The following is a 71,152-nucleotide window of genomic DNA, read 5'->3' on the forward strand; positions in this document are numbered from 1 at the left end:
TTTTTGGTTTGAATCTTTTGCTGATCACATTACTTTTTGTAGTTTTGTATGATATTTTAGGGTTTGCTTTTAACAACGTAGATAATCGGCACAGTTCAGATATCAATGAGCCGTCCAATAGATGCATTGTTGAAGAAAATTTCAAAGCCAGCAAGCCTATAGGATACAAACAAAATGTGGATTCCACTGTTCCATATAATATGAATCCTCGCTTGTAGTTTTTTTTTGTTCAAATGTTTTGTTGAGTTAATTTTTTTATTGAACTTTTTTTTGCAGAATGCAAGTGAATCCAGAGCAGCAATTAAATCTGGTGATGACAATTCAACGAAGAATCCCATTTTGGATCCTGGACACTCCTTTAGTGATGGCTCATAGCAATTCTCAATCTAGTGAGTTTCCTTTCGGTGTCTTTTTATTTATTTATTTTTGTTTTTGTTTTGTATTGATTTTTTTTCTTTTTTCATCTTTTTTTGCAGGGAATGTTCCTACTATGAACAAGAAAGCTAAATTTGAATCTCCTGCCAATCAGTTGTTAAATGCTCCTAAGGTAATTTTTTTCATGTTTTTTTATTTTTTTAATCCATAATATACAAATCAGATGTGTTTTCTTAAAATTTTTTGTTTTCTATGATTGCATTTGTTGTTTTGTTAGTAAAGAGTAGTACTGCTTAGAGATAGTTCACGCCTTTTTTATTTTTTTGGTGTCCGATATGTCTGTGTGTTTTAATTCCAGTTACAGATGGATGAATGTCACATGCGAGAGTTATCTGATACCTGATACCTTAATGCTATCTGAATGCCACTTCTTTGAACATTGAGCTTGTGTGTTGGTGATCTTTTTTTTTGTTATGTGAATGTTGGAAACACGTGGCGTTCGCTTGTTTGGTGACATAGGAGTCTAATTTTTGTCAATCTAGCCCCATGTAAGTTGGTTTTTGCTTGATTATGAAATTGGTGAAAGTATTCAATTGGTCTTTTTTTTCTTTTGATTCTCAACTTTTGCAATTGTGATCAGTAGGCTGAGCAAATTATCTAATTTTTTGGCAAGAATTCAACGATTAGTCTAGTTTGTTTTGTTTGGTCACACTTAAATTTGCATGAGTGAAATTAGATAGTTTGTGCCATTCTTTTTTCGCCCAGAAGCCTTGCATATATATGTGTTTTTTTGGAGCATCTGATGTCCACAGCAAATGAACCCATCCTTCTATATATTTGGTGGTTAATTTATTTGTTTAGCCCAATCATCCAATAGTTGTAGAACCTAGAATTGTCTGCCTGATTGACTGTTATTTTACTCTGTGTGTCTCTGAAATTAGCTGTTTATTGTCTGTCTACTTCTCATGACAAATTAAAGGATCTATGCTATCATCTGTTTTGATGTTTAGTTTAATCATTATTTAAGTATCCTATATGCACTGTTTTGTAATATCAGTACAAATAATGCAGATGAGATGATTTTTATTGTTTTTTTTATTGTTTTTTTCAAGGCATGTCCTGATGTTGAAGTTTTGGGTGCCCCAAGTGTTAGAGACCGTTGCATGCAATTAGGAAAGTTAACTGATGGTCTATATAATAGAAGAACTTTCAGTGCTATGCGAGCCCCCCAACAATTGATTTAACAGGGGTTAGCCCAGAAGTCAGTGTTGCTGCTAGTAGGCCTCAGGATCATATTATAGGTGGACATCGTTTTTCTGTAACTAATGAAGAAAAGTGTTTCTATAATATTATTTGCGGACTAGCTCACAGCCAATGGAGCTGATATGTCCTTTTTTTTACTATTTTTGGTATATTCTTTTTTTAAGTTCTTTTGTTTTGTGAACCTTTAGTCATTATGAATTTTGGTTTTTATTTTGTGTTTTTTCTTTTTTGTAGTATGAAGGCAGTTGAATTTGCCAAGACCTAGTGTTACGTATTGTTCTTTAGGTCAATCTGTGCAACCTATGGGTAAAGTCGACAATTTTTCGTTGCTGTTATGTGTCGTAAATTTTTTGAGGATCAACACCCAAGGCGGTCCAAGAAACATTTCTTCTTTCCAAAAGTTGAGGTAAGTTCTTTATTTATTTTTCTTTTTTTTTCTAGCTACAGCCTATCTGTGCCCTAGCAATGCTTGTCTATATCCGACGGCGGGGTGTCATGTGATTCTGCTATGAGTCTGTCTTTTTTGTATGTTGCCTTTTGTCATGTTTATTTTTTTTCCATTTGTAGGGTTGTCTTTACACCTACAATTGCGACTATGACATTGACACAGTGAAGAATTGTTTTCTTGGAGCCAACTCTGCTTACAAGCTGCATTTGTCAGACAAGGTTTTTCTTTTTTAAGATTTTCTTTTTTAATTTTTTTCTATGTATTAATTATTTTTTATGATGCAGCTGTGCTTTCTCGTTATCATACACAAGCATTGGTTTGCATTCATTGTTGACTTGAAGAACAAACTGTTTGTGATTTTAGGATTCTTATTTTCATCGGTGGTGATCACTTTCAAATCCAAGCAAGGACCAAGCTTGTAAGTTCATATTTTTTTATTGTTCACTTTTTGAAATTAAATCAATCTCCCTTTTTGTTTAGTTCTAAATTTTCCCTTCAGTTTTTTTAAGATAAATGCATTCAGGGAATGTTGGTACCTAACAGCAGAGGGTTATGTAGATGTTGATGCGTTCTCTGTGCTATATCCTCCAGTTCCAAAACAAAGTAATGTGTAAGTTTTTTTTGTCAATGTAATGTATTAAGTTTGGTTTCAGTTCATGTATATGTGTATCTATTTGTGATGGTACTTAGGACTTCATCACAGTCACCTTTGGTTTGTCAAAATAGCTGGGGTTTTATGTGTTGGGTGTTCTATGCAATTGATTTTTTGTGGTGTCCTGTTTTAGAATGGGATTTGGATAAGCAGATGGACTTTTTTTGCCGTCTGGTGTGCATTTGTGTGTGTGTAGATTTTAGTTGCGGGACTTACATGCACCCATGCAAGATGAGGTTGTTGGCATGGTGATCTGTATGGTTTTTTAAATTCGTGCAGCTTTTGTTTAAAATGGATTTAGGATAATTCAAATGAATGAGCATACTGTACCAGTATTCAAGTATATGTTAGTTTTGTGTCAGTTTTTGTGACCTGTGTTGTGTCTCGATAGTATATGTTTACATGTTTTTGAGGAACATTTTTACTTCTTTTTGAAAAGCAAAACTTTTTTATCCAAATCCAGGTACACCAGGTATACCCCCGAATATCAGTAGTGTTTACAACTTTTGATTACCTGAATGCAACATTTTTGGGAGTTCCGGGATTACCTGAGTTCATCATGTGCTAAGAAATGGACACCCTTAGCCTTTAGCCTTTTTTGTATAGTACTTCTTTTTGTGTGTGTTTTTCAGTGTTGATTGTGGTATATATGCTTTGAAGTTCATGGAGTTATGGGACAGAAACATCGATCTCACGTGCATGATTGACCAATCTGATATCCCCAACATACGGGTGAAGCTTGCAGTTGATTTGTTCTTTAGCAAAGCAAACTGCATTGACAAATCACTTGTACTGAACTTATATGAGCAGGTATTTTTCTTTTTGCATTTTTTTATATTACCTAGTGGTTCTGTTAGTAATTGTTTGAATTTTGTTTTATTTTTTCCCTGCTCTTTTTTGCAGGGTGTCGATCCTCGTGTCTGTACTTAGTTTCTGAGTTCTTTCTTGATCCCAGATAATCAATGTAATTAGTTTTAGGTTCATGGCTGCAAATTTAATGTTGTTGAGCTTTTAAAACTACTTAAAAAAGAAAGTAGCGCATGTAGGGGATGTCGCCTTACATATCACATGACAAAATCGTGTATTACAGTTTATAATACTACTATAGAATTTTTACATATATCTCATAATCTCATAATGTTGCTGAGTTCGTTCTTTCTTCTTTTTTGTGATCTCCTACGCCACGCTTGATCCCCTGAGTTGCTTGGCTGTGTATCATTGTTTTTTGATGTTGTTTTCTTGACCCTCTTGGACTTTGGCTTGATCGGTGAGACTGCGGGGGGAAAGGAAAAGTTATCCTTGCTGTAGTTACCCATTTTTAAATTCATGGTTGTTTTTTACCTGAATTCACGGTCGATGTTGCTTTCTTCTTCTTCTTGCTCTCTTGCGGTATCATTTTCTCCCTAACCTGTTCTATTTGAGTCTTCATCCTTTTTGGCAGTGTTGGTCTGCTCCTCTTTGTTGTTGTATGTGGATCTTCAATGATAGTCTCAGAACTATTTAGTTCTCTATTTGTAGTCCCATTTGTTTGTATCTGTTCATGTGATGTTTGTTCATCTGTGATCTTGACGACTTGTTGGAGGTGCTAGCATCTTGTTCAGGTGCTCTTCAATTCTGCACATTTCTCCCAAAAGGTACTCTGTTGCTTCTTGTTGCTTAGCTGCTTTTGAATTAGTTCTGTAGATTTTCTTGATAGTACATTGAATCTGAGTAGCGAACTTGTCTCAACTGTTTTCTCATCCATTCTTTGTTTTATCAATCTCATATCCTTTTTCCTCCATCTATCTATTATGTATTTATCTGGTATCCTGATAATTTCCTTTTCTATCATCACTTTCAGGATATGAGAACATAGTATGCCATCTTTGCTGAATTTAGGCGCAAATGCAGCTGAATTCTTCTTCCCCTTCAACGAGGTTAGTTAGCACTATATATTTCCTTACCCTCTGCAGTGTGTGTACCTTGGTTACTTCTCTGTCAAACTTCAAACACTTTGCCTTCTTGAATTTCTTTGTAAGCCATTGTTGAAGTAGCACTTAGTTGCACTTGGAATTTTTTGTATATGTTTCTATTGTACAGTTCCTAGTGCTTGCTTCTCAAAGGTGTAGCCAAATAGGAGTTCTTTTGGTTTCTTTTGGTTGCTGTAGTGGTCTTCTAGATTCTCTGCTCTGTCTATTGTGTCAATTATGCATTGGTACTCTCCCAAGAAACTGATAATACTATATGTTGGACCAACATTGTCTTTGAATCTTGTGTTTGTAGCCTCGCTTCTTGATGTGGTTTGAATGAAGGGGAAGAAATCATGTTTGTAGTAAACTGGGATGAATCTTTTCCTTGTCTCCCACATCTTTGTAAAGTATTTATTGTTCTATAGCTCTCTTTCCTCAATCATCTTCCCCATACAAGTACTTCGAATTCCTCTTCTGTTACACAGTTGTTAACTGTGTCTTCAAATTCTTCATAGAGCCCTTCCTTTGCTGCAAATATTTTGATATTCTTCGAGTAGCACTTTGTTTTGATGTGAAACAAGCAATTCTTGTGCCTTGTGTTTGGCAACACTTCTTCAATAGCTGCTTTCATTGCCTTATCTTGGTCTGTTAATGATAGTTTTTTGGATGCTTTACCCCCATAGCCTCTAGGAATGTTTCAAACACCCATTTGAAAGTTGTCGCTGTCTCATCATGTAGGAAAGCACATCCAAAGATATAGGTTTGTGCATGCCCAGTGATACCCACAAAGGGTGCAAATGGTAATCTATATCTGTTTGTCATATATGTCGTGTCGAAGCTGACACAGTCTCCATATTCTGCGTAATATTTCAACGACAATCGATCTCTCCAGAATATATTTTTGACTTTGTTATCATCATCTAATTCAAACTTGTAGAAGAATCTAGGATCTTCTCTTTTCCTGTTCATGAAGTTTTCCAAGACCTTTGTCATATCTGACACCTTTACTTCTTTGTTAATTTTTGTCCTGAAGTTGCTAACATCTTTCTTCTTTACTAGAAGTGCTTGTGACTCCTCCTCTGAGATAGGACATTATAGAGATCATTTTTCTTGTTGGAATGTTGTTATCATTCAATGTCCTAATGAGAGCTTTCTCCATGTTCATCGTATACTTGTGCCCACTAAACTGTTGTTCCCTGTGCCCCAGCTGCAGTTCATGGTTGTGATCTAAATCAAGTCTAATAATCTTCCAAACCCCATTCTCTTCTTTCACAACCATAACACATGGGCAGTTTGTTTTGATCACCACACTTGTCTTCCTTTTCGGTCCTTTTTGTTTCCTCGATGTCTTTGTCCACTGCTACTTCCTCCTGATCTACTGTCTTTGGTTCCATCTTGTTTCCCAAATTTGTTACACTTGACTGTAATTTTTGTGATCTCATTGTTTCTTTTCTTGCTTGAAGTTCTGAAGACATGCGCAACGGTTGTTTCGAATCCAGCAAGATATGCATAGAAGTTGAAGAGGTGCTGAGCAACATCTTTGGTCTTGAACTGCATTCCTAACTATGGGTGTATCTGTTGTTCATGTCTGCGTTGTCCCCTTCAGAAGTTGCTATCTATTCTTTCAAGATAAAAGCATTGACTTCTTCTTCAGTGAGTTTTTGGCTCCCACCTGGCTCTGTACTTTCTACCTCTTCAGCTGTGACAAGTTGATTTCTTGTTGATTCTGCGTTTGTTTATGTTAGTTCTAAAACTGTATTTGACAATCCTTCTTCCATTACTCTTGTAGGTGCTTCTATTTCTTGAATTTCCATATCTTTGAAGATCCCTAGTTTGCCAGTGCTCCTCTTCATGCTCTGATAAGTAATCCTGATCCCAGTCCCTGATCTGGTAGTCCTCGTATTCCTAAAATTGTTAATGTAATAAGTATTTTTTTGTTATGAAATTGATTGTTGCTGTATTTGAAATTTCATTTTGTACTATGAGTTTATTTTGTTATTGAAATCCCTATTTTTTACCTCATATCCCAATGTTGAGTAATTGGAATTGTTCTCCCTTTCAGGAATGCTGCTCATGTCATGTAGAGCTATCTGCAAGATACAGTGTTAAGAAATCAGGACAATTTTTTATCTTTCAAATGTATTTTTTTGAACTGTACCTGCTTTCCTGATATGATGCTATTTATGTCACATTGTTATCTTTTATTGTTGTCTGATATTTTTTATGGATTTGTAGATGTTCCTGCAAGTTGTGATTAATATATAAGTTAGCAATTTTGTGATTAATGAAAAATAGCTGCAACTTTTATATAATGTGTATATTTTGCAATTTTTACCTAAAAATCTGCGGATCCCAGCAGCGAAGCTTGTGTATGATCCCTGCATTTCCTGAGATAACTGAAAACATGCACTAAGTTTTTCACTTTTGTATTAGTTTTTTAATTTTTAATTTTTTTTATAGTGTAAATATGTTCTTACCGAGTATATTTCCTCTTGGGAGTTTCTAATTTGCTCCATCAGTAATCCTGTTAAGCTTTCCTGTCATAATGCATTTTTTAGTTTGTTTTTGCCATCTTTTTCTTTAATGTCTAATGCATTTTTTTGCTAGGTGAAGGTTCATGTCACCTTGCTGCTGCTATGTAGATGAGAAAGGTTTGTACTGCATCCATCCATTCTTGATGATTTATTTTTTGAACTTGCCCCAGACATAGTTGTAGCTCCTTCTGTATTGGGTGTTTGTGTTGATGCGTCTTCATTTATCTGTAAAAGAATAGATTGTTTTGGTTGTTTTTTTCCAAATTTTTTATGTAAACTTTTTTTTTCATTTTCCATACTTGCAAGCTGTACATGAGCCCAAATTGCTCCTGCCAGCTAGTCATTGGAGTGCTTGAAGATCCTGCTGCAAATGGATTTGTTGCAAGGTAGTTGTTCCCCCACCTGTGTTATTTATTCATGCATATATCAATATGATACAATATTTAAAAAAAATGAAATGTAGATCATTGAAATCTTAGACTTTTTTCTTTTGCAGAATATACCTGTGACTGATTTTGTAGTACTGATGTTGTTGCATCCTTGTTGTTATCTGTGTTCCCCTTTTGGTTCTGGATCATTCAGAGCATAATCATTTGTTTTTGTCAGTAAAGAAAGTGTCTGATTTTTTATCTGGTTGATATAAGTTGACATAGATATTTGTATTTTGAATTTTTAGACTAAAGAAACTTTAATATGTCAAGTAGGCATCGAGATTTTTGTGATCTACATATCTTTAGAATAGGACAATTTTCAACACTGAGCTTTGTAACTTTTGTTTGCAGATTTCATTTAGGTGCACTAATTATATGCATGGTGCTTACCTCTGCTTGTTGTGCATCTCCCCGCAGATGTAGTCTGATTGATTGATCTGGAGGATCCATTTTGTCTCCCAGCCCCCCTTTCTCCTTTTCCTCAAGCATTCGTGTTCAGATTGGATCCGTTCAGTCGCAGGTTAGCCTCCCCCTCCCGTCCCTGATCTTCTTGTTTGCTAAGTCTTATCTTTTTTTGCTTTTTGGTCCTTTTTTATTGTATTTGTTTTTGGCTCCTTTTTTTTACATACACCCATGGCCATCATTTTGGGCCTATTCTTTTTGAGTTTGGGCATTTTCTATTTGGAAGGGCTAAGCCTGTTATGCTTATTTAGTATGAGGTCTGTTAGTTTTTTTAGGTATGAGTACACTGTTTTATGTTTGGTGGGGCATTTACTTGTACAGTGTTGGTTTTGACGGTTCCTATCTTCTAAGTGTTTTATTCTCGATCTATTCACCTCCCCCATTTACTCCCCACCAAGGGGTTTCTCCCTCTTCTCGATTCCACCCGTCATTTACTTCCCACTGAGGATTTTTTTTCCTTCGTTTTCCCACCTGCATGGTAGATGACCATTTGCCTCCTTCTTTTCTCCTATATATATCGCACGGCTACCTCTCCCCCATTTTCCTACGTGCACGGAGCCATCTCCTTTACTGCATGTAAGTTCTTTTTGAGATATGAATATTTTTTCTTGCTTTTGTTCTTTTTTGTATCTCTTGTTTCAGTTCTAATCAACTAGGAGTTGGACGACATTTTTGTTGCTGTGTTTGTTGTTTTAGTAGGAATTAGTTTATGATTCTTCATTTCAGTCATGTTTGTGTTTTAGGTTTTATGTCTTTTTTAAGTTTAGAGTTTTTTTGTTCAGTTTCAGTTATGTTCATATTCATGTTTAGGTATTTTTTTCTTCTTATTTTAGTTTTCATTTTATGTTTAGGTTCAGTTTTGTTTAGCAAGGTCATTCATTAATTTGTATGTATTTTCATTTAGATGTTTATGTTCAGGTTTAGGCAGTTGTTAATTTTTCGCCTTCAGTCTTAGTGAATTTCTTCTGTGTTTCATTTTTTCTGTGTTAGTTCATTTCATGTTTAGGTTTAGGTAGTTCATTATTAGTTTTAGTTTTTTATTATTTTATGTTGTGTTGTCATTTTATTTATGTACAATGTTTAGGTTCAGCTTTTTGTCTTATTTAAGTTTAGTTCAGTTTTTAGTTTACGTTTAGGTTCAGTTTTAGTAGACTGTATTAGTTTCAGTTTCAGTTCTGTTGAGTTTTAGTCGGGTAGTCTTATGATTTGTATTGAATCTGCTATATTTTTGGATCAACAGAGTTTCTTGAACACTAATGTTCTAAACTTTTTTTTCTAGTTTTTCTGTATCATCATCAGGGGTGCTACTCCCTTCGTGAAGAGCAAGGTAAGCCAATGATCTAGTTCAATTAGTGGTAAAGTAAATTTTTTCCTCAGTTTAATTTTTTTTGTTCAGGTTCATGTTTAGTTAGTTCATTTAGTACTTTAGTTTTAGTTTTATTTTGTAGCTATTTCAGTTTTAGAATGATCCTCTTAGTTCATTTTAGTTTCCTTTCCTATCCATTTTAGTTTAGTTTTAGTTTTAGTTACCTCTTAGTTGAGTTCTCATTCCTAGTTAAGTTTTTTGTTAGTGTTGTCTAAGGTTAGTTCTTTCAATTCAGTTTCACTTTTCTCCCTCATTAGTGATATAGCAGTTTCACTTTCTCCCTCGTTAGTTTACGTTTAGGTTCAATTTTAGTAGACTATATTAGTTTCAGTTTCAGTTATGTTGTTCTCTGAAAAATGAATGCCCTGTTGCTCATAATGTTAAGTTATCTCAAATAGATGATCTTTAGTCGCATGCATGAAGGATGAAGCTCCGATAGTCTGATGCATTTTTTATCATGCACTGCACAATTTTTGTGTTAGCGAGTAGCTTGTGTTTTGTCGATACGTATATGTCAAAAATGCAGTGGGCTTGTTCTCTGTAAATTTTCATTTCAGTATTGTGTCCTTTCTATTTTTATTTTCAGAATGATCCTCTTTGTTCATTTAAGTTTCCTTTCCATTTTAGTTTTGTTTAAGTCATATTTACCTCTTAGTTAAGTTTTAAGTGTTAGTGTATGTGTCAATGCCATGGTTATATGATTTTATGGGCTATTGGCGATGGGGGAATAATTACTGAAATTAATCTTGTTCTATTTGGAGTAGCCGACTAAGATGTTTCTTCTCTGTTCTGCTCGAGTTCTGCTAAGATTATTGTCTTTTTTTTGTCAGATGTCTGATGTTGTTACTCCGGATATTTCAAAGTTCGTTTATGCGGACAGGCCTGTGTCCAAGTTTGTTTTCTCTTGAAGTTGATCCGCAGAGCCGTTTGATTGTTGTTCCAAGGGTGGGTGGATTTAGTGCAATTACATCTCAAGATAAAGTGACCAGTGTTGCACGTGCTTGTAAACAGATTATCCCTCATAATTTTGTCCCGACGTTGAAATTCTGTTATGATGAGGCCGATAGGACAGTGTATTGCCTCACTGCTAATGATCAAGTCGCCGAAACCTATTGTGCTTACTCTGTTTGAGTTGGTGAAGTTAATGTCATATTTTGTAAAGTCAGTAGTATTGTGATGAGGAAGAATTCAGTTAGAGCATACTTTGATGTTGATATCACTGTTAAGGTATGTTTTCTTATTCTTTTTCCTTTTTTGTTTCTTATGTGTCGATGTTAAATATTCTTGCATGTTTCTATTTATATTTTTATTTATATCATTTTTATATTACTATTTTAGCTTAGTTTTCATTTTTATATCAGTTTAGGTTCTGTGTATGAGTTTCACTTTAGTTTCAGTATTCAACTGCCATTTTTCAATAATCAGCATTGACCGAAAGTATTGATGTCTGTTACTTAGACTAGGAAATTATGTACCTATTTATTCATTTTTGAATTTTTCATTTTTTTTGTACAGGGAAATTGTTCTAGGTGCTATTTTTGAAAACGAAGTTGTCTCCATGTTTGTTTTTGAGAACCTGGACTTAGTTCCTAGAGACCAATCTAGTGTCATTGCTGTGAAAGATTTGGACGCCGAAGATAAGGTGAAGCTAGTTGCTAGGCTTGTCAGGCAAAGCCGTGGGCCTTTGTTTGTTCCCAAGTACAAGTATGCTTTGGATTCATGGAACCAAACTGTTTATGTGCTAGTCAGCTGAAGCTGAAGATGCTGAATCTATGACTGGCCGTTCTTTTTTGAGTGGATGGTAAACATGTGTCTTTTTCCCGTGTGCTTAAGATGGAAAAGCAAGCTAAGGATGATGACTTCTACCCGTCTGTTTATTGCACTCAGATTTGACCTATGCGACAATATCATTTTCAGTAATTTTCTCGGGTGCACTTCTGTGCCTTTGGACCTTATGGATGATGAAGACTTATGTTACGAGTCATTTCTGCTATGCTTGAACTTGTTACAATTTGTAATTTGTTGCAGTCAGTCATGTTTCCAGTCAGTTGTGCATTTTGGACCTTATGGATGATGAAGACTTGTTATCATTTGTAGTTTGTTTGAATTTGTCTTTTTAAATAAGCTAGTTTATTTCAGATGATGGTTTCAGTCTTTAGATTGAGATAGTGCTTCCTGCGCTCATCCTTTTTGCTTTTGTCTGTGTGTCTATCGTCATTTTTAGATTTTTGGTTATTTTGTTGCTTTTTTAATATCACTGGTTGTTTTGAAGGGACAAAACAATTGAATACTGAGGCTACATAAATTTGGTTGTTTTGTTGCTTTGAAATAACTGGTTGTTTTCAAGGGAGAAAACAACTGAATATTTGAGGCGTTGTTTGGCTTCCTCAAAATAACCGGTTGTTTGCAAGGCACAGGAACCACTGAATGTTCATTAGACAGACTCTAAAGTTTAGATGTCACATCGAGGGTGTTAACCGTCACATGCGAGTATCCAATAATAAAACAAATTACACAAGTTCTCGGTAACCCGTGAGACTGAATTTATTAAGCCTAATTAATTCATCATTAGCACATATTTATTATAGCACCATATTGTCAAATCATGGACTAATTAGGCTTAAAAAATTCATCTCGTAAATTAGTCGTAATATGTATAATTAGTTATTTTTTAATTTATATTCAATCTTCTATGTATGTATTAAATATATAATGTGATAGAAAATAAACTTTAGAAGAGGAAATAAAGCTTTGTTATTTGCTTTGAATACTGCGCGCGGCTGCTGCTCGCCTCGTTGATGCCAACGCCATTGCATGCCCTAGCTAATGCAGCAGTAGGTGCTTGTTTAGTCCAAAAAAGGTTCCCAAAAAGTGCTAAGCTATCACATCGAATCTTGCGCTACATGCATGGAGTATTAAATATAGACGAAAAAAACTAATTGTACAGTTTGGTTAGAAATTACGAGACGAACGTTTTAAGCCTAATTAGTCCATGATTAAACACTAATTGTCAAATAAAAATGAAAGTGCTATAGTAGCCAAATTTCCAAAATTCACGAACTAAACACGCACCTGGTCGCTGGGACTTGGAGCACTGAAGGAGGAAGTATACTTGGCCATGCAGCCCGAGGCACGACGGCACGGCACGAAGCACGTTTTTTTAGCCCGACACGAGCACGGCACGGCCTGGTGACATGTGGGCCCGGGCTAGCCCGGCCCGAGCCAGCAGGCCGTGCCTGGGCCGCTACTCAGGCCCGTGGGCTGGCACGGCACGGCTCGGCCTGAGTCAGCCGGCCCGGCAGCGGCCCAGCCACCCCCTCCCCCTCCTCACTCCGTTGTCCGCTCCTCCCTTCCTGACCTCCCCGCGGCCTAGCGCGCGCCTATCCGTCCCCGCCTCCCCCCTCCTCATTTCCTGGTAACCCTACGACTGCGAGTCGTGCTTTCCCCCTCCCTCCCTTTCCCCTCGCCGCCGCACCCCCTACGACTGCGAGTCGTGCTTCCTCGCCCCCGCGGTCCAGCTCGTGCCTCGCGGTCGCGGTAGCCACATCGCTCCTCCACGCCCCAGCGCCCCCTCGCGCAGCCACAGGCGGCGCAGGCGGTGGCAAGCGCGGTGGTCGGCCTCCACGCCTCCTCTCGCGCGACTTCTCCCTTCACGCAGCTGCATCGCTCCTCCTCGCCCCCCTCGCGCAGTAGCAGGCGCAGCGCACGCGGTGGTGGCAAGCGCGGTGGCCGGCCTCCACACCTCCTCCGAATCTAGGTCTAGGGCGTCGGCCTCCTCCACATCCGGCTCGAGGTCGAGGATGTCGGCCACCTTCGGATCCAGCTCGAGGTCGACGACGCCGGCCACCTTCGGATCCAGCTCGAGGTCGAGGACGTCGGCCACCTCCGGATCCAGCTCGAGGTCGACGACGCCGCCTACCTTCGGATCCAGCTCGAGGGCATCAACCTCCACCACGCCTTGCGGCCTTGGCTTCCTCCTCCCCGTCCTCCGTTCCCACTTCCCACCCTCTCTCTCAGTCTCTCGCTCTCACCTGTTTCGGGCCGTGGGCTGGCCCGATCCCCGCCTCGGACCGTGCTTCTCGGGCTGGCCCGACCCGAAAAACGGCCCAGCAGGCCGTGCCTGGGCCGTTGGTCAGGCACGACGCCCGCCTCGGCACAGCCCAGGTGGCACGGCGTGCCGTGCTGGCCCGACTCCCTTCGGGCCGTGCCTGGCACGGGCCCGTGCCGGGCTGGATCGGGCCAGCCCGTTGGCCATCTATAGGAGGAAGAAAGGGCCGTGCCGGGCTGGATCGGGCCAGCCCGTTGGCCATCTATAGGAGGAAGAAAGGAAAAGTATATGGCACAGGGGAGCACCCAATGAGTAGACCGCTGAAGCTCAAGCGAGAGGGCGCTGCGGATGCGGTGGTGCGCGCAGTGGTCACTGGTCAGGTCAGTCAGGCTCGACGCGACGGGCTGACTGGTCGAAGCAGACCACCAGACCGGCAGCAGCTGCTGGGCGCTGGCACTTATCCCGGGGCACGCGCACGGCGCACTGTTCACCCTATCTATCCAAGCAGTGCCTCCTGTGCCAGCCTGCTGCCTGCCAGGCAGCAGCAGCAATCCGTAGGGAGAATCAATGGAGCAGGGCCAGCTGCAGCAGCATGCAGGCAGGATTGCATCAGCCTTATTTAGTTGGACCCCAAATTCTAAAAAAGTGCTATAGTATCTGTCACATCGAATGTTTGTGGCCTATGCATGGAGCATTAAATGTAGATGAAAAAAAACTAATTGCACAGTTTGGTAGGAAATTGCGAGACGAACGTTTTGAGCCTAATTAGTTCATGTTTGAACACTAATTGCCAAATAAAAACGAAGGTGCTACAGTAGCCCCAAATTCCAACTTCCTGCAACTAAACAAAGCTTAGTTAGGGGAGTACCAGCACGATAGAGAGAGAGAGGAGACCGAGAGAAGAGAATCGGGGGGAACGGCAGACGGAGGAGGACGCCGGCCGGTCGGTGTCCTTGGAACTGGCAGCGATAACGATCGAGCGAGCCATCGGCAATGACGAGCGACTGTTCCGGCCCGGGCCTTTCGTCACACAACAAGACCGGAGATCAAGCGAAAGGCCTGGTGGCTGGTGCCATGGCAGGCATCGCAGACCTAACCTACTCGCCATAGCCAGGCACAGGCGTCTCGTCTGTGCCCTCAGGTCTGAACCACCACGCCTCGTACGGGCCTGCACCTGCTGGCCTGCTGGGCGTACGCCCATCCCTCGCCTCGCGTCACCGGCCGCTGACACAAGGGCCGAGACGTGCGACGCATCAGCGGCGGGCGGGCGGGCGAGCCCGAGGCCGGAGCCCCGGCCCCCGGGCGGTCAAAAGCCGGGGCCGAGCCGCCGAGGCATGTGACCCAGTGGAACAGTCTCCCACGCACGCGGACGGACGAGGGCCGCGCGCGTATACCAAACGAGTACTCCTACGTACGCCTACTACTCTACGCATCGGCTCGCCCGCCCGCCGGCGCGGATCGCGATGCTGCCGCAGCCTGGTGGCGGATGCGCTGTTGCCGTGCCACCGGGATCCGTACCCGCGCGCCAGCTCTGGGCCGCTGGCCCGGCCTGTCGCGTCATCGAGGCCGAGCCGAGGCCCCCGCAAGCCACACGGCCGCCGGCCGTGCCGTCCCGGTTGCTGGCTTTGCTGCAGGCTGCAGCAGTGCCCTGCGCTGCCACCGCCGGGCCGGGAGCACGGGACTCGGATGCTCACCGCCCACCAGGCCACCACCGGGGCCGTCGTCGTTGTTTAGATTGCAAAAAATTTCAGCCCGATGAATAGTAGCACTTTCGTGTTATTTGGTAAATATTGTCCAATCGTGGACCAACTAAGCTCAAAAGATTCATCTCGTGATTTCGAACTAAATTATGCAATTAGTTATTTTTTTTACCTACATTTAATGCTCCATGCAAGCGGCTAAAAATTGATGTGATGGAGAGAGAGTGAAAAAACTTGGAATTTGGAGGTGATCTAAACAAGGCCTTAGTCCAAAAAGGTTCCCAAAAAGTGCTAAGCTATCACATCGAATCTTACGCTACATGCATGGAGTATTAAATATAGACGAAAAAAAACAAATTGTACAGTTTGGTTGGAAATTACGAGACGAACGTTTTGAGCCTAATTAGTCCATGATTGTACACTAATTGTCAAATAAAAATGAAAGTGCTATAGTAGCCAAATTTCTAAAATTCACGAACTAAACACGCACCTGGTCGCTGGGACTTGGAGCACTGAAGGAGGAAGTATACTTGGCCATGCAGCCCGAGGCACGACGGCATGGCACGAAGCACGTTTTTTTAGCCCGACACGAGCACGGCACGGCCCGGTGACATGCGGGCCCGGGCTAGCCCGGCCCGAGGCAGCAGGCCGTGCCTGGGTAGCTACTCAGGCCCGTGGGCTGGCACGGCACGGCTCGGCCTGAGTCAGCCGGCCCGGCAGCGGCCCAGGCCACCCCCTCCCCCTCCTCACTCCGTTGTCCGCTCCTCCCCTCCCTGACCTCCCCGCGGCCTAGCGCGCGCCTATCCGTCCCCGCCTCCCCCCTCCTCATTTCCTGGTAACCCTACGACTGCGAGTCGTGCTTTCCCCCTCCCTCCCTTTCCCCTCGCCGCCGCACCCCCTACGACTGCGAGTCGTGCTTCCTCGCCCCCGCGGTCCAGCTCGTGCCTCGCGGTCGCGGTAGCCACATCGCTCCTCCACGCCCCAGCGCCCCCCTCGCGCAGCCACAGGCGGCGCAGGCGGTGGCAAGCGCGGTGGTCGGCCTCCACGCCTCCTCTCGCGCGACTTCTCCCTTCAGCGCAGCCTGCATCGCTCCTCCTCGCCCCCCTCGCGCAGTAGCAGGCGCAGCGCACGCGGTGGTGGCAAGCGCGGTGGCCGGCCTCCACACCTCCTCCGAATCTAGGTCTAGGGCGTCGGCCTCCTCCACATCCGGCTCGAGGTCGAGGATGTCGGCCACCTCGGATCCAGCTCGAGGTCGACGACGCCGACCACCTTCGGATCCAGCTCGAGGTCGACGACGCCGCGCCACCTTCGGATCCAGCTCGAGTCGAGGACGTCGGCCACCTCCGGATCCAGCTCGAGGTCGACGACGCCGGCTACCTTCGGATCCAGCTCAAGGGCATCAACCTCCACCACGCCTTGCGGCCTTGGCTTCCTCCTCCCCGTCCTCCGTTCCCACTTCCCACCCTCTCTCTCTTAGTCTCTCGCTCTCACCTGTTTCGGGCTGTGGCTGGCCCGATCCCGCCTCGGACGTGCTTCTCGGGCTTGACCGACCCGAAAAAACGGGCCCAGCAGGCCGGGCCTGGGCCGTTGGTCAGGCAACGACGCCCGCCCTCGGCACAGGCCCAGGTGGGCACGGCGGGCCGTGCTGGCCCGACTCCCTTCGGGCCCGTGCCTGGCACGGGCCGGGCCGGGCTGGATCGGGCAGCCTGGGCCATCTATAGAGAAGAAGGGCCGTGCCGGGCTGATCGGGCCAGCCGTTGGCCATCTATAGGAGGAAGAAAGGAAAAGTATATGGCACAGGGGAGCACCCAATGAGTAGACCGCTGAAGCTCAAGCGAGAGGGCGCTGCGGATGCGGTGGTGCGCGCAGTGGTCACTGGTCAGGTCAGTCAGGCTCGACGCGACGGGCTGACTGGTCGAAGCAGACCACCAGACCGGCAGCAGCTGCTGGGCGCTGGCACTTATCCCGGGGCACGCGCACGGCGCACTGTTCACCCTATCTATCCAAGCAGTGCCTCCTGTGCCAGCCTGCTGCCTGCCAGGCAGCAGCAGCAATCCGTAGGGAGAATCAATGGAGCAGGGCCAGCTGCAGCAGCATGCAGGCAGGATAGCATCAGTTAGGGGAGTACCAGCACGAGAGAGAGAGAGAGAGAGAGAGAGAGGAGACCGAGAGAAGAGAATCGGGGAACGGCAGACGGAGGAGGACGCCGGCCGGTCGGTGTCCTTGGAACTGGCAGCGATAACGATCGAGCGAGCCATCGGCAATGACGAGCGACTGTTCCGGCCCGGGCCTTTCGTCACACAACAAGACCGGAGATCAAGCGAAAGGCCTGGTGGCTGGTGCCATGGCAGGCATCGCAGACCTAACCTACTCGCCATAGCCAGGCACAGGCGTCTCGTCTCTGCCCTGAGGTCTGAACCACCACGCCTCGTACGGGCCTGCACCTGCTGGCCTGCTGGGCGTACGCCCATCCCTCGCCTCGCGTCACCGGCCGCTGACACAAGGGCCGAGACGTGCGACGCATCAGCGGCGGGCGGGCGGGCGAGCCCGAGGCCGGAGCCCCGGCCCCCGGGCGGTCAAAAGCCGGGGCCGAGCCGCCGAGGCATGTGACCCATGGAACAGTCTCCCACGCACGCGGACGGACGAGGGCCGCGCGCGTATACCAAACGAGTACTCCTACGTACGCCTACTACTCTACGCATCGGCTCGCCCGCCCGCCGGCGCGGATCGCGATGCTGCCGCAGCTTGGTGGCGGATGCGCTGTTGCCGTGCCACCGGGATCCGTACCCGCGCGCCAGCTCTGGGCCGCTGGCCCGGCCTGTCGCGTCATCGAGGCCGAGCCGAGGCCCCCGCAAGCCACACGGCCGCCGGCCGTGCCGTCCCGGTTGCTGGCTTTGCTGCAGGCTGCAGCAGTGCCCTGCGCTGCCACCGCCGGGCCGGGAGCACGGGACTCGGATGCTCACCGCCCACCAGGCCACCACCGGGGCCGTCGTCGTACGTACGCGGCGGCTCACGGGGCCAGGGGCCCCTTGTCGCAAGCCGGGGCGTTGCGGCAGCGCGGCTGGTACGGCCGGCCATGCAACGTCATGGTGTCATGGACACGTACGTGCGGGCGGGAGGCGGCGAGCCAGCGAGGTCCGTTAGGCTTCAGTAGGCCGCCGTCCTCTCCTCTGCACTGTGCGCGGCGGTCCGGTCCTGGCCCCGGTGACCGCACGCTGCCGCCCTGGCCGCTGCTGGCAGGGAGCGACCCGACGGATCAATGCAATGCGACTGCGTGCGTGCCTCGGCCGTCCGGACGGACCGTGCACGGTGCACCGCCCGGCCGCGGGATACGTACACCCATGACATGTCACCGTTGAGTGGCGTACGTACAAGCCGTGTGATTCTCCAAGACGATGCTGTACGTCATCGGCTGGTCGCGGATGCCGATGTGCGCGCGGCACTGAATGCGTTCCGTACCACGTAGGAGTAGCTGCCAGCACGGGGATTCTTCTCGAGTTCTGATTAAAGCAGGCGTCACGGATTAGGGTGTGTTTAGATTCCAACGAATCTTGCGGCACATGCATGTAGTACTAAATATAGACGAAAAAAAACTAATTGCACAGTTGGGTGAGAAATCGCAAGATGAAACTTTTGAACCTAATTAGTTCATAATTAGACACTAATTGCCAAATACAAACGAAAGTGCTACAGAAGCCAAAATCCAAAAAATTTTGGATCTAAACGGGGCCTTAGTTTCGTGCACATAGGGATGAAAACGGATTGGATATGGATGGATATCACCGATATTACATTTGTTTTCATATTTTTGTCCGGATTCGGATTCGAATACGGATATTGTCAACTATGTCGGATAGAATACGATTGGATATCGACATCATAAATATGCGATTTGAGTATTCGGATACGGATGCGGTATCGGATGTTAGATATCCGGACTCGGATACGGACAGATCTCAACCCCTCTAAACGAATTCGGTTTCGAATATGGTCGGAAAATATCCGTACCATTTTCATCCATACGTGCACAAGACATTTCCAGCGGAAGCACAGAAGGATGAATATGCTCCACAATGAATCCCGCAATTTAAGGGTTTGTTTGGTTCACCGAGTAGCTACTAAATTTAGTAGCTTTTAGTTACTTTAGTAACTTTTTAACCAAACGTTATGACTAAAAGCTACTAAAAGGGCTTTAATCCTCTCTAATAACTCTCGTGTTACTAAAAATGACTAAACCGTTTAATAGCTACTAAAATTTAGTAGCTCGAACCAAACACCCCCTAAAACAAAGGCCGAACCTACCTGGTTTTGAGTGAAACAAAAATTAGAATCCCCCAGAACCACTTCTATCGTGAATCAAACCTGCGAGTACTACCGGTACTCCCTCCGTCAATGAAGAATATAATTATAGGATCCGTGCCAGTTAAAATAGCTTAAAGTTTGATCAAATTTATAACAAATAATATTAATATTTATGTCTCTAAATAAATTTATTATAAAAATATATTATATGACTAATCTAATGATACTAATTTAGGCATCAGAAATGTTAGTATTTTTTATATAATTTTAATCAAAGTTTAAACTGATTGACTTCTCGGGAAGTGAGAATTATATTCGTTCGGGGGACGGAGGGAGTACTTCTCAAGTTCACGAAGCCTCTATACTCACATACAAGCACAAAACAATTAGATCGACGTGAAGGCTAAAATAAGTAATAGAAATGCAAAAATGAGGCAAACCAAACCAGAAACACGAGGGTATGCTTCCCGTAGTTCTGGCCCACCATTTTGATTACGTTGAGTGGCTGCCAAAGGTCAATCTATAGTCAAGTCTCTTTGAACCACTTTTATTGAGTACACTAGATGATCTTTCACTAATTAACAGGTAAAATCGCAGCCCCAAAAACTGTCCCACGACACTCCATAAGCTTGGGTGCTTGTCGATGATGCCTTGCCGTCTAGAATGGTTCGCCTCAAAAAAGAACAAATGCTTCATGAGTTGCACGATATAGCGACAAAGTGATCAACAACGTGTTTGGTTTGTGCCCTGGTAGACATTGCCTAGCCAACAGATGATCCTGGCCGAGGTAGCTCCGCTCAAGAGCCAACCAAACAGGCGCCAAGTCTTTGAATGGCTCAAAAGTATTCTCACAAGCTAACACAAACTCTCTCTCTCTCTCTCTCCAATACAAATGATATCTCACAAATCCCATTAAGGAATGAGGAGGAGAGCTCTCAAGGCTTGTTTGAATGTTAGAGGAAGTAAAGTGCATCAGAAGCCCCACAGAGTGGGAGAGGGCGAGTAGACATTTGGTAACAAGTCAATAAAAATTTACCTAATCGGGTTCCTCATGACTGACCGTTACTGTTTGAAACCCTAGAAGAACTGGCCTCCTCAATGGCTAACAACAATATTAGCCTTAACCCCCACCCCCTCACAATGGCATGTATCCAAGCAACCGCCAATTCAGGGGCTACAGGAATTGCAGTGGGCCCACACACAAAAAAAAAAGATAGGGATATAGGCTTAATTTTCACCATATTTTCAAATGGAGGAGGAGATCTTTGACAAACTAAATTGAGGCCTGGTGACGGCATGATCTGCGCTGTCTGCACTTGTAGCGCCGTGCGTCTGGATGTAGTTATCATAAGTTCTGTTGGTGTGTTGTAGGAGTTTCATTGTAGTAACTTCTCTACAAACTGGTAGTTCTCGATATCAATCCTACTTGGTAGAGGCTTTAGAGGTTGTTAATTAGTAGAGTGTCTTTTGTTGTGGGTTCCGGCGGTGTGACCGGCCCACCTTTCTTTCCTGCGTTGCATTGTAAACTGGCAGTCCTAGTGGGGATTAGGGGTTCTTCCTACGCTTCCTAATAAAGTTGGGATGGGTCTTTGATCAAAATAAAATTTGCTCCTGCAAATTATAAATCATTGCACCTAGGAGCAGATCCAGCACCCGTGGCGGCTGGGGCTCGAGCCCCTCGCTACCGTCGCCGGATGCATAGAGCCCCTCCTAAGCACCTGCTATAAATTTATAGACATTGAACTTTAGAAGGAGAGGCTACGTGTAGAAATTAAGAAGAATAAGCCCCTCCTAACCTGTATTTCTAGATCCGTCACTGATTGCACCCACAAGAGAAGGGCACCCCTCTCAGATTTACTCTTGCTCCGCCACTGACTGCCATTGCTAACTTCTTGTTTCTCACCCTTCTCACATCCGACATATATTTTCATGGTACCATTCTGTCCTTTTTGCTCACTCTCGTGGTTTCGCTGCCACCAGATTTGTCTTAAATTTACTCACATGATGCTTAGATCAGACATCTAAGCTCTGCTCACTCTGTCCCTAAATGTTTGTCACCACGATTTACGTGTCGATAACTTTGACTCGATTTGTAGGAAATGCGTGCAACATTTTTATCTCTAAATAAATTTATTAAAAAACTAGATTCAAATATCTATCCCATGGTACTAATTATGTATCATAAATATTAATATTTTTTAATATATATTTAGTCAAAATTGTTTCTCGGAAAACAAAAACGGTAGACATTTAGGGACGGAGGAAGTACACATTAAATATTTGATTTTTTGAGAATTAGACATTAAAGATAATTTAGAATAACAAAACTTGAAATGTTTGATCCGAGTCAACTTTATACACTCGTTAGTCGTTGCCACGCCACTCGCCGCCGCCGTTGCTGAATCCGCCCGGCCTGACGGCGGCTCGGTCTGATTGAAAGTGAAAGGCAACAACCAAGGGAATAGCTCAAAGGAGCAGAGCAGAGGAAGCAGCAGGTGTAAAGCAAACAAAGAGGTCAGGGTCAGAAAACACAGAATGCTCAGCAGCGAAGTTTACAGAGGCATGCCGCAGCCTCGCCGCGACGGCGACGCGCGTTTAGCTTCAAAAGAGCCCAACCAAGCACTTCAAATGCCCAGTCCAAAGCGCGCATCGGTCGGTCTGTTCCCGTCGTCGTCTCGCTCCCGGCTTTTCATGTAAGGCCGCCGATCGACCAGCAGCTTGTCTTAAGGGGTACAGAAGCATGCAGGGTCTCGTATCGGCGACCCAAATTGGCCAAATCCACGATAAATCATGCATGCATGCGTCCCACGTAGCGACGAGCTCAACGGAAACCTACCGGCCGATGACTGTTTCCTTGTTCCGATCTCCTCGAGTCAATCAAACAAGGGAAAAAGACTAAAGAGGGCGAGCTCAGATTCACGAGGAAAAGCAAGGAGTAATGCATAGAAATGCTCCATGCTTGGCCTTGCTTGGAGCTAGCTATAGCTCGACCTTCATCTGTTGAAATTCGCAAACTTTTTTCTTTAAAAAAGATTGTGTTGATTTTAATACAGTTTGGGCATTGTGAAATTTTGTGGGGGGACAGCAATAGTACTAAACTACTAGCTAGCAGTTGTTTAGTGATCAGCTCCAGTCTCCAGCATGACAGTCACTAGGGCTTGCACGTGTGACGGCCAAAACATTCAGCGGATCAATGGATTTGTCAGTTCGGATCAGTAGAATAATAGCATTCACGCATTGTTTGTTCTTTGTTCCTACCTGGTGCATGCAGATTGGTTCGCCCAAGGAGATGGAGAGATTATTGTAGGAGTACTACTAGTAGTAGTAATGTAACTAGCATAGTGTGTTCAAAAGGCTGTCGTCGCCTAAAAAGTCCCTCGAGATTGCTTTAAGAAGGCTTTGGCGCGCTAAGCACGAGAGATGTATCAAGGGCATCTTTTGAGATGGGTTTCAGCAGCATGCAGTTGCAGTGTCCTCTTTGTACCCTTGCATGCAGGAGCTGGTACCGAGTTTAACATTGCATGCGTCGATGTGTCATGCAACACACACAAAGCTGTGGCATACAACATATAGTAGGAGCCAAAATGAATGTCCTCAAGGATGAGCCATGACCATGAGGCGATACACTTGTCATCAGGGACGGATCTAGAATAATGTCTAGGGCAGACTTCTTCAACCTCCAAACAGTTTCAGCCTCTCCTTAAAGTGCATCCATGACAAAAAATTCTAGGGGGGGTAAGGGGGGCTCTATGGGTCCGGCGGCCGTAGGGGGGCTAGAGCACAGCCTGCCTCACCGTTGGATCTGTCCCTGCTTGTCATGCATGGTGATCTTTGTGTTCACAGTAGTACAGGTACCTGAAGCAGCTGTTCTCGTTGAGGCACCGACACTAAACAAGCAAACGTACTTTTGGAGCCTCTAAAAATCATAAGTGATTTTGTGTAAGGGCCTGCTCCGGGCGTGGGGTGTGGGCGCATGCACGTCGGAGCCGGAGACAAGCACGGGCGCAAGGAAGATGACCCAGAGACGAGCGTCGGGCGGGGAGGTGCGAGGCGACGGCTAGGGAGGCGTGGGGAAGAGTGATAGGAGGGCGACGGGAGGAAGAGGATAAGGCAGGCGAGAGAGAGAGAGAGAGAGAGAGAGAGAGAGAGAGAGAGAGAGAGAGAGAGAGAGAGAGAGGAAGGAAATAAAATGAAAAGAAAATATAAAAAAGGGGAAAATAGAAGGGCACATGGACATTTTATGCATTTTATCTATTACAAAAAGTTTTACTAAACCTTCTTCTACAATTAAGATGCTTCACCAAAGAAGTTGTAACCGGAGCTATTTTAGCTAAAGGTAGAGCGATACCAAACGGGCTCAAAGTTGCAAGCAGAATAAAGGGCGTACCCAGTGCAGAGAGCTCCCGCTCTGTGTGGGGTTTGGGGAAGGGTGTCAGTGGCAAGTCTTACCCTTGCGTGTGCAATGCGAGAAGACCGCGACTCGAACTCGAGACCTTCTGGTCACAGGCAGTAAGACTTTACCGCTTGTTAGAGGCCCGCCCTTCAAAGTTGTAAGCAGAATAGAGAAACTAAAAAAGACTGGTGATACATTGGAGGTCAAGTGCTAGACTAGAACCTGTTAACACCTGTGGCTTATTTAGGTGTCATTTGGATCCCAATAGATTTTTGAGGAACATGATAAAAGGATTCTCAATAGTTTTATTGGATTTTAAGATTCTAAAAATCTATAAATTAAAATCTATATAAAATCTAGCCCGTTTGGATAAGAATTAATCTAGGACCGTGGGATTTTGTCTATCTGAATTCTTAAAATTTGGAGGATACAAAAGGGTCTTAGGCAACCCGTGCGTAGAATACAATGTTATTAGCTGCAACATCAGGGCTAGTTGTTGACTTCTTGCTGCATGACATGTGTTCTCTACAATATAATAAACGGACATATCTTATCTCCGTCCAAGAGAGGTTATATGTTACAGCGGGGGTGGGGGGGGGGGGGGGGGGGGGGGGGGGGACTGTAGAACCAGTAGCCGATTAATCTAGCTTAGCAAATTCTTCAAAGCTCTTAATAGTCATAACGACAAGAGCTTAGTCTGGGTTTAAGAGATACTCATATACGATGCATCCCTCTGTCACGACATAATGTTTAGGTCTCTTGATGTTGTCTCGCTCCTACGTATTTATCAACTTAGAGCTAGTGCATGCTAGCTCGTACCATCGAAGATGCCTGTAGGATACCCTTAATAACAATAGAGTCAACTTGCCAACTCATATGAACTTTAAAAAAATAAAGATAGACTAATCTAAAATACTAGTATAACAAGTATGAGCATAGACACGTGAATCTTAGGAAAGTGTATGAGCTCAGCTAGTCATGAAGAGCTTCTTTATTATCATTATCTCTCTTTTGTACTCAATAAAATATATTTCATAAGGTACTCCCACTACGCAAAACAAGTGATTTGCCGAGTGCAAAAATCTTTGCCGAGTGCCAAATTTCGGGCACTCGGCAAAGACCTGCTTTTACTGAGCGCCGCACTCGGCAAAATATGACACTCGGCAAAGAGGCCTTTGCAGAGTACCTGGCACTCAGCAAAGACCTGCACTCGGCAAAGGCAGACACTCGGCAAAGATTAGTAGGGCTTAACGGCATCCAACGGCGTCTTCTTTGCCGCCGTTTGGCACTCGGTAAAATATTTTTTTTTTGTTTTTTGCCACCAATTTTTTTTGAAGCTTTAGTACATTACCACAAACAACATGTTTAAATTTGGGACATTTTCATTGCCTTTTGGCATATTTCTATAGTTTATTTTGTTTTGTTAAATTTTTTCAGAAAATGTAAGTTTGAACTGCAGGTGCATCGAATAATGGATTCATTCGTTCAAAAAATGTTATCCTTGCTTCTTAGTGTAAATTTAGGCTAAATCCAGGAGCTGTCTCGAAATTTCGATCAACGTGCTCACGGGGCAACGCCGCCAACTTGCGTGGGAGTGGTTTTTTAATTGTATAAAATGTGAACGAATTCCGAAAATCATGAAACTTGTCGAGTTGTCGCCGTATCGTATGCGTATGCCATGAAAAAAATTTAAAAAAGTTTCGAGCATGTTGTCACGTACGATGCTCATAAACCAGGTGCATCCCGCTATAGGACTAGCTAACTTTAGTAGTTTTCTTAGCATTCTATGTATCCGGGGTGCAATTATTACATGTGAAGCAACTTTTGTAGATGTATGCCCTGTTTGGCAGGGCTTCGCTTCACTGGTGAAGCCATTTTTTTTGCTTCAGCTCCACGAACAGCGCCACCGATGGAGCTGAAGCCGTTTTGATAAATCGTTTGGCAAAACGGCTTTCCTGTGAGAGCATGTTTTTGTAACACCTCTGGTGTTACGAACCTGCTTAGCACCTAGGTTAAGGCCTCGAAGAATCTAGCCGAACAAGTTTTTGAATTTTAACAAGTTAAAACACATAGGCAATTAAAAACAATTTCTGTAAACAAAAACAAAATATAACGTATGTATAGTGGTTATATAAAAATGGTGAGCAGATAGTGTAGATAAGAATATAATTTTAATTTTGGAAAATGAATATTGTTAACTAGGGTTTTGGGAGCTCAAAAATCGAATCCGAAATTTAAACTAGAACTTTCCGTTGAATCGACAAGAAATTGAACTTAGGTTACCAACGTCATTTTTGGTGAATTATATTGAGCAAAATAGTTAAAAGGTGCTTAAATGTTTTGCTCCTATGGGTTAGTATGTAGTATGGGCTATTGAGTGAAATATTCATTGATTGAAATTAATAAGGTTTAGACATATTAAAAATTGCAACAAAAAGTGCTAATTGTTGTTAGTTCTAACCGAACCTTGCCCTCTTCTAAGTCTAGAAATGATAGTAGACAATGTCGTTTTGGCACTCAAATTCTAACCAAATTGTTTAAACACTAACTTCATGTTCTCATACTGTTGGTTGCCTCTAAGTGAGTACTTGAGCATGGCTTAGGTGGAAGTGGTGTTGGGTGTCACGATACCCTCGCAAAAATTGCCCGAACCTCGTTAAAACGTGTCAAAGTCGTGTCATTGGCGCTCTGTTCGTGAACTAATGTTCAGAGCGACGAGCTCACATTGGCATACATCTACCTCCTTCCCTGGTGGTCCTCTGGTCATGGCGATGGCGTTGCTAGGTTGTTGGCAATATGGACTTTACGATAGGGGAGTTAGTTGAACCTCAACTATGATCGTTAGTGACTTTTGTTACACTTTGAAATGTGTGCACGTCAGTTAGGGTAGCCGTTCAGACTGGGGTTGCGGTCACCATGGGCACAGCGTGGTGGCGCAGGGGTCACATCGTGACCAAGCCACGATCATCGGCCCGATCGTGCGCCATGCCTATTCCGCGCTGCGCTCAGGTCTTGCGTGGCCTGACCCGACTGGCAGTGGTCTGGTCACCCGGCCGCGGTGTGCGCACGCCAATGCCAGCCACCGAACCATGTGCGGGGTCATGGCAGAGCTACGGCTGTCACTGCCTTGCCGTCGTGGCGCTCGGCCCACCTTTCATCCTACCTACCACGTCGAGTCTCTAGACGTGTGCCGCTGTAGCCGCGCCTAGGTCGATGACCCCGGTCACAGTGGTGACGAGATGTTTATTTACCTCGCCCGCTAGCCGGCGCCCGTGAGCCCCCGCTCGGGTCTTGCCGCTCCATTCAAGTGCGTCGTGCGAAGCCCATGAACCGTTACCTGTGCGCACGTGTTCGAGCTACCGCCATCAAATGGAGCCACCCCATCTTAATCCGCTCGCCCATGCTTGGGTGCACTCTCCACGGCATGATCATGGATAGAGCTCTGCCTTTTCGCCCTCCAATTCGCCTAGCTTAGGGCTTCACAGTTTGATTCCTCGTACCAGTAGGTGGCATAAGAAGGTAACTAGGCGTCCCATCTTCCCCATGCCCGGTCAAGCGCTACCAACCGCCAATTTAGCATTTTGTTGGCCACCGACCATGGGCGCCGCCGTAGCCAGTGGATCAGGGGTAAGTCCCAATCTGTGGGGAAAGAACCCAATTGGTGGCGTTTCTGGACTCGTGTTGATCCACTCTAGCTGGTGCTCATGACAGGTTGGTTTGTTGGTTTCTTGTCGTGGGTGCCATGACGTGACAGTGCCACGCTCGGAGAGCCACAACCCGCTCGATCGCACGTGGCCAGACCGCGCCAGCACTCCCGTGTTTCAACCGTCATTAGAACGTGCACCACGATGAGCTACTTATGCTTCTCCGCCACCTCTACCCTTTCGAGAGTGCATAGGTTCGTCGAAACAGGCACGCCGATGCCGCGGCTAGCCGCTAGCCGCTGCATCTCCCGACAGTACACCGCTAAGTTCCCAACCGCCATCCATGCTTGTGGGTTTAGCCATAGATGGTGGTCAGCCCTTTATTCCTGTCGAGGTGGGTCTAGCTCGCTCGGCGTAACCGCCGTTGCCGTCGGTGTGCCGCGCCGTCGCGCGTGGTTACGCCGGGGACTGCCCCGTTATGAAGGTAACATGTTCCAAGGTCCTTAATGTAAAACATGTCTCTCGTGAAATAGTGATCAGAGGCATCGCGTAATAACCGATTAGTCCGGGGGTTCTTTTGCAAAACACGTGCATGCCTTCCGGTCTTGGGCTGCGCTGGGCCATCGTGACACGCGCGTGGCCGCACCCGCGCTAGGCTGCTGGGCCGATTAAGTCACCACCGACCCTTTTCTTTTCTAAAGTAGTTTCTAAAATCAAACTTGTAAATTCAATAGAAATTTGTGTAGTTGACCAAAAATTGTGAGACTAATTTTGTTCAGTTCCTAAAATAATGATCTACCTATTAGTGTATTTTTTCACATAGTTTCATGGAAATTTTAAGAGTAATCTAATTAATTGGAAGCACTTAATATTATTAAAACATCAACTTGTAGGAATTATTGTGAGGAATTGGTAGTAGTGTTGGCTTTGGAATTTTTATAGAAAATTCCTAACATTATTAGATGCTCACTGTAATTTTTGTAGCTCCATAATAATTAAATTGCTAAGGTAACTAAATGAGCCCTAGTTCGAATATATAAATTTAATCAATAAGAAGCCAAAACACATTAGGATTGTAGGACTAAAACATTTTTCTAGAAATAAAGTCTTACCCGACGACGTGGATACGTAGCCTAGTACGCTAGTCGTTAGAGCTAGCTTGTTAGCTTGCAAGGCATAATCGTGTTCTTAGAGTTGTGGTTGTTGTGGGTTAATTGTGTTTTCTGTGTTGCATCTACGTATATTATAATAGGAACAATGATGGATCATGGAGTTGACTAGAGTAGCAGAAAAGATGGTGCCTTGGTGATCGTGTTACCATGATTGAATGCTAATCCTTGGTTACCTCTTGCCGAGGTAAGCCCCGGTGCATAACCCATATTATTCTGCACTTTTATTTTATGCTTGTGCATTAAGTTTTAAGGAGTTGAATGAAAACCACTTTCATATATATATATATATCCTTATCCTATGAGTCCTACTAGTATGTCAGGATTGTGTAGATTGCTATGCTATAGGATCTGGTAGAAGTCGAGTGATTACCTGTCACTCGTGAGAGATAGGAAATATATTATTGTTGTTATTATATTACTATCACATGGAATAGATATGGAGTATAATTGGAGACCGGACGGAATGGTACTTAGGATCTAGACTTAGTTAGGCATTCGAGCGAGGCTCGGATTGTACTTGTTCCGCCTGTGTTGATTGAGGACCGTCCGTTGCTGTGGATTGTAGTCAGGTCACAAACTTATTATCCTAAGCACATACTTACTTATGGGAGCAGGAAGGCTCGTTGCGCTCTTGTCATGGGTTCTGGCTCTTTCTGGACCGACTGATTGGAGGTGGGGAAATGTGGAGGTCTAAGCACCGTGCTGAGATGGGGTCTCAAGTGTGGGGGCTTGGAGTCCAAGTTTGGACGGGACCTGGACCCCTCGACAGGAGTGAAATGGGTTGGTCTCGTTTGTGCCTAGGATACAAACGAAGCGTGTGTTTCGGGGTACCCAGTTGGGATACATTGATTCACGAATAGCCGTTTCTGTGAGACGATACCGACTTGGCTATGGTCTAGCACTATAGTAAGAACTGAAATATGAAACATAGTAAAATAGTTCTGATTGCTTACCACCTGCTTGAAAGTAGCATAGGTGCTTACATAGAATGGATAGTTAATGGACTAATGATGACTGCTAATAAAATTTAATATAAGGACGCACGTTTAATAATACTTCCGCAGATGCAATAACCCACAAGCCAAATAAGCCTCGCATATCCTTGGAGTCTTTTATTTTCCTCATGTCGGGTTAGTCTTGCTGAGTACAATCGAGTATTTAGGGTTTTATTCCCCCTGTTGCAGATGACCGATGTATGGTAAATGACTTTTGTGTGTGGAAAACTCCTGGTGGGCTCAGAGAGGATTCCTTTCACGCTACGACCGTAGTGTTTATTTATAACCCTCACTAAAAGTTTTTAATTTTTTTTATGATTCATCATTAATCTTTATTTCCGCTGTAATTATGACCATATGTTGTTCTCCGCTGCAAGATAAAAAGGTAAACCTAAAATGTATAAACTTTTTTACATGTAAAACTGTCTTAATTCCGCTATTGCATTTAACTTGTTTAAGTATTCTAACGTTGTAATAAAGTGATGTAAGAAATAGTTAAGAATGTTGTAAGCTTTATTCTCTCATTTATGATCCTGATGAAAAAATATAGATTTTTGAATTCTCCCTTGGGGTGTGTTCGACGGAACATCACGATTTAGTGCACTCTCTTGGGTACTTAGTGTCTAATGGAAGACAAGTACTCTTGGAAGGACATTAGATTAGACGGTTCTACCACTGTTTTTAGGGGGCCTGGGGGAAGAGCCGGAAGAAGCCACTTTTTTTTGGCTCCATCCCACCCCAAATTACTGTAAGAGCATGTTTTTAGGGGCTTCACTAGTGAAATCATTTCACTTTATCCCGTTTGGCAGGAAACGGCTCCAAACGGCTCCTAAAGCCGGTAGAGAAGCCCTGCCAAACGAGGCTAAGTATATGTAATTTTTATTATTGATTTATCCAATAAAAAAATAAAGAATTATTTTAGACTGAGGAAATAGCTCTTTTATATTGTTTGACTTATCCTTATACAGTAAAGTTGTGCTAAGAGTAAGTACAGTGAATGGTTATAGGTGGGCTATAAGCGGTGGCGAATCCAGGATTTTAGTTTAGGATATGCCATACAAAAATTTTCATATCCAATTCGGTAAATCTATTATAGCAATTTAGTAATAATTATAAAATTGACAACGTGATTCGGTATGTATGCACTAAGTAACACGATAAGGCTTAAATTCATGGATTATGTTGAAACCATCCACTAAATAGAATATATATATAGTTCAAAAGTCATACTGATAATTGAAATATAGGCATAAAATAGTACCACTAACTTATAATGCTATTTTCTGGCTATTTTATTCAACGCTTTACAATATAAACAGTTAAAAAGTCATACTGATAGTTAAAAGTCTAGAATACCAGGAATCCAATCCAAAAGAAAGATCCTTCTATTCATTCAATTCATTTCAAATAAGCAAGCCAATAAATAGAGCTAGTGTTGTAGTTAAAGCAGCCAATAGAAAACCGAAATAACTGGTTATAGTAAGCATGAACGGGTTAAATTCTATTTTTTACTACCCTACATATGTTGGTAAAGCACTTAAAATAAAGAGATGCAATATCCGAGTTTCTTTTCATAGCTGCATAAATATTAAAAAACACATTGCCAAATAATTAAACAGCTTGCTATTTGTGATGTTAGGAAATAGCTATGAAAAATAAACAATAATTTTCTGTAGAAAGATGAAGAGCAGAAGAAACCGAAGAGCAAAGATTAAATTTTACCTAAATGAAATAGCGAATCAAGACGGTAAGCCTTTACTTTTGTGTGGCCGTGCAGACTACAGATGAGATGAGACATGCACAGCGAGCTTCCGATCCAATCCAGCATCCAGGGCGGAGGGCGGCAGCGCACCAGGGCGTTTGTGCGCACCAGGGCGTTTGTGCGTTAGGAGTCGGGCGGCGTGCATGTCCTCCGTCCTCATGTCCAGATTATAGATTAATTAATTAGGAACTGGAAACATCGTGTACCTGGACTTGCCTATTGCCGCGTGGGCCGCGTCACATGGTCCTCCCGTCCTCCCGTGATGGCGTAATGCGATCCAAATATTTTATTTTTTTATGAATACGGCGTATACATACGACTACGTAAACTAGTTGCCGCCGGTCTCGCACCCTGTGGCTCCGCGCACTGTATATAAGTAGGCTGATACATGTGCTATAAGTATTCACACAACTAATAGAGGATCGTATTATTTATAGAGCACCTTTGAAACACATAAATTTTATAGAAATTACATAGGAATTTCACATAAAATCGATTCATTTTTTACGAAACTGCTCGTAACTGCGAAGGCAGAGAAGATCCGGCGGGGTGTATGAGAGAGATCTCTGCAAGTCGGCTTGAAAACGAGACGGTGAATAATTGCCATGCGACGAGTACGTTGTACGTCAGAAAAAATAAACGAAGCTGCTGCGCTCTCTCTCTTGTCAGTTCGTGCTTATCAAAATAAACCCGTGAGCATATATATATCATTCTATTTATTAATGTATTTTATTTTATTTATAAAAGTTGCTTTTTATGCTTAATCTAACAGAACAACCGTTCGCTAGCATCGTCGTTCGACATTCCTGAATATCTTTACGCACTGAGTAATTTAACTTGAACGTTTATTTGAGTCCACAAAACTGGGTCATCCATGATTCGCTCATCGCATCAAGTACGTTTTAAATCGAAAATCCGAGATACTCATTTCGAAAATTTTGCTTAGACCTAAATCGCGGTGCTAAACAAGCTCGTAACACCAGGGGTGTTACATGTTCTAAGGATAATAGTGACAGAAATTTAAGTGCTTCTTTGTGGTGTATGTCTTCAAATGGTTTAGTTGTAAGAATCACCGTCAGTTGAACCCACCCTTCGAGTAGTAGGACTTATTACCATCTAAAATTAGGTGTTTTTGTTTGTTTGTAAATTGAACAATCCATGTATGAACCATGGTATCTCAAACTACATGAAGTCATTCGTCACTTGTAATTTTCTACCAGCATAATCCCTTCCAAACATACATAGTGGCAGCCATAGTGATTCATTTTAGTTTTATGATTTATTTTTTCTAGACCCTATCATAGCGTTAGCACGGGCAAATACTAGTAGTATTAGTTTCTGGGTGCTTAGCGTCCATGCACTGCAGGGAGGACATGACAGGGGTTTAGTATAGTTAATTAGTCCCATATCGGTTTCCCAATCTTGCTTGCCTTTTGAGAAGGACTACAAAGTGAACCACATGTGCAACCTTGATCCATACTTACCTGGACGGGGTCTATATGGTTGATCAAGAAGAGCCATGGCCTAAGTTAGCGGTCTATATTGCACTTGGGAGGAGTGTTGGCTTACCATCTCCCCCAAGTAGGAGAGTGGACGTCATAATTTATGTCAAAGGGGGTACATGTCCGCGCGATCCCTACCAATCCTAATTATTAAGTTTTTCTTGTTCTGATTAATTATTAAAATTAATAATTAACTAATGGTTAATTAATAATAACTAGTTAATTAATTAATTTTTGTTATTATTAATTAATTAATTTTTGTTATTATTAATTAATTAATTAATTTTTGTTATTAGCAATAATAAGTATGATATTTTTATTATATTTTCATATTATTTTTATTACCATTATTATTAATGTTGAGATTTTTTTTGTTATTAATTTTTTGCTTCGGTTTCCTAGTTTTGGGTTCAACAAAATGTCTAAACTTTTTCGCAAAAGAAAAGAAACAAAATGTCTAGCCGACGGGCCAAACAGACTAGACATTGAGTTGCTTTCCTCCAGCTGAGTTGGACCTGAAGGGCCTTTTCTCGCAGTCGCATGGTTAGTGAAGTTGACCGTGCTTCGCTTGCCACAACAGGGTTCCGAAGTTGGTGGCCTGCAGAGTGTTGACTGGGCACGGTGAGCAACGCATGGATTCCTGATCTCCGCCGTCGCATGAAGACGCCAACGGCATGGGGGAGACAGACACGGCGGCGGATGAAACCACAGCCGTCCCGCGTCCACCATCTGAGGTCGACGGAGATGACCTCACATGCCACGGCTTACACACAACCATGCATCGCACGCCAAGGCTTCGCATGAAGGCGCCAACGGCATGGGGAGGCAGACGCGGCGGCGGATGAAGCTCCTGCTGTCCGGTGTCCGCCATCGCCGCCGCTGAGATGGTAGTCGACAGAGATGGTGACGCCTGGCGCGAGTCTGACGCCGATTTCAAACAACACTTCAAAAGGTACACAATTCCGGTTTCCCCTCACCAGTTAAGTTTGCCGCTGCATTATCATGCCAAGGTTGCAGAATAAAATTACTTCTTTCAAAAACAAAATCATGCCTACATATTTAGGATCCATGTCTAGTTCATGATCAGTGACTCCAACCGCATGCAGGCAGACGCATGGAGCTGGCAGCACTGCAAATACCACGGGTACAAATTTGCTTAAAATTTATTGTTTCAAAATTCTAACGTGTGCCCGGTATTGAACCGGACATATTATAGCTGATGAATACAACAAATAAATTGCTCTCCTCCGCAAGCCGTGCAAGGGTTGAGTGCCTTCTGCTACTATTCCATCGTACCTTATACATATATAAACACACTTGCCTTCTGCTATGGCCTCGTATTGTACAATGTACATTCATATGAACACTGAAGATGGTACATTCAAGCAAAGAATGGCTGCAAGATCGCTGCAGAATCCATGAACTGAATGGCCCTGCGGCATGACTCAAATAGCACATGGTGGCTTCTGATACCTAGATCATGACGTGTCAGCGGAATGAGAATGCGATTTCCTCTAGCGTCCTTCCCTTGGTCTCCGGCACCCACAAGCACACGAAAATGAGGGCCATGGTAGACACAGCAGCATAGATAGCAAAGGTTCCTGAGCAAAACAAGACATGGTAAGATCCCAATGTCACAAGGGAAAACACGTTCTTGAAGGGAGGGAAGGAAAAAGAAAGAGACCTCCACTGCTCCAGTTCAACATTAGGCTTGCCGTCATTGTAATGGCCCATGCTGTCAGCCAGTTCGCCAGGGTCGCAACACTTCCAGCAAGGCTCTTGATGTTAACAGGAAGAATCTGAAAGGAAAACAACGTAAATTCAAAAATCTCCCTTCAAGTTTGCAGATGCAGTATCTCTAGGCATTTCATTACGCATGCACATTGGGCAATGGGCAGCTAGATAAGATGCTCGCTGTCATTCGTGTTTTAATTAATAACTACTAAATGAGGTAATTTCAGTATTTTGAGGTAGGCATAGCTGTCCTCTGGCTAGAGAAAATAATGCAGTTTCCCATGCAATTTGAAGGAGCAACTACAGTTTATAAATAACAAGAGTTTGCACCATTTTAAAGAAGCTATAGCTATGTTGAGAGGTTGTGGATTTGGGGTTGCAGTATCTCAGAGTGCATGAAATTCAAAGCTGGGGACTCGGAGCAAAAGTGCTAAGTGGCACTCATAATAATTACATAAAGATAAGAAAGCATAGAAACATTAGTGAATTAAAAGCTCTGTATAATATAAAAAGCAAGAGTAAACTATACCTCAGACATAATGATCCAGGGAATTGCTCCCAAGCCAAGAGAAAATGCAATCACAAATGCCTGGAGAGCAAAAAACAAGGCCTCAAACAAGCTTCTCTCAACAAGGGGAACAAATAATATGTAATAGTACTGCGACTAACCACAAGTCCAGCCAGTGAAAGCATACTCATTGCAGAGTATAAGTGAGAACCAGCAGTTATGTTGTCCTGTTCCAGAATTGAAGCAAGAATGTTTCAGAAAGGAATGACAATGTCGATAGACTTTAAGCAATACAATTATTTCGGTAGAGTGCGCTGTAAACAATAGCATGCTACTATTTTTTAAGTGACATTACCTTCACAAAAAATGACACAGAAACAATAACAAGAGTAATGACCATTCCTGTGGTAGAAATCTGAAAAGACAGCTCAATTAACATAACTGGATAATCATGTCCAATAAACAATTCTGATGGAAAGTTGGAAACTAACAATGAGAAGAAGCCTTCGACCAGCTTTGTCAGTCAACCAGGTTGTCACTCCAGTAGCAATCACCTGAAATGATAAGATCCCATTAAGTATGCAGTGCCAAGCCCACATCTGCTCAAAGTCTGTCCAAGAAACAAGGGACGTAACAACTTTAAAACAAATATACCTGAACAGCCCCCAAACCAAAGGTTGCTAGATTACTGTTTGTAATACCTGTTCAGGAAGAGAATTCAGTAAGATAACAGATTTGGAAGTCTAGGTTCTAGAACTGTTCTTCCCCTTTTTTACATATTAAACGAAGCATTGTGGTATCCATACAAAGCATGAATCGAACCGAAACAAGGTAACTTTCATTTCCTGGACAAGTTCCAAAATATGCAAGCCAGAAAGCATATCTCAATTGCATTAGAATCTAGAAACAGAGATTGACCGTGTTTTGGAGAATGTACCGGCAGCTTTGAAGATGCTCGCAGCATAAAATAGAATGCCATTGACACCACTTAGCTGCTGCAGGACAAGGAGACCAATTCCTATCTAAAAACAAGCCAATTAGCAAAACTGCAAAAGAGTAAACATTAACATGTAAACAGAGAGTAACAAATAGCAAGGCACCAACCACAAGGGGAACACTGTATCTCTTCTGCTTGATATCAGCAAATCTTATGGTTGCCCTCCTCCTTGATGATGCTACTGATCTCTGTGTAAAAATGGAAGATAACTATGTAATTCACATCTCCTATGGTACATTATACTGCAAAAAATAAGAGAAATTCTACACCAGCTTCTGAGAGCAACGCTGATAGGATTTCTGATCCTACCAGGAATACTACGAAGCCTGTAGGGGTGAGAGGGAGGAAGAGCTGGCTTGGGACCTCACTGCCGGCGAGCAGGCGCCGTGGCGAGGTTTTGAGCGCGCGTGAGCAGTAGGGTAGAGGCGGCTAGGGCAAACTCCCGGCTCCCTGAGGAAGCCGGAAACAATATATTGTTTCTGCTTAATTCCAATCGTTTTACAATTCATCTATATATAGTCCTTCTAAAAATAGGAAACTGACTCGGCAATAGCCAATAATTCTAATATAGATAATTATCCTGGGCCCTAAGCCCATGCACCAGGCGCCCAGGTCAGCCACCCTTGGCCCTTCTCCTTACATACTGGATTCCGGTCATAACATCTCTCCCCGCCTGCAAAAACAGCTCGTCCTCGAACTGGAAGTCGGGGTAGTCAGCACGGAAGTCGTCGAGGATCTCCCACGTCGCGTCATCTTCAGGAAGGCCATTCCACTTGATCAAAACGCGCCAGACCCCGCGGCGCTGATGGGTGCGCAAGGCACGCTCCGGAGCCGGCAGCGCCCGACCGTCGTGTACTGGAGGAAGGTCGCCTGGAGTTGTTGGAGGGTCGCCGCGATGCTGCTTCAGGAGGCCAACATGGAAGACGTCGTGGATGCGAGCGCCCTCCGGCAGCTGGAGACGGTAGGCGACACGACCGATGCGTTCGAGAACGCGGAACGGCCCGGCCCAACGGGGCCCCAACTTGCGCTTGGCGCGCGGGTCGAGGGACTGCGTGGTGCGGTGGAGAAGACGCAGCCAGACCGACGAGCCCACCTCGAACTCCACGTTCCTGTGGTTGGCGTCGTAGTGCTTCTTGGACAGCTGCTGAGCTTGAAGGAGCCGCTGACGAACCTCGGCAAGCATCTCGTCACGGCTGCGGAGGATAGTATCGGCGGCCTCCGTGCGGGCCGTCCCCGGTCTGTAGGGCAGAATGGGCGGTGGAGGGCGGCCGTAGACGACCTCGAAGGGCGTAGCGCGGAGGGCGGTATGGAAGGAAGTATTATAGCAATACTCCGCCCACGACAGCCAGTCCACCCACGCCCGAGGCCGGTCACCTGTCACACAGCGCAAATACATAGCTATCACCTTGTTGACCACCTCGGACTGGCCGTCCGTCTGAGGATGAAAAGCGGTACTCATGCGGAGCTGCACGCCCGCCATCTTGAAAAGGTCTCGCCACACATGGCCGGTGAACACGGGGTCCCGGTCGCTGACGATGGAGAGGGGGAACCCGTGCAGGCGCACAATGCCGTCGAAGAAGGCACGGGCGACCGAGGTGGCGGTGTAGGGGTGGCCGAGTGCAATAAAATGCGCGTACTTGGAGAAACGGTCGACGACGGTGAGGATGACTGACTTGCCCGCAACCTTCGGCAGCCCCTCGATGAAGTCCATGGAGATATCCGCCCACACTTGGGAGGGCACGTCGAGGGGCTGCAGCACCGGCTGCAGCGTCTCCGTCTTGTTGCGCTGGCACATGGTACAGGAACGCACCAAGTCCTGAACCAACACCTTGTCCCGCGGAACGTAGAAGTCGGCGCGGAGGCGATGCAGCGTCTTCTGGATGCCCTCATGGCCGGCCGCATGGGCCAGCAGGAGCACCTGGTGGCGGAGATCCTCATGGTCCGGCACATAAACGCGAGATCCATGGAGGAGGAGCCCGTGGTCGAGACGCCACGACTCGCCGAGCTCGCTGGCCTGCAGTTGCTGCAGCAGCCATTGGCCGTCCGGTGCTAACGATGTCGCCCGTCGAATGTCCTCCAGGAGGGAGAACGAGGGCCCTGACACGGCCATAGCCGCCCCGGGCGCTCTCGGTGCTGAAGCGGCCGCGCCGTCCTCAACATCGCGGCGGGACAAGGCGTCTGCCACGGTATTCAGGCGTCCCGGGCGGTACTCCACCGTGAAGTCGAAGCCGAAAAGTTTACTGATCCACTGGTGCTGAGGAACGGTGGACAAACGTTGGTCAAGCAAAAATTTGAGACTATAATGATCAGTGCGAACCAAGAAGGGCCGCCCCCATAGATAAGGGCGCCAATGGCGCACCGCCTGCACCAATCCGATCAGCTCGCGTTCGTAGGCGGCGAGCTTGAGATGCCGAACTGCAAAGGGCCGGCTGAAGTAGGCGAGGGGTCCCGCGCCCTGGTGGAGGACGGCGCCAAACCCCGCACCCGACGCGTCGCAATCGACCACAAAGGTCACGTCGAAGTCCGGCATCTACAGGACGGGCCCTGTGGTCAAGGCGCGCTTGAGCGCCTCGAAAGCTGTCGTCGCGTTGTCGTCCCACAGGAACGCGTCTCGCCGCAAGAGACGCGTCAACGGGGCAGCGATGATGCCGAAGTCCTTGATGAATTTCCGATAGTATCCCGCCAGGCCCAAGAAGCCGCGGAGGGCCCGGGCGGAGCGGGGAAGCGGCCATGCCGCCACGGCGGCGACCTTGTCGGCGTCCATGGCGACACCGCCCTCGGCGATGACATGGCCCGGATAAGCCATGGACGGCGCCCCAAAGGAGCACTTGGAGCGCTTCAGATGTAGGTGGTGCGCTTGCAGGGCGTCGAGGACGATGTTGACATGCTGCAAGTGCTCGGCCCACGACGAGCTGTAGATAAGTATGTCATCGAAAAATACCAGCACGAACCTCCGGAGGTAGGGGCGGAGGACGTCGTTCATCAAGGCCTGGAACGTGGCCGGGGCATTGGAGAGCCCAAACGGCATGACCAGGAACTCGAAATGGCCATGGTGGGTGCGGAACGCCGTCTTGGCGATGTCGTCGGGGTGCATCCGCACCTGGTGGTACCCAGAGCGGAGGTCAAGCTTGGTGAAGAATCTCGCATCCAGCAATTCGTCGACCACCGGGATCGGGAACTTGTCCTTGGAGGTCTTGGCGTTGAGAGCGCGGTAGTCGATGCAGAAACGCCAAGACTGATCCGCCTTCCGCACCAAGAGAACGGGCGCGGAGAACGGCGACGTGCTGGGCTGGATGATGCCCTGCGCCAGCATAACTGCGCACTGCCGTTCTAGCTCGTCCTTCTGCAGCTGGGGGTAGCGGTAGGGGCGCACCGCCACAGGGGCGGTACCGGGCAGCAGGTGGATGCGGTGGTCGTAGGGACGCGCCGGCGGGAGCCCCATGGGCTCCGCGAAGACGGCGGCTTGCTGCTGAAGAAGGGCGTCCAGCAAGGGCAGCCGGGAGTCCGGTGCCATCGCGGCGAACAGCTGGGCAGAGGCGGCCGGTTGAGGTGCAGACGCACCGGCCACCCCCTGCCAGGTGATACGGCGGCCGTTCCTCCAGAACGATAGCGTGAGGGCCTCGCAGTCCCATAGGATGGGGCCCAAGGTCCGGATGAAATCGAAGCCGATGATGAAGTCGAAACCGCCCAAGTTGAGGCCAACGCAGGTGACGGCGAAGTCCTCGTCATAGATGCGGATGGGCACGTTGCGAGCGATACCCTCGCAGGGCATGCGGTCACCATTAGCCACCGTGATCCGCAGGTGGTCACCACCGGCCGGAACGAGGCCGAGGCGACGCATGGTCTCCCCGGCCACGAAGTTGTGCGTCGACCCGGTATCGAGGAGGGCGAGGAAGCGTTCCCCCTGGATGGTGACGGGCAGCAGCATGGAATTAGCCGCCCGAATCCCTGCAACAGCCTGAAGGGAAACCACGAGGGCGTTAGCAGCGGGCGGCGCGTGGGTCCTGGTCGACCGGCTGACCATCCTGGGCGTCGGCTGCCGGCTCGTCGTCGAGGTAGTCTTCACCCTCTAGGTAGAAGAGCCGCGGGCACACATGGCCGCGAACGTAGGGCTCGTCGCAGTTGAAGCACAACCCCTGACGGCGACGTTCCTGCTGCTCGGCAGGGGACAGGCGACGAAACTGGCGCACGGGCGGGGCTGCGACGGCCCCCTGGGCCGGTGGAGGCACGACCCCGGCCGCGGCAGGGGCGACGTTAGGGTGGCGCTGCTGCTGTTGTGCCCAGGCCGACCGCTGTGGTGGTCGGGCGCCGCGCGCTGGTGGTGGAGGCGCCGGCGTAGACGTGCAGTCCTCAAAGGCCCGTGCCAGGTACATGGCGGACTGGAGGTCTGGCGGCGCACGCATCTGTACCTGCTTCCTGATGTGGTCCGGGAGGCCGCCCACGTACAACTCCGCCTTTTGGCGAGGGGAGAGGTCGCGGGCATGGCAGAGCACGGCGTTGTAGCGCTCGGAGTAGTCCTGCACCGTAGAGACGAAGGGGAGACGGGCGAGCTCCGCCAAATGGGTACCCAGAACCAGTGGTCCGAAACGGAGTGAGCAGAGGGCCCGAAAGCGCTCCCATGGTGGCATCCCCTCGTCTTGCTCCAGGGCATAATACCATGTCTGAGCTGCACCGCGCAAGTGGTAGGACGCGAGCCAAGTTTTGGACGAGGCCGGCGTCTGCTGTCCCCTGAAGAACTCCTCGCACTGGTTCAACCAGTTGAGGGGGTCCACCAATCCATCGAATGTCGGGAACTCCAGCTTGTAGAATTTGGGCCCGGCTTGGGCGCCACCCAAAGCGAGTGCCGCAGCAAGGCCGGGGTCGACCACCCCTGTGTACTGGCCGGCCGAGGGTGGAGGTGCTCCCTGGAACAGCGGTCCATCTACCCCCCCCCATAGAAGATGTCGCTGGCGGGGGGCAGGGAAGAGGCCGCGATCGTCGATGACGGAGCCGGAGTCGCTGGCGTAGAGGAGACGGCTGTCGAGTAGATCGGCGCGGAGGCCGCCATCTGGGCCTGCAGCCAGGCGGGCAGCGGCGACGGCGAGTTCGGCCACTGCAGCTGATGGAGTGGAACGCTGGACCCCGAGTGCGGCATGCCGTAGGGGTAGGACGCCGCCGGAGCAGACGGCGTTGGTGTGGAAGATGTGGGCGGCGGCGGATGGGGAGGAGCCGGGAACGGCGGCGGCTGCGGTTGCTGGACGAGCCCGTTCCAGGCAGCCCTCATATCCCGCATCTCGCGCTGGATGTCGAGGACGACGTTGGCCAACGCATGCAGCGTGAGGGGCGCCCCGGAAGAAGCCGTTGCATCGGAGATCCCAGAGTTCACGGAGGACGGCGGCGCGGTGGAGGTGACGGGCGGCTGCGTGGTGGCTGTAGGCAAGGGAAGCGACATCGTAACCTGGCAAGCTGATACCAGATTGATAGGATTTCTGATCCTACCAGGAATACTACGAAGCCTGTAGGGGTGAGAGGGAGGAAGAGCTGGCTTGGGACCTCGCTGCCGGTGAGCAGGCGCCGTGGCGAGGTTTTGAGCGCGCGTGAGCGGTAGGGCAGAGGCGGCTAGGGCAAACTCCCGGCTCCCTGAGGAAGCCGGAAACAATATATTGTTTCTGCTTAATTCCAATCGTTTTACAATTCATCTATATATAGTCCTAAAAATAGGAAACTGACTCGGCAATAGCCAATAATTCTAATATAGATAATTATCCTGGGCCCTAAGCCCATGCACCAGGCGCCCAGGTCAGCCACCCTTGGCCCTTCTCCTTACATACTGGATTCCGGTCATAACAAACGCATTGACAGCTGCACCAGTGTACCATTGAGAACAAGATTAACGAAATATATATCTATCTTGGAGCCTGGACCTTGTGGTGTCATCGTAATCGGTGTGTTTTTTATGGGGCATCTCCAATGCCAGCGGCTCGAAGTATTTCTTATCTCATCTCATGTCCCTTGCACTAGGTGTAGTTGAGTTTAGGTCGTGGTCGAGTTTTATTCTGTATAAGGGCGTGTTCGTCTTCCTAAAACTAAAATGTTGGACTGAGTGTGTTGTATGTGTATGTTTGTAAGTACACAGCTCTCCTGCGTGTCTGAGGAAAAAAATGTATATCTCTATCTCTATTATAGCTAAACTGGAATTCCACTATTGATTACCTTTATTTCATTTACTTCTGCTGTTATGTCCGTCTGAAATCCTCGCAGAACTTGCAGTGAATATTCAAAATCCTCCATCTTCCCCATTTTTGCCTGAAACAAACAATCTGTTGTACTCAGGTCCTGCCATTAATGCTATGAAAAGATAATACCATGGAATACTTACCAGCCACCTTGGGGATTCAGGGACAAAGAACAGTCCAGGAATCAGGATTGAACAAGGTAAAATACCTAAAACATGTTGAAGTAACAGAAAAGTAGTTAGGAAGATGATTTTGTACAAATAAAACAACGAAAACAGTCAACTGATGGGTGCTATGTAGCATATTTGTCGTTTCATATACTAAACCAATGGACTAAAGTTTTACATCATACCTAGAACAGCAAGAATTCTCCAGGGAACAAACATGCCAAACAGGTAGGCAAGCAATATACCAATTGTGACGGAGAGCTGTAAAAGAAATTATGGATTGGTTCAAAGTTGACAACAACATTGACAGATCAGAAGAAAGGCTACACATGAATAACAATAATGAAACTGTTGTCGTTCACTATTAAAAAAAAACTACCTGATTGACAGAACCAAGAGCTCCCCTCTGATCCTGAGGAGCAATTTCTGCAATATAAACCGGTACCTGGAACCATGAAATAGAAGTTCCAATCATAAAGATAGCATTGGGCATAAAAACATCAAAGTATAAGTAACCAAGTCGCTAACAAGTCCTTAAAAACTGCATTGTTTAACCAGGAATGCCCTGTCACAAAAACCTGCACCAGCAAGTGGTACACTGGAGTTGAAAGGCTACCTAGGTATGCTATTGCCATGCAAAGAAATTTACCCATTATCATTCTGGTTTTATAGAAAATTAAAACTTGACTGTACAATGTGCAACAAATTGTATATATAGGAAGTCAATTCCGCAACAGTATTCGACATAGGATTTCAGTCACTTCTAAGTGCTAATAGTCTCATTTGACAGTGACCTTGATTTATGAGTTTTCTTGCCTAGTATTATTAATATTTAGTTATGTTACCTAAGGAAGTAGCCTTTTATTTAAGAGCTATAAACTTTGCACTTTTGTTAGTTGACTTGTTATTTAATTTTGTTTCATCGTACCAAATTATATGCCATAGTATGTTTACATTTCCACTAGAGCTTACTGCTTTGTTTTGAATGCGTCAGGGCTTGGGATTGTTTGTTTGTATGGGTTTTTTAAGACGTGAATTATGAAAAGCAGAATTTTCTGTTTTAAAAAATACCAAAGAACTGTAATCTGTAACAGTTAGAAGACGATAAACATGAAAATGCCACTATTTCTGTATAGAGTAATTTGTTTTTACTAAGAGGGAGGAGAAAAGAGCTGCATACTGTATAAGATATTACACCCACTCCAAATCCTTCTAGCAGACGGCCCATAAACAAGAAGGAGGAATCCTGAATATACACCAAATCAGAAGTAAATAAACACAAAAATTATTATCATATTGATGAACAAAGAAAATCAGCAGCAGGGGCATGGAAAAATGACTGTAGCTAAAAACTTACTTTTGCAAATGATATCGCAAGCCACCCAATTATGTTTGGAATTGCAGCAATCATGAGAGACTACAAGGCCAACCAAAGAATTCAATCAGTGCACAAGCAGATCTTTCAAGGTTCCCAGTAACAAAGCTAAGCTGACACTTTTTAACCTCCTACGGTAATTGATACTGATACTGTGCACGCTTAAACTAGCTGCCACTCTTTAACCTCCTACAGTACTTAATACCAATACTGCGCACGCTTAAACGATGATTCAGTCTGTTCTATTGCATTGTGTTCCATGATCTGGTCTAGCGGACACAAAGTAAAATGGTAGTCTCACCCCCTTGCGGCCGATATACTCTGCAAGTTGCCCACTGGAGATGGCACCTACCATCGCCCCTACGTTTGATAACGATCCGAAGAGTGAGAACTGCATAGAAAAAAGACACGGCCAAGCAGCATGAAGCAAGTGTAACCATTACAAGGAAGCAACGCATCAACCGAGAAAACAACGTCACCTCGGAGAGGGAGAGGCCGAGGTCAGCAATGATGGCGTCCTGCGTGGGAGAGGAGTAACCGCAGGTGAAACCGAACTGGATGGGACCTAGAGCGACAATGAGCGTGCAGAGCGTCGCCGAGATAGCGACGTCGCGCAGGGAGAAGGCAGAGGAGCCTAGACGCTCCATGAGGCTAGATTGGCGCGAGCCCATCATGCCACCCGCCGGCGGCATGCGGTACCAGCTTCCGGTGTTCAGGAGCGGCTTCCGCAGGTCGGAGGCGGAGGACGTCCTTCCTCCATCCTCCCCGCCACTCTCCTGGTCCCGAAAGCTCATGCCTGAGCCTTAGTTTCTTCTCGGCCGCACGGCAACGAACGAAGAATTGCTGCAAGTAGCGTCCGTCGATCTCGAGCGCTGGCGGAGAAGGAGAGTCCGATCAGCGCACGAAATTGGATCTGGTTGAATGATTGGTCGAGAGAAGGCAATCCACCCACGCAATCGAGCTGGGATTACTCACCGACTTGATTGAGGAAGGGAAAAAAGGCCGCCCCGGTGGTGGATCTCGGGCGAGAAGGGGAGAGGAGGATCCGTGGAGCGGACCGGCGGCCTAGTGTTACGCTGCGTTGCGTCGCGCGTTTCGCCCCGCTTCCGGGGTTGGGGCCCTTTGTGACCGGAGTTTGATTGCAGTCTGCAGAGAGGAGAGATTAGAGCGACCACGGACGGACGGACAGGGGAAGTTAGTCTCGGTTTCTTCCGTTTTTCCTCGAGACTTTTACGCGTGTGCCATAAAAAAAAAAGTTGGTAATTATACATGACTCTGTTTACTGTACAACCATGTGTTTTACGTAGTTTCAGCACATGAATTTTTCTGTACTATAGAATTAAGATCCAACAGCCTTGAGCCTTCTTCTATCTCCAGAAGATTACAAATTATAAGATCACACATCCATATATCAAAAGAAATAATTTTTTCATGCAAGGATAAAAAGACAAATCGGACATTCGATCCTCTGGCCGCACACGTATAGGACAGGTGGTCCTTCTGCTGGCTCTTCGTGCAGATCACCTTTCCTCCCCCAGTCCCCCATGCTCACACACACACATGCACCCATGCAGCAGCCAGCAAGCAAGCAAATGTGCAGACAATGGCAGAAGGTGCTAGAGGCTGAGAAGACAGTTGAAAATAGAGAGGAAGAGGGAAAAAAATCCATATATTTTTTTCGCTAAAATACATGTGTTGTATAGCTTTTCTATTATATATAAGTTATTTTCAGTTCTCATATATGTCACTGCTATGAACTTTTTTGTCCTTCACATCATTTTCATTAGATTTGTCTCTAAAGATGTTAAATCATGGGTGTAAAAAGTTAATTAATTTTTTAAGCATCTTAATGAGTTTAAATGAAAAAACTCAAAACTAGAAAGTTATAGACCTCAATAATATTTACAATTTTTGTATAAAAATTATCTTCATTTAATTCCGTAAAAAAAGATATGATTAATATGTCTTAGAAAAATCATATTTTTTTTTACGGAATCGATCGAAGATAATTTTTATATAAATATTGTAGATCTCGACCAGATCTACAATTTTCTAGTTTTGAGTTTTTTTAATTTGAGATAGTTAAGATGTTTAAAAAAATTAATTACATATTTAGATCTGAGAGTATTTTTTATTTTTCACACCCGCAGTTTAACATTGTTAGAGCCAAATCTAACGGAAGTGACGCGAAGGGTAAAAAAAAAATTAGAGCAATGACACTTATAAAAACCTAACTTTTTTAATAACTCACAGATATTTAACAACTTCTGCAATGACACACGCTTAAAAGCCTCTCCTCCTTTTGGCCATGTCCTCCGATCTGGGTGTGCTGGACCTCGACATGACAGGGGGGGGGGGGGGGGGGGGGGACGAGGCCCCCCTGCACATGCTCTGCATGTTCTCTAGCCCCTTCTGTATTTTGTAATTTTATTATAGCGCCATTTTCTTTTCAACGACTATGCAACTTGCAGACTTTTTATTACTCATCGGTCCCGCCTAAATCGTCGGTCACCACGACCTCAACCTCGTGAGGTACTTCCTCCCAAGTAATTTTACAATCACTAGGGCCTCGTTTAGATTGCGAAAAAATTTCAATCCGATCAATAGTAGTACTTTCGTCTTATTTGACAAATATTTTCATTCGTGGACCAACTAGGCTCAAAAGATTCATCTCGTGATTTCAAACTAAACTGTACAATTAGTTATTTTTTTTACCTACATTTAATACTCCATACAAACGGCTAAAAATTGATGTGATAGAGAAAGAGTGAAAAAACTTAGAATTTAGATGGCATCTAAACAAGGCCTAGGAAACTTACACCCGATAGCAGCAAGAGCATGTGCTACCATATTACATTCACGACGACACAGATTTATATTACATAAATTGAAATCTTCTCGTAGCAGCTTCAGCTCGGTTATGACACCTCCCATTGTTGACAGCCTATAAGTATTACTCTCCAAAGCTTCCTTCACAAGGGCCACATCCACCTCCAGAATTAGGGTCTGTTTGGAACGAAGGAATAAAAAATATAGGAATGAAATGAAACACAGAAAACAGACATGAATGTAGTGATAAAACAGAGGAAGGAAAACACACAGGAATTTCATAGAAGTGGGTGTTTAGAACACAAGGAAACAAAGAGTATATATCAAAGCTTCACTAATGTATTAGATGCTACTAAACAAGTAGTTGCAAGATGCATGCATGGTTCTACTCCCACAGATGACGCACGATGTGCTTTAATGAGTGAGTTTCCGTCGGACTTCGCAAAGGAAAAGAAACCATAAGGCTGAAGTGGATTTTAAATTTCCTCCAAAATGTACTGGTATAGGAATCTTTCCTTTGAAAAGAAATCAATGAATCCTTTGTTTCAAACGCATCTACAGTAGCTAAAACTACAGGAATGACAATTCCTTTGAAAATCCTTTGAAATTCCCGTGATCCAAACGCAGCCTTACATGCCAAATGCCCATGTTGGCTGCTTCGCGCAGACCTGCAAGACAGCCCAGAAGTTCAGCATGGAAAGCATCTTGCAGGAAATCGACTCTTCCGGCTCCCGATCATACCACCCGACCTCCATCGTCTCGAATGACGAAACCCCATCCGCCGTCCTTCTTTTCAGGATCAAAGGAGCCATCAGTGTTCAGTTTCAAGATGCCAGCCTGCGGCTTCTCCCAAGCATGCTTCTGTCGAGAATCCAACAATACATGGTTTGGATAGAAAGAATGTGGGAAGGAGGGAGAGAGTTTATTAAGCGATCAGATCAAATATTTTTTAGTACCATGCATTTTCTTTGAGGACCCGCTAAAAAAAATTAGACAAAATTGCTTACATGCCATTGGCATTAAACCTACTAAATCCCCTCTTGTCGCCAAGAAAACATGATTTTTCATATATGACATTGATTTTCAACGTTAATCCCTTTTATGCATGTTAGAAACTACCGGTTTTATTCCGGCCTAAGCTGATCCGGTGGATGATAATCCGGTCTAATTAGAGTAATTTGGACAGTTCCTCATAGCAATTGTGTCATCATGTATAACTTATGCATCTTATGCGATTATGTAGGAGCGGAAGCGACCAAGGAGGAGACCTTGGAGCCTAAACTTGACTTCACAGTTACGCTGCAAGTTGATCTTCAAGTTAGACACCTATGTATACTAAACTCTTTCAAGCTGCGTGAACTTGATTACACACTATGTATATTTGTGCTAACTTATACAAAGTATATGAAAATGACTTACTTGTAGCTTGTATTCGTTGATGCTCACAATCATGGCCTGAAGTGTTGATTGTTTAATTCCTAGAACTTAACTTTACTTAGCATGCTTAGTGTGGTAGAAGTCGAGTATGTGCAATGATCATCAATACTCGCGAGCTTTTAGGAATTGCTTGATTAATGAATTTGTAGAGGAGGAATGAGCTAAAACTTGATCAAGATTATATTGATTAATTTTCATATATTGTAGGAGGAAAAGGTGTCGAAAAATGAAGGAAAGTGATCCCGTTATGATGAACAATTATGGTGAGTTGTGAAAAAAAAACACAGGTGTTGAAAATGTAGGAAGAAGTGGAATGTGATTTTATTGCGATGAATGAATATGGTGAGCTATGAAAAAGAATCTTGTAATATGTCCATGTCAAGGTATTTGGTGAATTTCAAACTTGTGTGATTATGTGACTATGTTATTTTGTGGACCGCTAGACTTTGTCTGTGGACTATTTGTGGTGCTTCTACTAGTTCAACTTTGTGTATGGTTGTGTTGACTTGAACATTGTTTGTCCATCGGCTATGGTACTTCTTCAGACCCATTTGGTGAAAGCGTTAGTGTCCGTCTGGCAATAATAAATGTTTTCGATTCTCAGTAGAATCACTGCAAACTCCACAAAGAGAGAAATGTCTAGGAGGGATCACTTGGAACTAATTCTTATTTTTTACTAGCCTAGATAAACACCCAAAATCTGGTTTCTCCTAATTTTAGTTTTAGTTTCAAGAATTAGGTGAGCTAGCTAAATGGTTTCATAAAGTGATTATGATTTAGCAGAAAAACTTTTATAGAGAGAATTTAGATCTGAAACATTTTTAGCAGAACCTGGATCCCCACAAAGCGTACTCTTAGATGGCTTTAGTTTTATCTTCTCTTGCACTGTATAAGAAGTTGTTTTTATCTCTCTTCATAGGAGCAGGTGCTCTGGCTCCTCAATGTATCATATCAATGAGCTAGAACAGTGGTGCTCTGGCTCCTCAATGTATCATATCAATGAGCTAGAATAGTGTGAAGGTGTACCAAATGTGGCCTATTTGTTTGTGCACTTTTATTTGTCGCTCGTTCATATACACATTGAATTATTTCTGATACGAGCTCATGATATGTGGAATTATTTGTTGCTATGCTAGTGCTTGGCGGTGGTAGCTATAAGTTTCTCCTGCTTTGATGCTTAAGTTTCATGGGTGTGTTATGTTGGCTGGCAACACGAAGGTACGACTAGCATACGGCATCCTTGCTACCTAACATGAAGGTATGATCGTGGATTATTTACTGCTGGCTGGTTTAGTGCGAGAGAAAAACACTGTTCTGAAAATTTACGATCGTTTACGAGCAAGCGAAGAGGCTGACGAAAGGGCAAACGACATCACCAGCATGCAACCTAGCATCAATGCTAGTCTATTGTTAGGTGTAGTATTCCTGGCCTCGCTACTTTTGCCGTGAGCTATTGGCATGAACGTGTGAGCATGATCTCGACCTTTTTTTTAAGGAAACCGGATTAATGGCCTCGTTCGCTGGGCTGAATTTGGCTGAAAAATACTGTTCCGGTTGAATTGTTGTGAGAGAAAAACATTGTTCTAACTAAAAAAAAGAAGCAGAACAAGCCAACTTTTGTGACCAGCCGAGCGGCCGTTTAGCATGATCTCGACTTAAGTATACTCCTTGTTACCGCCTATTTAGTAGCAAATCCAATCATATCTATTTGTTTTCGTGTACTCATATTTTTTGCTACTGCTTATGTTACTTTTTGTCCTGCTTTCGGTCTTATTTTCTACGAGAAATTATGGTATTAGAAATGGAAGAAGATGTTTTCCATCCATTCCCGTCTATTTTATCCAGTTATGTTAGACGTTATACACGCAACTCTTAGCTAGGAGTGAGAACTCGATGAATTTTACCATGAGGGCACGTGCGGTGTACCAAAATGCATGCATGCCTAAACCTCCTCACGCCTACCTCGATAGTTTCTTATTTATAACAATATAACAAAACTATATGCCATTTTTAAAAAAAATACAAACTATTAGCTCCTTTTGCCCACTGAAAAGGGCAATAAATTAGGCTCCGGGTGTTTTAAAAGTACTGTTCACCCAAACGGCTATTTAGCCCGTTTAAACACCGTATAAACGCTACACAGTGGTACGTTGTTTCCGTTTAGCCTGTTTAATTAACCCTTTAGTCCGTTTAATGAATTATTTTGCCCGAATAATGGCTAAATGACAGGTGATTGACTGTTTAGCGTTTAGAAAAACATTATTTAAAAGTCGCTCTTTAGAAACACAAGAAGGTGAACCATATAGTTATAGTTATTGCAACTTATCACCCTAGATGGTTTTTATATTCATCGGCCTTTAATAAAAGTAGTAATAGAGGGTCAAAGGGCGAGAAATCCGGGTGTCGCCTTAGATGGGCAGGGAAGTCTCTAGTTGTGTCTGTAATGATGATTAGGTTTGTCTTCTCACCCTTGAGAAATCATCCATGGAATATATATATATATATATATATATATATATAGTGGTCTATATTGTATGAGCTTATTTTTATATTATAATTTTTTATAAAACTGACATAATTTTTTCTCTCTATATTTTAAAAATAGTAATAGTTTAATTCATTTTCTTGTTTTTTAAACAAAAACTGTCACTCGTCTCCGGCAGTCCGGTGTCACTGCTAGTTCGCCAAGCTCCGAAATACCACAAACACCCCCAATCCCACCCCGAATCGGGCGAAAGTCAAGACGCCAACCTCCCCTCTCCCCGTCCTCCATCCATGGGCGAGCAATCCCTCTCCCAGCCCAAGCCCCAGCCTCTCTCCCCGCCCCCGTCGCCTCCCGCCTCCGCCGCGTCGCCGGCCCCGGCCCCGGCCCCGGCCTCCGCATCTGCCTCTGCCGCCTCCACCTCCCGCACCACCAGAGCCGCGGCCTCGCGCCTCAAGAAGGAGGCGAACCCATCGTCAGACCCCAACCCGGCCAAGAAGCCCCGCCTGACGTTCTCGATCCCGGGCCGGCCGGGCCGCCCCCTGTCCGCGGTCGGCGAGGTGGGCGTGGCCATCAGCCACCTGCGCGCCGCGGACCCCGCCCTCGCCGCCGTCATCGACGCGCACGAGCCCCCCGTGTTCCAGTGCCCGCACCGCCCGTTCCACTCCCTCGTCCGATCCATCCTGTACCAGCAGCTCGCCTTCAAGGCCGCCGCTTCCGTCTACTCTCGGTTCCTCTCGCTCCTCGGCGGCGAGGCCGGCGTGGCCCCCGACGCCGTCCTCGCGCTCACCCCGCACCAGCTCCGCCAGATCGGGGTCTCCCCACGCAAGGCGTCCTACCTCCACGACCTCGCCCGCAAGTATGCCGACGGGATCCTCTCCGACTCCGCCATCGTCAACATGGACGACCGATCCCTCGCCGCCATGCTCACCATGGTCAAGGGCATCGGCGCCTGGAGCGTCCACATGTTCATGATCTTCTCCCTCGCGCGCCCCGACGTGCTCCCTTCCGCCGACCTCGGCGTGCGCAAGGGCGTGCAGATGCTCTACGCCCTCGAAGACGTGCCTCGCCCCTCGCAGATGGACAAGCTGTGCGAGCGGTGGCGTCCCTACCGCTCGGTTGGGGCTTGGTACATGTGGCGGCTTATTGAGTCCAAGGTGCCCCAGCCGGCGCCGGCCATCCCTGTCGGATCACTTGCACTCCCTTCGCCGGACGGCCAGATTATGCTACAGCAGCAGCAGCAGCAGCAACAGCAGCAGCAGACTGTCATCCAAATGATCGACCCCCTTCAGATGCTCCCAGGGATGGGGTGAATTCGGTATCACTTCAACTCATGAGTTACTCCGTCTTAGATCAATGGTTACTCTGCAGAGCTGATAGTCAGCTCCGCACATTGTTGTTCTGGAATGGAACGGCAGGAGGGTTGCATTGGACATGAAATGAGTTCTTTGGTCTCAGCTTATTAAGTTGTCAATTTGGTTTGTGTTGTTTATCTTGTCAAGAGTCTGTGAAGATCATGGTTGGCTGTTGTTTACATTGTAAAATTCACCTAGCAGTATTTTAGAACCTCCTGGAATTGTTCCATGCTTGTATTCACCTGTAATAAAATGATTAAGAGCATGCTTAACACAAGAACCCTTCTGTTTTTAAGCATGGAATTGTTCCATGCTTAACACTCGACCCATCTGACCAAAAATGAGCTCCTCGCATTTGCTCATGACTTTTGGTTTTAGAAACTAAAAGCATCGGCTATGAAAAGACAGAGATTCTGATTATTACGTTTGGACTTTTTAAGCTTGAATATTCATCTGTTTGATACAATACCGGTAAAATAGGTTCTTCCAAAATTCATTTACGTAGAACCTTTTATGGTTTATTGCGTTTTAATATTCTGTCACACGTGCACTTTCTTTTGGCGAACACATGTTCATGTTCATTTTAAGGAATGTTACAAGAGTTCCTATGTAACACCCTCGGTGTTACGCCTTAAACCAACTACTAAATCATGTCATGAGTACCATGTTTATATAATAATACATGTGATAGAAGGTGTTGATAAATTTCTTGTAGCCTAAAATGACCAATAAAAATGTTAAATAGAAATTTATTCAATAGCTCATATATATCAAGTAGGGTTGAAAATCAATTTTTATTAAGCAAAAATACTGTAGAACATGTGTGTGATACTTAAATAAAGTTTGAAATACAAACTTTATAGATGACAATGCAACTCTTGCTATAGAAAAATAATATGACTAGCTAGTATTTCTAATGGCATGAAAATGGAACTTGAAGTCAAATTCAACTCAAGACTTGGAAGAAATTTTAAGTTTGAAAGCAGTGTGACAATGCCATGTTGGTGAATTAATTCTGAAAAATCTAGCTAAAGGTCAATGTTGTGTTTTTGCTCCTTATGATAGACTGATGTACCCTCGTTAGCATGGTCGAGGTAGTTTAGCTTCAACTATGTTAGGTTAGTTTTTAGACGCCCTTTAAAATTCGTGCGTAGCACGTGTCTGGACGTTTGGCCGGGAGTGCTTGGTCACCGCGTTCGGTGCGTGCCGTGGCTGCCTCGGGCCGTGCGCGTGCGTGGGCAGGCTGATGGTGGCCACCCTCGGCCTGGCTGCGGCGTGGCCGTGGCTTGGCCACCTTTGGTTGCGACGCCTGCTGTTGGCCGATGGCCTCGCCACTCGCTCCTTGGCCGCCGCTGCCGCCCTGATGCGCGACTGCCCCACCCGCTGTCCTCCTTGTCTCGACTCACCCGGCCGTTGTAGCATTTGTTCCCAGCCGCACAACCCACCTACCAAGTCCGAGCTCGACGTCGTACGTAGTCTATTGCATTGCGACGTCGTGCTGCTGCGTGCGCGTGGCCGCACGCGGGCACACCTTCAATGGCTTCGTCCAAGTGCTAACCGACACGTCGCCTGTCCCTCGCTCGTGCAGTCTTATCCCCGTGCTGCTATGCCTCGTCGGGTTGTGGTTGGGCCACCTTTGCCGGGGCCGCTTTCCGAGACGTGGCGGTGGCAGTGCACCACTCTCCTCTCACCTTCTTAATCACCAACTAAAGCCCTCCCAGTCCAATTCCTCGCACCGGTGGGTAGATTAGCAAGTTAGCTAGGTGTCACATTCTCATCGAGCCCAGCCTTCTGTTAGTGGTCAATTTCGGTTTCTCCTCGCCGCCGATCATGTGCGCCGCCGTGACCAGAGGGTTGGGGGTAAGGCCCGTAGGAGTGGTAACAGTTCAATTGCTCGTAACCCTGAACTCGCCTTGACTCCCTCTATCTGGTGCCGCACTATTTTGGCCAAGGAACTCGTCGGCGGCGTGGTGACATGTCGGTGTCTGGCTCGGGGCATCGCCGCCGTGCCCGGGCGCACGTGGCTAGACCACCTCAGCTTTTCCTTGCCTCAACCATCACCGTAGCATAAATTTCGGTGAGCTATTGGTGCTTATCCACTATCTCTACCACCCTGATAGAATCTTAGGCCGTCGGAACAGTCGCGCCGTTGTCGTGGATAGCCGCTGCAGCCCGCGACAATGCACCTCCGAGTTCCTAACCGCCACCCATCCTTGCGCGTTTAGCTGTAGATGGTGGTCAGCCCTTTAGTTCCGTCGTAGCGAGCCTAGTTTGCCCGGCGTAATCGCCTTATGCCGTCGGCCGCCGCACCGGTGCTCGCGGGGTTTTCAGGAACCTCCCTGTGGTAAAGGTGAAAACATCCGAGGGTTTGGGTGAAAGATTACAGACAATAGGAATAGTGCGCATAGTAGTCGTATTAATCTCTAAAAGCTCGGGGGCTTTTCTGAAAAATAGCCAACGCGCGCGGGCGCCCCCAGCCTTGGGCCGTATTGGGCCTCCGTGACGCGCGCAGCCGCACCACGCTGGGCTACCGGGGCAGAAGGGGTTGTTGCCGGCCCTTTCTTTTTTCTAATGCATTTTTTAATTTAGTTTTAAAGGCAAACTTGTAAATGCAATGTAAATTTGTGTAGTTGGCCAAAAATGTGAAACTAATCTTGTTAGGTTTCTAAAATCGTGATCGACCTGCTATTATATTTTGTTCACATAGTTTTATAATATTTTTAGGAGTTATCTAATTAATTTGAGATGCTTAATATTGTAACATCTAAACTTGTAGAAATTTTTGTGATAAATTGGTAATAGTGTTGGCTCTGAAACTTTCACAGTAAATTTTTAACATTATTAGGTGTTCATTGTAATTTTTATAGCTCCATAATAATTAGTTTGCTAGGGTAGCTAAATGAGCCCTAGTTCGAAAATATATGTTTAATCAATAAAATGCCGAATCATCTTGGAATTTTAGAACTAAAATATTTTTCCGGAGGCGAAGTCTTACTTGACGACGTGGACACGTAGACTAGTACATTAGTCATTAAAGCTAGCTCGTTAGTTTGCGGAGCGTAATTGTATTTTAGAGTTGTACTTGCTGTTGATTATTTATGTCTCTGCATTGCATCCACGTATATCATAATAGGAACAACGATGGATCATGGAGTCGACCGAAGTAGCAGAAAAGATGGTGCCTTGATGATCGTGTCGCCCGATGGAATGCTAATCCTTGGTTATATCTTGCCCAGGCAAGCCTCGGTGCATAACCCCTATTATTCTACACTTTATTTTATGCTTGTGCATTAAGTTTTAAGGAGTTGAATGAAACCACTTGCATATATATATCCTTATCCTATGAGTCCTACTAGTATGTCAGGATCATGTAGATTGCTCTATTATAGGACCCGGTAGAAGCCGAGTGATTATCTGTCGCTTGCGAGAGATATGAAAGATATTATTATTGTTATTATATTACTATCGCGTGGAATATATATGAATGATAATTGGAGACCGGATGAAATGGTACTTTGGATCTGGACTTGGTCAGGCATTCGTGCGAGGCTCGGATTACACTTGTTCTGTTTGTGTTGATTAAGGATCGTCCGTTGCTGTGGATGGTAGTCAGGTCAAAGACTTATTATCTTGAGCACATACTTGCTTATGGAAGCGGGAAGGGTCGTTACGCTCTTGTCGTGGGTTCCGACTCTTTCCGGACTGAATAATTGGAGGCGGGGAAAGGTGAAGGTCTAAGCACCATACTGAGACCGGGTCTCAAGTGTGGGGGCTTAGAGTCCAAGTTTGGACGGGGACCTGGACCCCTCGACAGGAGTGGAATGTGTTGGTCTTGTTTGTGCCTGGGATATAAATGGGGCGTGTGTTTCGGGACACCCAGCTATGATACATTGATTCGCGAATCGCCGTTTTTGTGAGACGGTACGACTTGGCTATGGTCTAGCATCGTAGTAAGAACTGGAACTTGAAAGGTGATAAAATGGTTCTGATTGCTTACCACTTGTTTAAAAGTAGCACATGTGCTTACATAGAATGATTAGTTAATAAACTAATTGTGACTGCTAATAAAAATTAAATATAAGGACGCACATTTAGTAATGCTTCTTACTGATGCAATAACTCAGATAGTCTTGCATATCCTTGGAGTCTTTTATTTTTCTTCTGCCGGGTAAGTCTTGCTGAGTATAATAGAGTACTCAGGGTTTATTCCCCCTATTGCAGGTGATCGGAGGATATATAGAGCTGACTATTGTGTGTAGAAACCTCGTGTTGGGCTTAGAGAGGATTCCTTTCACGTTACGATCATAGTGTCTATTTATAACCCTCACTAGATGTTTTTATAAGAAAAGATGTAAAATCTGCTAGCATCTCCTGTATAAAAATGTCCACAATGTTAATGCCCCACCATATCATTAAATAAAGCTTTGCTTCCTTTGTAACTCTAATAACATTGTTATATTCCGCTGTTATAATCAATTGAGGTAATATTCTGTTACAGTAACGAAGTGATGTAAGAAATGACTTTGTTGTAAGCTTTATTCTTTCATTTATGATCCTGATGGAAAAATATGGATTTTTGAGTTCTCTCTTGGGGTGTGGTTGACGGAACTGCGTAGTTTAGTGTCCTATCTTGAGTACTTAGTGTCTAATGGAAGACAACTATTCCTGAGAGACATTAGATTAGGCGGTTTTGCCACATCCTCCCAATTGCTCGTAACTTTCGGTATTAGAAACCGAAATAACATGGGTTATCGAAGAAACATAAATTTGGATTAAAGTTATTACGTTTTGGATCTTTTCAAGAGTGCCTATTGATTTGTTTGATACTATCCTGGTAAAATGGGTTCCGTCAAATTAAGTTTATTATGTTTTTTAATATTTTGTACACGTGCAATTTTTTTTGAGGGCATGTGCATTTTTTGGAATGTTACAAGAGCTCCTCCCTGTTGCTCAATATCAGTTTTCGAACAAACTGATTTTTTTATTAAAATTACTATGTTTTGGATCTTTTGAAGCTTGCCTATTGATCTGTTTGATACAATGCCGGTAAAATGGGTTCCGCCAAAATTCAGTTATATAGAATTTTCTGCGGTTTATCGTGTTTTAAGATTCCATTACACACTTGTTTTTGTTTTGTTTTGCGAGCACTCAGTTGGTTTTACAGAATATTACAAGAGCTCCTTCCAACAGCTAGTGACTCTTAGTTTTAGAAAGTGAAAAAACATCTGTTAAATCGAAAGGAACTGAAATTTTGGTTAATAATGCATTAATGCTTTCCCCTCCACCCTCCACAGCTCTATTGCAGAACCTTTTGGTATTATCTTCCCCTTTTTAGCTGAATTCACACGGGTAAACCATCCTTAGCGAAATTTATTCTTTTTTTAGATTTTTAGTGCCTTGCCCCACTAAGGAAGACAAGAACCAATACAGCATTAAGGTGTATCTATGTTCCACAAAATATTAAGGGGTTGTTTGGTTTGTGCCCCGTCAGAGCTGCCTGGCGCAGGCAGCGCTCCCAGACGTCTGGTTGTGGACGCCTGGGGCCGAGATTTGCCCGGCAGGGCACAAACCAAACATGCCCTAAACCCCCATATGAAACTCAGCTCCCAAACTTGACACATTGAGCCATTCGCCCGATATGATGGCATCCTCGAGCGTCTTCCTCAGGGATCTCTTTCTCTTCCCAGATGTGTGCCTTCTGAGTTCTGAAACAGCAGCCTCTCCCAGTCATTCTTCATCTTTCGTAGCCACAAATCCTTGCTGGACTTGTAGCTATTGAAATCAGCTCTCCTGAGTCTTGTTAAAAAAAAAACTCTTGCTTCTTCACTGGGAAGCGATTTCATGTCCTTCAAAATAGTTTCCTGGAAGCATTGATGATTTCTTTTAGTTTCTATAACCCCCACAGGACGAAATTTATTGTTTTCGAAGGAAAAAAAAGTAATCTTGGCGAAGATTACAGGAGCAACTCCCCAGTTGCAGTGCTGAAAGCAGGTCCCCACGGCACAGCGCCACAGCACAAACACAATACAGATCGCCGCCGGCTAGAGGCTGAGTACATATCAAGTGGAGCTCGACATTTTGTTGGGAACATGGATTTTGGACATGGGAGTAGTGCCTTGTCTTTCCAGCTACTGGGATTTTCACATGTGGATCAGCAGAGGGAGCTAGATTCATCAATCGTCCTGTGATATAGTAGTTGTATATGGTGAAGTCACTGTCACCGGCGTTCTTGCTTGCAGCCGGCTCGTTTTGTGGTATACCTCTCTGGTGCGGCTCCGTGTAAATGTAAATCTTCTGGTTTTCGTTGTAGGAATTTGCATGATTGCATTCAGTGAAATGCAGTTGTTTGCAGCTGTATATACATGGCATGGCCTGAATCTTTGTGGCCCTGCTTTCTTCATCTTTTTTTTTTTTATTCATTGAAAAATCTCCGTTCTCCTTTGCTGAGACTCTTCTTGTCCTCCACGGATGTCGCTGATCAGTAATCTGCTGCCAGGTACTAATTGTTTGGTTGATCTCCATCAAGTTGACCCAACGGTTAATTTGAGCCTTTGATCCACGTCCTGATTGGAGGCGTCCAACTGAGCCATGGTTGGTGGGCTCCCGTCGCACATCGCCAAATAAAATGAGGTGGGGGCCGGGGCACTTGGTACGAGGTACACCTGAGCCGCCAGACACCCCACCTACAACCCTAATCCGATCTAGAGAGGGGGCGCTTTCAACGATGGGAAGAGTCACCGCTGCATTGCATCAATCCCGACGTCCTCGCCGCACTTGGACTGTGACATCTACACCGCCGTCGGACGTCACTGCCACCTCTTCATCGACTTCTCACGCCACCGACACCGTCGCCATGGTGAGCTCCTCCGCCAAGCCCACCAATGGTCAGTTACTTCAATCCTCTCTCTCTCTTTCATTTCCCAGTTCATGGTCTAGGTCTTTTCCCGATTAGAATGGTTCCACCCCAAAATATACCACGCCACTGAGTATCTCAAGAAGGTGGAGAGTCAGTTTACTGACTCTTCAAAGGCTTATGCAAGCACTCTCATTAAAAAGTTAGTTAATGACAAATACTCTGGTGGAGAGATTAGAGAGCACATATTGAAGATGAGCAACACGACATCTAAGCTCAAGCCAATGGACTTGGGGCTCAAGGATGAGTTCCTAGTTCATTTGATTTTTGCTTCTTTACCCAAAGGCTATGAGACTTTTTATTGTGAACTATAACTTACAACCAGATAAGTGGGACATTGAGAAACTCATTGCAATATGTGTGCAAGAAGAGGAGAGGCTTAAGAGCTCATATGGTGACTCAGTCAACCATGTGAAGGAAAATAAAAAGAATTTTTACAACAAGAAAGACAAACCACAAGGGAAATCTCAGTGGGACAATAGCTCCTCCTCTAAGTCACAAGGAAAGGCCCCTCAGACAGATCACCATCAGAAATCCAACTATGTTCAAGTGGACAAGGACACCTGCAAATGGTGCAAGAAGACTGGACACTATTAGAAGAATTATCCAGATTTTCTGAAGCACCTGATGAGAAAAAGTAAGGACATTATTACATTCGTAGATAAGTCCTTATATTTAAGTTATGCAAAATCTACTTGGTGGATTGATTTAGGTACAACTATTCATATTGCAAATTCATTATAGGAATTCCATACGAGGACCCTGCAAAGAGGAGAAAGACACATTAAGGTGGCAAATGGACTCCAAGCTGAAGTTTAAGCCATTGGAAAACTGCCATTAGAATTAAATGATGGCTTTGTACTTAAGCTTACAGATGTTCTTTTATGTACCATCTTTGCATAGAAATTTAATAAGTGTTTCACGTTTAGACGATGATGGATTTGATTGTCATTTTGGTAATGGCAAATGTAAGATAATGTTTAATCATAAGTATGTTGGACTTGTCTTCCGATAAGACAAGCTTTATTTATTATCGCTTTCTGAGAATGTGAATGTTGTGAGTACTGAGAATGAGAATGCCTCCTTGTCTATGAATGCAAAAAATAAGCAGAGAAGAGTTCATGATGTATCATCAAAATTATGGCACTGTCGTTTAGGCCATATTTCTAGAGGGAGAATAGAACGATTGATTAAGAAATCAATTCTTCTGTCATTAGAATTTTTAGATTTAGAACAATGCATTGATTGCATAAAAGGAAAATATGTTAAGAAAATAAAGAAAGATGTCAAACGAAGCGTAGGAATTTTAGAAATAATTCACACAGATATTTGTGGTCCTTTTTTTGTGAAAAGTTTGAATGGTTATGATTCATTTATAACATTCACAGATGATTATTCTTGTTATGGTTATATTTATCCAATTAAGGAAAGATCCAAAGCACTTAATAAATTTAAGATATTTAAGGCTGAAGTAGAAAATCAGCATAATTTAAAGATTAAGATAGTAAGATCCGACCGTGGAGGGAGTACTACGGTTGACATACCGCATATGGCCAAGTTCCTAGACCTTTTGTAAAGTTCTTATAGAAAAATGACATAGTTGTCCAGTACTCTATACTGGGCGAGCCTCAGCAGAATAGAGTAGCTGAAAGACGCAATCATACCTTAATGGATATGGTGAGAAGTATGATAAGTTACTCCAACTTACCGATAAGTTTATGGATAGAGGCGTTAAAAACCGTTATTTATATTCTCAATCGAGTACTAAGCAAGTCAGTGCCCAAAACACCATATGAATTATGGACAGGTAGGGAACCCTCACTTAACCACTTACGTGTGTGGGCTATTCAGCTAAGGCCAAAGTATTTAACCCAAACATTGGAAAGCTAGACTCCAAGACAGGCAGTTGCCATTTCATTGGCTATCCAGATAAGTAAAAAGGTTATCGTTTCTACTGTCCTAATAGACATACGAAGTTTATAGAAACAAGACACGGTGTGTTCTTGGAGGATGATATGGTCCGGGAGGGCATGGTAGCGTGAGAAATTAACCTTAAGGAGAAGCGGGTATACGTGTCCACTCCGATGGTTCAGGAGCCATTTTTCTCGCTACCTATTGCTGCTGCACCAACAGTATAAGACACTGTAGTGATAGCACCTGTTGTTAGTACTCCCATGGCAATAATAAATAAACATGAGGAACCTGTTCTTCAGAATCCTATAGAACCAGTTGTTGCACATGAGAAAGAAGCAACAACAGCCCCGTATAGAACAAGCGTCATCTAATGAGACCCCCAGAAGGTCTCAAAGAGCCAGAAAATCAGCCATTCCTGATGACTATGAAGTCTATGAATATGAAGAATTTTAAATGGAGGGTGATCCCACCTTATTTGAAGAAGCTTTGAGAAGCGCTCACTCATCAAAGTGGCTTGAAGCCATGCAAGATGAAATGAGACCAATGAGCACCAACGGTGTTTGGGACTTAGAAAGAATTCCTAACGGAGCCATTACAGTAGGCTGTAAATGGGTCTACAAAACTAAATATGACTCCAAATAGAATATAGAAAGATTTAAAGCGCGACTTGTAGTGAAAGGTTTTATGCAAAGAGAAGGAATAGATTATAATAAGACATTTTCTCCAGTCTCATGCAAGGATTCTTTTAGAATCATAATGGCGTTGGTGGGGCATTACGATTTAGAATTGCATCAGATGGATGTAAAGACGGCTTTCTTTAATGGGGATTTAGATGAGAATGTCTACATGGCATAACCAAAAGGTTTTGTCGTGAAAGGAAAAGAACGTATAGGATGCCGCCTGAAGAAATCCATTTATGGCTTAAAACAAGCCTCTAGACATTGGTATTTAAAGTTTGATAGAACGATAAGAAAGTTTGAGGTTAAAGAGAATATAGAGAACAATTGCATTTATACAAAGTTTAAGAATGGGAAATTCATTTTCCTAATCCTATTTGTGGATGACATCTTACTCGCTAGTAGTGATGTTAATCTACTACTGGATACGAAGAAGTTCTCGTCCTCAAATTTTGACATGAAAGATCTAGGTGAAGCTTCGTTTGTTTTAGAATAGAGATTCACCGAGATAGAAGAAATGGGATTTTAGGACTATCGTAAAAGACATACTTAGAAAAGGTTCTAAAGAAATACAGTATGCATGCGTGTAAGCCTTCACCTGCTCCTATAGTCAAGGGCGATAGTTTTGGGGAATTCCAATGCCACAGGAACTAATATGAGATCGATCGAATGAAAGTGATTCCATATGCTTCGGCTATCAAAGGCTTGCAGTATGCTCAAGTATGTACACGCCCTGACTTAGCTTTTGTTACCGAGATACTTAGCAGATATCAGAGTAATCAAGGAATAGAACACTGGAGAATGGTAAAGAAAGCTTTGCGTTATTTGCAAGGCACAAAAGGTCTCATGCTAATGTACAGAAAATCTAATTCCCTCCATATAGAGGGGTATTCAGATTCAGATTTTGCAGGAGATGTAGATGATAGAAAATCTACATCAGGCTATGTATTTACTCTCGTAGGGGGAGCCATATCGTGGAAAAGCTCTAAGCAAACCATCACTGCACCGTCCACGATGTATACCGAGTTTGTAGCATGTTATGAGGCCACGGGGCAGGTGGACTGGCTAAAGAAATTTATGTCCGGGTTGAAAGTGGTTGACGACATCCATAGACCACTCAAGTTATATTGCGATAATGAACCAGTAGTAACTTATGCTCACAACAATAGGTCAAGTAATGTTGCCAAACACATTGGCATAAAAGTTCTATGTTGTGAACGACAAAGTTCGAGATCATGCTATTAGTCTTGAGCATGTAAACACAAAGAAGATGCTTGCGGATCCGCTTACAAAAGGCTTACCACCTAATGTGTTCGGAGAACACTTAGCCGGCATGGGCTTACAGGAAAACCTATGATTCTTGGACAATATGGGCTTAGTTGAGAATCTGTTTTAAAAAAGAGAGGTGTATTGTAGCTGTTAATCCAATGGTACTAACTGTTGTGATGAGGCACGCTCTATGCGCTAATCTGTGATAAAATGGGAAAATAGATAAGTATTTTAAGTTTAAGTCATAAATTGAGATCAAGGGGGAGAATATTAGGTTGATCTCCACCAAGTTGTCCCGACGGCCAATTTGGGCGTTTGATCCGTGCCCTGATCGGGGGCGTTCAACCGAGTCATGGTTGGTGGGCTCCTGTCGCATAGCGCCAAATAAAAGGAGGTGGGGGCCGGGGCACTTGGTACGAGGTTCACCTGAGCCGCCAGACACCCCACCTACAACCCTAATCCGATTTAGAGAGGGGGCGCTGCCAGCGACGGGAAGACTCACCGCCGCCATTGCATCAATCCCGACGTCCTTGCCACCCTTGGACTGTGACGTCTACACTGCCGCCAGACGTCATTGCCACCTCTTCATCGACTTCTCGCGCCGCCGACACCATCACCACGGCGAGCTCCTCCACCAAACCCACCAATGGTCAGTTACTTCATTCCTCTCTCTCTCTCATTCCCCAGTTCATGGTCTAGGTCTTTTTTCCGATTAGAATGGTTCTACCCGCTGACTAGTTGATCCTGCTGAGCTAACACTAATGACTCTACAATGTGTAAGATGACAGTAGAACTTTGGTGCGCCATACATACAGCAAGTGTCAAATGGAAATGGACCATGGTTACTCTAGTAAGTTGTCCGGTACGTTGTCCAAATGTTTTTTTTCCCCGGATTATGTTGGTGATCCGAAAGTACAAGGGTTGTGGTAGTCTGTTCCGTGACATCCTGTTGAGACCTCTGTTCATGCTATTGGTAAGATATAAGTGCACGTGTGAAAGACTTTGCGGCGGATGAGAATATCCACGAGCCTACGTCGTCGTCGTCGTCAGGTGGCCATGGACGGCGGCCGGCTCCAGCTGCCCTAGGCCTTGCCGTGCCGTGGTAGCTATATGAGCCGAGCGCGATGCCGCGAATATACGACGAGATGCCCAGCTCTATCTGCGGTCATGTGTTTGTCCTGCTGCATTTTGGTAGTCGCCTCCGTTGCCTCGGCAGCAACGGATTCCTACGGCACCTTGCATCTCCGGATGCATGTGTAATTAAGTTTAGTATAAACGTTCTGTTCATTTGGTTTATAAGGCGTATTTTTTCAGTCAATAAATATTTTTTTTTTTTCTCTAACAAATCAGTTAACTGTATTTCCAGAGCCATGGCTTATCAGCCGGCAAAAGCATGGCACGGCACGTACATACTGTACTTAGATTGGCATGCATAGTACTGCATGCTTGCAGGGGATGATGGAATATGCTCTGAGATATCCACCAGTGCTCTCGGACTCTCGGTTACACCAAGGAGAAACCAACAAGCACATTCGTTCTGTTCTGCGTGCTAACCTGCACTTTAATTTGCTTTCATCCTCGTCACCAACATTTACTTGCTGTTAATTATTATTACTGACTGATGATGGGTAGGTACTTTGCACGGTGAATATATGCTATGGACTACGGTATTAACAAGTAATGCGTTGTGGCAAAATGAATTCGCAACGTTAACAAACATGCATGCAATGCAATTGCCATTTTTTAGTTCGTTTGATTAATTGGAGGAAAGACGGACTCGGTCTCTCCTCTCGTTCTTTTTTGCCCCAACGAAGGGACCATCGTTCACCTCACCTCGACGCCTGCTATATATATGGAGAAGTAACAAGCACTCAAACAGCAGCAGCAGAAGCAGCTAGCAATTGCTGGGAAGGGAAGAACAGAAGAAGAAGGGGACAGAGCCCGCGCGGCCATGTGCACCGAAAACTACGACGCGTGCTACCCGGACCAGCCGGTGGTTGACCGCTACCTCCCCGTGTGGGCCAAGCTGCCGGCGTTCGCCGCCAAGCCGGCCTTCATCTGGGCCGACGACGACGCGGCGTCGACACGCACCGCGCTGACCTACGCCCAGCTCGACGCCGCCGCCGGGCGCATGGCGCGCAACCTCCTCGGCACTGTCGCCAGTCTCCGCCGGGGCGACGCCGTCCTCGTGCTCGCCTCGCCGGGCCTCCGCCTCGTCAAGCTCCTCTTCGCGTGCCAGCGCGCGGGGCTCACGGCGGTGCCCGTCGTGCCCCCCAACCCGGCCAGGTTCGACGGCTCCGCACACGCGCACCTCCTGCGCGCCGTGTCGCAGGTCAGGCCGACGGCCGCCGTCGCCGACGCAGGGTACATCGACTCCGTCGCCAAGACGGTTGCTTATTCCGTCGCCGCGGCCGGGGGAGACAACGCCCGGGCCCGGCTGGCTGCCATGTTGGGGAGCCTGCGCTGGCTGGCCGTCGACGAGCTGGAGCGGGAGCGCGGCTGTGATGGGCCGGAGGCGCCGTACGTGGGCTGTGGGTCGGACGACGTGTACCTGATCCAGTACACGTCCGGAGCGACGGGCGTCCCGAGGCCCGTGGTGGTCACCGCGGGCTCGGCGGCCCACAACGTGCGGGCCGCGAGGAAGGCCTACGACCTGCACCCGGGCAGCGTCATCGTGTCGTGGCTGCCGCAGTACCACGACTGCGGCCTCGTGTTCCTGCTGCTCACCGTCGTCGCCGGCGCCACCTGCGTGCTGGCCGCCCCGGGCGCCTTCCTCCGGCGCCCGCGCCTCTGGCTCGAGCTCGTCTCCGAGTTCAGGGCCACGTGCACGCCCGTGCCGTCGTTCGCGCTGCCGCTGGTGCTCCGGCGCGGCCGCGGACATCGCCGCGAGCAGCGGCGGTCGCTTCAGCTCGGCAGCCTGCGCAACCTGATACTCATCAACGAGCCCATCTACAAGTCGTGCGTCGACGAGTTCGTGGAGGCGTTCTGCTCCCACGGCGTGCGCGCCACGTCCGTCTCGCCGTCCTACGGCCTCGCGGAGAACTGCACCTTCGTGTCCACCGCGTGGCGGACGAGCGAGTGCTCCTCTGCTCGCCTCCCGTTTTACATGAAGCTCCTGCCGTCGGCGAGGCTGTCGCCGCCGCCGTCCGGGGCGAACGAAGTGCCGGAGATCGAGATCGCCGTCGTGGACGAGGACACCGGCGAGCCGGTGGAGGACGGCGTGGAGGGGGAGATATGGGTGTCCTCGCCGAGCAACGCGTCGGGGTACCTCGGCCACCCGTCGGCGACCCGCGAGGTCTTCTGCGCGAGGGTGCCGGGGCGGGCCGGCGCGTGCTTCGTGCGCACGGGCGACCGCGGCGTGGTCAAGGGGGCAGAGCGATACCTGTACGTCGTCGGCCGGAGCGCCGACGTCATTGCGATCGACGACAACGCGATCGACGACAACGGCGGTGAACGGCGCCGCGTGCACGCGCACTACGTCGAGACGGCGGCCTTCGGCAGCGCGCCCGATCGCCTGAGAGGCGGCTGCGTCGCAGCTTTCGCGACGTCGTCGACGCCGTGGCCACCTTCGCGGACCGGCGTCGTGGCCGTCCTCGCAGAGCTACAGAAGGGAAGCGCCGGTGGCGGCGATCACGGGGGCCTCTGCGACGGAATAAGGGCAGCAGTGTGGCGAGAAGAGGGTGTCAGTGTTGGTTTGGTTGTGCTGGTCGATGGCGGGGTGGTGCCCAAGACGACGTCGGGGAAGCTACGCCGTGGCGCGGCGAGGGAGATGCTGGCCGCCGGAAAGCTCCGGGTGGTCTTTGAAGCACGGTACGACGACGGTAACGGACCGGTGGCTGCGGTACTAGCCGAAGAGGAGGAGATGGCGGCGAAGGCCGCAGCTAGTTGGCTGGCAGGAGAGGGCGGAGAGACTGGCATGGCCACCGAAGCCTTCGGGAGCGCGAGCCGCCGCCTTCGCTTGCAGTCATTTCTTTAGCATGCAAAGCTGGGTTGCACGTCATTGCCACCGTAGACGCGGCAAAGCAGTGGCTCAAAATACACGTACGTACTGTTCACTTGGCTTATAAGTCGTACTTTTTTTTTAGTAACGAATAATATTTTTGTCTCACAACAAATCAGTCAACAATATTTTTAGTCATGACTTATCAGCCAAACGAACAGAGTGATAGTTGGATCGATTGCCATTATCATCCATGAATGTGATTTCTCGCTGCTGTAAGGAGTCATCGGAATTAGTAAGTGCTCGTTGTGGCTGCAGCCAGCGCTTCGGATCAAGCTAGCTAATGGGTAACAAAAGAGATACGCTAGAAATCCCGCGCCCCCCCCCCCCCCCCCCCCCCACCCCACCCCCCCAAAAAAAAAGAAACATCCGGCATGAATTTGATAAATTATGATCGTCATTGCTGACACTAGTAACTAGATGATATAATTTTTCACAAATGCTTGTAGACGGTCGTCTGTCCTGTCTGGACGCATACCTTCCTAGGCCTGCGCAGCGAATAGGCCCAACAACACCTCTACGCCTCTTCCATCTTCGAAAAAATCCCCAATCACACTCGCATCGGTGTCGCGGTGTCATCGCGCATACGTCTGCCACACTTCGTCCCACCGCACCACCCCTTCCCCCGCCGCGCGCCCGCCCCCACCGCACCTTGCCCTTCCCCCCACCGCGCCGCACCCCATCTCTAGCCGCCCCTTGCCCTTCCCCCCACCGTGCCGCACCCCATCGCGGGCTATGCCGCGCCCCATCTTCCACGAGCGGACGGTGCTAGACGACTACGGCCAAGCAGTAGCGGCATTAGAGAAGCTACGCCTATGGGCGAGAGCCTAGGCAGTGAGCAGGCACGGGAGAATCATAGGAGGAGCGACGGGCCGACGTCCTACATCAGAGGTGTACGCTGGGCCGACGTCCCCCTGCCCCGAGCTTGCTGGCTACCGCAGTTCCCCACCAGGTAGGTTGTGGCCGCCGGCGACGTCGTGTTTTAGTTGTTCCAAACTTATGTTTCAAGTGTTTGGTCTGGATGTTGCAAAAGTATATATGAGATGTTGCAATGGCAATATACGCATATTGCAAGCTTATGTTTTCAAATGTTTCATGCATTTCAGACGTATGTTTCAAGTGTTTGGATGTTGCAAAAGTAGATCTGGGTGTTTCATATGCATGCATGTTGCAACAGTATATTTTAAGTGTTTTATACGTATGTTGCAAGTGTTTCATTTGGATGTTGCATATGTTTTGCAATGGCTACACACACATTTTTCAAGAGTTTTCAGATGTTTTGCAAATGTTTTACACATACGTCACATGTTGTCGGGGACCAATACTAGGGTACCCGAAGAGTAGGAGCTAATGGTCATCAATATTAATTCATCCGAGCAGTCAAGAGCGCGACTACAGCTCCAATCGACCCCCAGGTGCGCGGGCTCCGCCTCGCCCGACCCCGAGGCCATGGGCTATGCCTCGCTCGACCCTAAGGTCGTGGGCTCCATCTCGTCCGACCTTAAGGCCGCGGGCTCCGCCTCGCCTGACCCCGAGGCCTCGGGCTCTGCCTCGCCCGACCTCAAGGCCACGGGCTCCGCCTCGCCCGACCCCAAGGCTACGGGCTCTGCCTCACCCGACCCTGAGGCTGTGGGCTCCGGCTCGCCCGACCTCTAGGCCATAGGCTCTGCCTCGTCCGACCCTTGGGTTTGCGCTCTGCCTCGCCCGACCCCTTGGGTGCAGGCTCTGTCTCGCCCGACGGGGACCCATACCGCCACCAATCACTCTAGGTCTAAGCGTATCGGCCTGGGTCAAAGCTCTGATACCAGGGAAGAGATTACCACGCCTCGATGTAACCCATGACCATGACGGGCCATACCTGAGGGTTCGCATCAAGAGCAGTGTCGGGCATGCCGGTGTTGTTCTGTCTAACCCTCGTACGAACGATGACGGACGCGTCAGTTCACCATGACGTCCACCGGGATGGGATGGAACGTCATGATCGGCAGACGACGCCCGCGCATGGCACCAGTGACGGACAGGGTCACGACATGGAGTTGTCCCTGTTGAGATCTATAGGATCGGTGAGACCCGCATGAAGGAGAAGAAAGACCCGACGATCCTGAAGGCCTTCTTCTCTCTCTCTCTCTCTCGTTCTTCTCTTTTCCTCTGCTATAACACGTGCTTTCCCAAGGCCTATAAAAGGAAAAGCAGGGCATCTCATGAAGGGGATCCGATCCGAACCGATCGAATCATTGGGCGACTCATCAAGATCTTATTCAGATCCGCACAAGAGCACGGCACAAACACAAAGCTGAGGAGCGATCGAGCTCTCAGCACCCACTAACTCCTTTCACCAGAGACTTAGGATCATTTCCCTCTCTCGCCCATTTGTAACCCCTACTGTAAACTTTCAATGCTAGTAACACGAGCAGCAGTGACGAACTAGATGTAGGGACTTTCTGCCCAAACTAGTATAAACCTCGTGTCCTCTAAGCACGCCATCCGAGCCAGACACGCAATACTAGAAATTTACTCGTTGGTGGTAACTCAGAACACCAACAGTTGGCATGCCAAGTAGGGGCGTTTTGCGCGTCTCGACGTCCACACCAGGTCTCGGATGGCTAGCCACGGCATCAGCTAGGTCCTAGGCGTGCACGTGCGCTTCGACAACCTAGACTTCATCATTACGATGGAGGGAGGGTTGGTGTAGGCTCTCGCCGCCGTCCAACCTCTCCACTCTGCTGGCCTTGACGCGATCGCCGAGGCGCTTGAGGAGCTGCAGCTGCACCCACTGGAGGCCTACGCCCTCGGGAGCGACCAACTCCTCGGCTTCTATTATGGGAGGCTAGAGCGCTAGCTCGACGCCTTCCTAGGACCCCGACCGTCCTAGGAGGACCTGAGCCACCTCACCTCCTCATTCGCCAATGTTATGACACAGCTTGCTAGAGGAGAGTTGCTCTCCCCGGAACACCTCGTTCAGAGCGCCCCAACGACACTCTCATTCGGTCTACACAACGCCGCAAAGACCGTTGGACACCTTGTGGCGCAACGCACTCCCCCATCCCCCATGAACGATGAGTTCATGGGGATGACCGAATATGTCACAAAATCTTTCCACAACCTCCTCCTAGGAGAATCAGAATCGCCCTCCACCTCTGACTTCGGCAGGGGGAGCCCTCACCCCTCTCGTGAATGTTTCATGGTAGGTACCCTCGAGGGACACGTCAAAAGCATCCATGAGGGAGAGGCTCCCTCAACAAATGACCTCAACGATGAGGTCAAGGGGGATGCAAGGGCCCCACCTTACCTGCAGGTGGAGCAGCTGAAGGCCCGACACCAAGAGAGCGAGGAAGCATGACTCTAGCTTGAGCAAGAACATGCGGAGCTCAAGCAAGAGATCGAGCACCATGAAGATGGTGGGCGGGCATGCGCGCGTCATGGCCTGCAACGTGAATCGGAGGATCATCGAGGATGATGAAGGCCTCCCACACTTCACCCAGTGTGGTAGAACTATCCGAAATAACATATTTACGGAGGCGCTCGTCTTTCACCAGACACAAAGCGCCCCGAAAGCTAGCTACATGGTTTATGGTTTGCTGGGTTTCCTTTTTGCAAAAAGCAATACTAATAGTGGATCTTTATTTATATTATTATTAACAACCGTATTAATTTATTATCTAACCAGTCTATGTAAGCACCTGTTCTACTTTCAAACGAGAGTTGAGCAATCAGTTCCATTTCATCACCTTTCATCTTTCAGTTCTTACTACAGTGCTAGAGTTTAGACAAGCCATACCGGATTTCCCGGCGATTCACGAATCAATGCCCCCAGCTAGGTACCCCGAAAACACACACCCCGCTTGTACCCTAGGCACAAGCAGGACTAACCCATCACCTTCCTGTCCTGGGTGTCCAGGTCTCCATCCAAACTTGGACTCCAAGTCCCCACTCCTGAGTCCCGGACTCAGTGCGGTGCAAGGACCTCCACCATCCCCGCCTCCAATCAGTCGGTCCAAAAAGAGTCAGATCCATGATAAGAGAGCAACGAGTCTTCCCTACGCCCATGCCCAAGTATGTGCTCAGGACAATAAGTCTGTGACTTGCCCAGCGTCCAATGCAATGGCCGGTCCTTAATTGACACAGACAGGGAAAAAGTGTAGCCAAGCTATGCCCTGTTGGCTGTAGGACACAACCTCTTACATCCTCCAGTATCCAAACCATATCCCTGTCTAGTCACCACTTTCCTTTCCACCACTTTATCATGAGTGATCATAATTATCACCTATTTGTGAGTAACGGC

At 46.2% G+C, this 71,152-nt stretch overlaps 3 protein-coding genes, 1 long non-coding RNA gene and 1 other non-coding gene across 5 annotated transcripts; 4 read left to right on the forward strand and 1 right to left on the reverse strand.

Annotated features, from left to right (window-relative positions):
* The first annotated feature begins 2,203 nt into the window (after positions 1-2,203).
* On the forward strand, positions 2,204-4,064 carry LOC136514307 (uncharacterized). The gene is made up of 4 exons (XR_010773602.1): positions 2,204-2,304; positions 2,371-2,504; positions 2,645-2,696; positions 3,371-4,064. It is a non-coding gene; the product is annotated as an uncharacterized lncRNA (long non-coding RNA).
* A 28,908-nt stretch (positions 4,065-32,972) lies between these two features.
* On the forward strand, positions 32,973-33,136 carry LOC136514694 (U1 spliceosomal RNA). The gene has a single exon (XR_010773833.1). It is a non-coding gene; the product is annotated as a U1 spliceosomal RNA (small nuclear RNA).
* Positions 33,137-34,141: 1,005 nt separating this feature from the next.
* LOC136510132 (sugar transporter ERD6-like 4) lies at positions 34,142-45,149 on the reverse strand. The gene is made up of 18 exons (XM_066504697.1): positions 44,970-45,149; positions 44,474-44,866; positions 44,296-44,385; positions 43,977-44,036; positions 43,800-43,865; positions 42,999-43,064; positions 42,805-42,880; positions 42,596-42,660; positions 42,430-42,522; positions 36,345-36,425; positions 36,178-36,262; positions 35,895-35,941; positions 35,732-35,794; positions 35,596-35,655; positions 35,402-35,467; positions 35,262-35,321; positions 34,683-34,797; positions 34,142-34,599 (listed from the first exon to the last, which is right to left on the reverse strand). Exons 2-18 carry the CDS (start codon positions 44,786-44,788, stop codon positions 34,487-34,489), a joined length of 1,521 nt encoding a protein of 506 aa, XP_066360794.1. The 5' UTR covers positions 44,789-44,866; positions 44,970-45,149; the 3' UTR covers positions 34,142-34,486.
* Positions 45,150-51,005: 5,856 nt separating this feature from the next.
* Positions 51,006-52,393, forward strand: LOC136512766 (uncharacterized). Its single transcript, XM_066506764.1, has one exon. It carries the CDS (start codon positions 51,036-51,038, stop codon positions 52,053-52,055), a length of 1,020 nt encoding a protein of 339 aa, XP_066362861.1. The 5' UTR covers positions 51,006-51,035; the 3' UTR covers positions 52,056-52,393.
* A 12,428-nt stretch (positions 52,394-64,821) lies between these two features.
* LOC136511719 (uncharacterized) lies at positions 64,822-66,846 on the forward strand. Its single transcript, XM_066505755.1, has one exon. It carries the CDS (start codon positions 64,822-64,824, stop codon positions 66,844-66,846), a length of 2,025 nt encoding a protein of 674 aa, XP_066361852.1.
* The last annotated feature ends 4,306 nt before the right edge of the window (positions 66,847-71,152 follow it).

The sequence above is a fragment of the Miscanthus floridulus genome, chromosome 16, assembly GCF_019320115.1.
Source record: "Miscanthus floridulus cultivar M001 chromosome 16, ASM1932011v1, whole genome shotgun sequence".
NCBI lineage: Eukaryota > Viridiplantae > Streptophyta > Magnoliopsida > Poales > Poaceae > Miscanthus > Miscanthus floridulus.

Excerpts from the sequence above, each read along its gene's own strand:
- LOC136512766 (XM_066506764.1), top strand. The coding sequence starts at position 51,036 with ATGGGCGAGCAATCCCTCTCCCAGCCCAAGCCCCAGCCTCTCTCCCCG.
- LOC136511719 (XM_066505755.1), top strand. The coding sequence starts at position 64,822 with ATGTGCACCGAAAACTACGACGCGTGCTACCCGGACCAGCCGGTGGTT.
- LOC136510132 (XM_066504697.1), bottom strand. The coding sequence starts at position 44,788 with ATGAGCTTTCGGGACCAGGAGAGTGGCGGGGAGGATGGAGGAAGGACG. Across the intron at positions 44,386-44,473 it reads TCGGCCTCTCCCTCTCCGAG|TTCTCACTCTTCGGATCGTT; the intron begins GTGACGTTGTTT and ends TTTTCTATGCAG. Across the intron at positions 36,426-42,429 it reads CAGAAGTAAATGAAATAAAG|AGATCAGTAGCATCATCAAG; the intron begins GTAATCAATAGT and ends ATTTTTACACAG.